Below are 71168 nucleotides of genomic sequence, written 5' to 3'. Positions count from 1 at the left end.
TCCTTTCCCGGAACCCCACTCCTGGCTCCAGACCTCATCTTTCTCATCCAGACTCTTTTTTTTTCATTATTGTATTATTTCATGTTACGTTACGTTACGTTATGTCATCTCATGTCACGTTATTTTATGTTATGTTATGTTACGTTACATTACGTTACGTTACATTACGTTACATCATCTCATGTCACGTTATGTTATGTTATGTTGTTATGTTACGTCATGTTACGTTATTTTATGTTATGTTATGTCATTTTATGTTATGTTATTGTATTTTATTTTTATTTTATTTTTTATATAATGTATCGTCAAGTCACCTAACATACAGTGTATACAGTGTGCTCTTGGCTTCGGGGATAGACTCCCGAAATTCATCTCTTACGTACAACACCCAGGGCTCACCCCGACAAGTGCCCTCCTCAATGCCCATCTCCCATTTCCCCCGCCCCTGCCCCCCCATCAACCCTCAGCTTGTTCTCTGTTTTTAAGAGTCTCTTGCGGTTTGCCTCCCTCTCTGTAACTGTTTTCTTTCCTTCCCTTCCCCTGTGTTCATCTGTTTTGTTTCTTAAATTCCGCATATGAGTGAAATCATAGGATACTTGTCTTTCTCTGACTGGCTTATTTCGCTTAGCGTGATACATTCTAGTTCCATCCACGTCGTTGCCGATGGCAAGATTTCATTCTTTTTCATCGCTGAGCGGTATTCCGTTGTGTACAAACCACATCTTCTTTATCCATTCTCATCCAGACTCGTAAATCCGCATTCTTACCCCCTCTACGGCTCCCCTGCCCCCTGCCTGTCACCTCACCACCCCCTGGGCGGGCTGTCTAAAAAGTCAACTGTGGTCGTCCCTCCTCTTCCGAAAACCCCTCCGTAGGTCCACCTGCCTTCTTCTTGCAAACCATTTTCTCCGCACGAATGGAAGCCTTGCTCGCGTGGGCAGTGCTCCCCAGTTCTCCCTCCTCTCGGCCCAGGCAACCACCCGTCAGCCTCCTGTCTCCATGGATCTGCCTCTCCCAAAGGGAATTTGACTGACGGAGTGGGGCTGTGCTGGCCCGCTCCCGAGTGTGCATGTGGGGAGGGTGTTAGAGACAAGGGGCGGCCCGTCCTCGTGCTGGAAAGACAACAGTGCAGCAGGAAGCAAGCAGGAAGTTCACAGCGGCGACTAGGGAACGGAAGGCGGGCCCCAGTTAAGTCATCAGGAAGGTGTCAGAGGCCAGGGGGGCCTGTAGTTGAACGAGGCCAGAAGGACGGACCTGCAGGTGGCCCCGGGAGGGAGGGGGAGGGGTGCCTGCCGTCTGGAAGCACCAGGAGTTCTCTCAGAACACCTTGAGGTCAGAGGTTATTCCCATTTCCCACGTAGCGGATGGGAAAACTGAGGCCTGGGGACGGCAGAGAGAGGAAGTCTCCCGGGCTGGACATCAACCCTCCCGCCTCCCGATGGATTTGGCCACTCAGGAAGGCGGGTTCTTCCTCTCCCAGCCACGACCGGGGGGCGTCCCATCAGTCTCGATGCCTGAGCGCTGGAGAACTTTCTAGAACCGAAGGCACGCCTCTGCCCTCGGCAGCATCTCCCAGGTGGCCAAGTTCATCCTTTCAGGTTCCTGAAACCTCTTCAGCGGCAATTTATCCCGCCAGCGAGGCAGCCAAGCTCTGGAAATCAGACCCAGGGAAAGGACACTTCAGATTAAACACGAGAGCACAGAAGGTGTCCCCGTTCTCCAGAGCCCAAACCCAGCAGGACCCAGAAGCTTCCCGGATCTCAGCGTGGGGCTCGGAAGCCCACCTTATTTGGGGGTGACCTGAACCCCGCGTCGGGCTGTTGATTCCTCATCGGCCCGATCCAGCTGTGAGCACAGCCCTGGCCCAAGAGGACTCGCTCGGACCCCCCACCCCGGCGACTGGGCCGTGTGCAAAGGATGGAAAGCAACTGAAAGGTTTTTGGACCTCAAACGGCTCTTACAAAACAACATTTTTAGGAGTTAAGCAATTAATCCAAACACACATGGATTCAATTTCCTTGAAGCAGGGATGGTTTCAAGACCGAGGGAGAAAAATGCTCAGGGACGGACCCCTCGGAGCTTTAGTGTGCCTCAACCAGAAAGGGCTATTACATTGCCCTCCGCCCCTCCCCCCCCCACAAAGTCACCAGAACCCTCCACCCCCTCCTGCTTGGCGGAGGGAGAGGAGGCTCTCGGGTAACCGTGTGCCAGCCCGCTGCCCCCCAGGGGGGCCCTGGTTTGAGAAGGGGAGGAGCTCATTCTGGGGGGTGGGGCAGGGGGTGGTGGACAGGCAGGGACCCAGGCCTCCGCTTTCGTCTGGACGGTCTTCGGACAAAAGGGACACTAAGGAGAAAAGGCAGCAAAGAAACCAGCCCGATCACGGCACTGTTTCTCTGCAGAGCACTTCCTGCCTCTGGTTTCTCCTGGAGGCGAAGGAAGGGGCTTCAGGGCAAACGTTCGCTTCCCTCCTCGCAGAGTTTTATAACCTGGCCTCAACTGCTCGCTCGGGAGACAAGCGATTTAATAGAATTATGTGGAGACCTTTAATTGACCTCCCCAAACAAAGGAAATTAAACACAAGACGATGTTTACATAAAACTTCTACGGTCAAATGGGAAACAGGCCATCCGCTCTGGGTGCAGGAGGAACCGAGAGTTTAGAGCTCTGCCCTCTCCGGGGTCCCACGTTCTGGGGAGAGGAAGGCCATCGGCCTGTGTCCCCAGCAAACGGGGTCCCTCGGTTCCCATCTGGAGGGGTGGGGAAGAGACGATGAAATAGAGGTGAGTTCCAAAAGCTAAATGTTGGGGCGTCTGGGTGGCCCAGTCGGTTAAGTGTCTGACTCTTTTTTTAAATTTTTTTTATTTTTGAGAGCTAGAGAGAGAGCATGAACGAGGGAGGGGCAGAGAGAGAGAGAGAGGGAGACACAGAATCGGAAGCAGGCTCCAGGCTCCGAACGGTCAGCATGGAGCCCGACACGAGGCTCGAACCCACGAACCTCAAGATCACGACCTGAGCCCAAGTCGGATGCTTAACCGACTAAGCCACCAGCTGTCCCTATTAAGCGTCTGACTCTTGATCTTGGCTCAGGTCATGATCTCACGGTTCGTGGGATCGAGCCCCACGTCGGGCTCTGTGCTGACAGCTCAGGGACTCCTGGGGATTCTGTCTCCCTTCTCTCTTTCTGCCCGTTCCCCATATGCACACATGTGCTCTCTCTCTCAAAATAAATTTTAAAAAAAAAAAACATTTTTTTTTTAAAAAAAGAAAGCTTAATGTCTATGAAAGAACGATACCTTTGACAAACCATTCAGCCCCAAGCCAGTGTTCGTCACTGTTCCCTGCCAGGGGGTGTGGCTGTGCCCTGAGAGCCCCGGGATTTACTTTCCACACTCCTCTCTCTTTCCCTCCTGAGGAGAAAGCAAGCTCAGAGGGCTTCCTGGAGGAGCTCCACGCTCACTGCCGGGAAGGACGCCATCCAGGGTCCGAGGCAGGTCTCTGACTGCAAGACCGCAGGCCCGCCCTCTACAGAACCGAGCTCACCGTAAGCAAGTGCCGAGCCGCCCATCTCCACTTGGTCTCTCTCCCCGAGTCCCACACTCCCAAACCCAGCCATGACCTCCACAGTTTCCCTCGGACGCCTGCCGGCTGTTTCGGACGTAACAGGTGCAAACTCCTACCTGGCCGCCATAGCACAGCCACGCTCCAACCTGCCCCACCGTCTGGATTCACAGCATCTCCGGGCCTCCGGCTGCTCCAGCTGGAAGGCTGGGGCTTCTCCTGGCTCCTCTCTGCCCCTCACCCCCGACACGCAATCTGTCAGCAAATCCTCCCAGCTCCGCCTGGGACCCAGCCCTTTCCCACCTTGTCCACACCGGTCTGGCCGCCGTCATCTCCCAGCCACGCCCCAGAGGCTGTTCTCCAACACGGAGCTTCCCGGCTCTAACCCTCCAGTGGAGGGTTCCCACCGCCCAGAGGGAAGCTGCCGTCCTCAGCGGGGCCCCGGGCCTCACCCAGACCTGCACGTTCCCCGAGCCCTCACCTCCTCACCCTTGCTGTGGCCACACCAGCTCCCTTCCGCCTCCTGAGGGCCAAGCACCTTCCTGCCGCTGGGCCTTTGCACCAGCTATTCCCACTGCCTTGAACACTGCTCTCTAAGACATCCTGCCGGTCTTTGCTCAAACCTCCTTGTTCAGCTCCCTTAGGGGCCCGTGTCAGCGCTGGGTCCCTTCTGGCAGCCAGGCCCGCTCTGCCCTCTCCCCGCTTTGTGTTCTGCCTGCGAACGCTCGTCTGCTGTTTCTTTTTCTTTTTAGATTTCCTTTTTCTTTTATTTTTTAACTATTTATTTTGAGAGAGAGAGAGAGCGTGAGAGCACGAGAGGGGGAGGGGCAGAGAGACGGGGGTGGGGGGCGGTGGGGAGAGAGGGAGTCCCAAACAGGCTCCTCGCCATCAGTGCAGAGCCCGACACGGAGTTTGGCCCCACCAGCTGTGAGATCCTGACCTGAGCCAGGACCAAGAGCTGGATGTTTAACCGACTGAGCCATCCAGGTGCCCCTAAAGATGTTGTGTGTAAGGAATCTCTACACCCAATGTGGGGCCAGAACCCACGACCCCGAGACCCAGAGTCGTGCCTCCACCGGAGGAGCCAGCCAGGAGCCCCCAGACCCTCACCCGATTCTAAGAAGTCGCTGTAGTCCGTCTCCTCCTCCGGTGTCAGCTCCTGGCTCGCGGGGCACCGAGGTGCCCTCGCTGGCTAGCACAGGCGTGTGATACAGGTTGAAAGAATGTGTGAAAACACTGGCGAACAGGCCCCCGTCTGCTTGCTACAAGTGCTGAGCTGAGGGCCCGTTTGGCCCGTGGGGTCCGGCACCTTGGGGTCCTCCTGGGGGCGGGGTCCAGGGCGCAGAGCTCTCCCCAGGCCTCCAGGGACCCACGGCTCCCAGGGCACAAGTCGGCCCGTGACCCAACCGTCCCCTTCCCCGGTCAGGGGTCTGTGCCCGTTCACATCCCCGCTGTGGGAGCGGAGCCCCCGGGCAGTCCCTGTCCTTGCCACTTTGAGTGCCACCTGTTGGTGCACAGTCAGCAGCCAGAAGGCTGTCCTCGGGCTGCTGGAGGCTGGTGGGCCAGAGGAGCGAAAGCGCCTGGGAATTCACATCTCCCCCCTCCCTGTGACCGATGGGTGAGCTGTGCCCTGTCGGCTCCCGGGCCCCCAGCTGGGACCGCACCTGGGTGGGACCGTTGTCTCCAAGTCGTGGGCTCAGCGTGATACCGTCCCCTGGGGTGGCCTCTGTCCTTCTGTCTCACTTCCCACTCACCTGCTCTGATTTCAAGGAACGCCTCCCAACCAGCTCCTGGGGCCCCCGCCTGTGACACACCTTCCAGAGTCACGCGAACGAACGGAGCACAAGGGCACATCGCTGTCCCCCCCCCCCCCGCCCCACCCTCTTTTAAAGTTTGTTCCTTTTTGGAGAGCGAGTGAGCAGGGGAGGGGCAGAGAGAAAGGGACACAGAAGCCCAGGCAGGCTCTGCATTGACAGTGGAGACTGACGCGGGGCTCGAACCCACAAACGGTGAGATCGCGACCCGAGCCGAAATCAAGAGTGGGAAGCGTAACCAACTGGACCACCCAGGCGCTTCTCGTGTGCCCCCTTTTAGAAGATGAGAAAACTGAGGCCCGAGGGCACCCAGTAAAGGCAGCAGCAACATTTGAGTACCCAGGAACCGTTCCTTAAGTGCCGGAAATGCGTTCCCAGACTGCCCCTCCCCCCTGCCCAGGGGACCCCTGAAACCTCAGATACTACAGAACCCTCCGTGTAAATCCTCTATGATCACGTGGAATTTACAAATCCAGGGCAGTAACAGATGAACAGCATTACCTAACAATAGAAGGGAACGACTGTGACAATATTCTGTAACGACAATCATGTAAATGGGGTCTCTAACTGTCCCCCCCGTCGCCCTTCCTCTTGTCACGGGGTCAGATGACAAACTGTCCCCATGAGACGGGAGGAAAGGGGGTGAGTGACTGAGTGACGCAGGCAAAGGGACACAACGTTAGGCTACTGTTGACCTCCTAATGCTACATCACCTCGGTGCGGACGTCGCAAGAGCAGCTGGGCACCCGGGATTTACCGCTCAGGTTACAACGTTTCAGATCAGAAGACAGGCGTGCCTTTTTCCCCTTCCAACCTACACATTTTTTTAAAAAAAAACTTCAACGTCTTTCTTCTTTGCAGAATGAAACAGACTTGGCATTGTGCTCCCTCCCATCCCTGAAGGATTTGCTCGGCGAGAAGATAAAAAAAAAAAAAAAAAAAAAAAAAAAAAGAAAGGAAGGAAGGAAAGGAAAAAAGAAAAGAAAAGAAAAAAAAAATCATCCTGCCGTATTTTTAACTGATTGCTGGCTTGTGCCTGTTTGGTGAGATTTATTCTCTCATTAATCACTGCCCTCCCTTCATTCATGTTAAATATAAAATTGATTAGGAAAGATCCCCATCATGGTTAAAAAAATAATTAGCTGCTACATCATGTTGCCCACAGAGCGACAGAAAAGAGTGATTAAATTAGGAATATTAAAACCCCATTAATCTGCACTCAACTTAAGCTCTGTTTGTTCATCTCACGGTGGGGCTTATTATTTCTGACGCTGAAAGATATTTGAATTACCGGCTGTAACGAGGTCACTCGCTGAAAGATGTCAGGTCAGCCGTTAGTCAAAGGGGACAGGGCGACCCGAAGTGAGGGCTGCCGGGGTGTCAGGGAGGCCCTTCCCCACGGATGTCTCTCGACGCGGTGACATCAGTCCGAAAGGTGGGTGCACCTCACGTCCGGGCTGACCGGCTGTACGAGGGCGCACCTGTTCTTCATCACCTTTGACGGGTCACCTGTGACTTTAGGGACCTCCGCGGAGTCTTCTGGGCTGGCGTCCTCTGTCCCTGCCCGGCCGGGCCTCCTCCTCCTCCTGTCTGTGGGAGCCCGCGAGCGCCCCGGTCCTGTGACAGCCTTCCCAGCAAGAATGGCAGGTGTCTCCTGTTGCACACGTGTCGTGCCCAGCGTGTGCTGAACGTTCCCGTCTTCCGTCTCATGGGGTGCGTCATGGTCCCATGAGGCAGCCAGCTCAGCCGAGGGCGCGTGGCCGGGGTGAGTGGCGGCACCTGTGTTCAGGCTGGTCTGCGGGGCTCTGTCCCCGGGGACAGCCTTAGCCACTCGAGGGGCTCCTGCAGCCAACAGCGACTGGGTCCCGCAGGCCTCCCTTCGAGAAGGCGCTGCTGTGCAAAGGCCAACGGATGCGGTCTGCACAGCTGTCCCGTCTTGCACGACTCCACCATGAAATCGGCCCAATCACAAATCGCTTCCTGCTGCAAACGCCCAAGCTGGGTAGGAGGGAGCTTCCCAGGGAGCCGGAGTGAGGCCTGCTCCCCACCACCCCCCCCCACGCCCCGCACCTTCCTTTTTGGTAAAAATTCAGCGAATCTCTGCTTCTAGCTGTCTGCGTCTGAATTTATTTCTTCCCTGTTAATTCCACTTGCTACTCTGCTCAAGAGCCCGGTCACCCCAAACCCGTCGCTCCTCTGGCCGTGGAGGGAGGACAGGGAAGGCACTTCCCGTTGGCTGTCTTGTTCACGCTGGCCGTCTGAGGGTCCCATCCCCCGGGCCCGTGCTGTCGCGGGGTCCGCGCTCTGGGCGCTCCTGGGGGACGAGACCCAACTGAGGTGTCTCCCCAGCACAGCTGGAAGCGGCAACATGGAGAGGGCAGGGGTGAGGGGTGCAGGGGGCAGGAGGGGAGGCGTCCACGCGGGGTATCAGGGTCCGTGGCAGGTCTGCACAGGGGTCGGGAGGGCAGCCGCAGAGCATCATGGAAGCCGTGCGATAGATAATTCCCTAGAGGACGAATAAATGAGTGAATGAAGCCAGGCAACAAGGAGCTGGGATATCAGGACTAGCGCAGGGAGGGGGGGAGAGATCCGGGGCCGGGGGCGCCAGGGGAGGGGCTGCTTGCGGGGGCATGCTGGCCTTCTGGAATCCTGGCCCCGGCAGTCTTTGGCCTTCCCACGCCTCCACGAGGCAAAACCGCTCCCCTCCGCTCCAGCCACGGCCCCCATTCCTCGTGCCATTTCCCTTGGAGCCTTCCTCTCCGGGCCCAGCTGACCTCCGCGCCCCTTGCCACGCCTGATCCCCCCACCTGCAGGCCCCCCGGGGACCCCACTCCTGGCACCCGCCCCCTGCCTCACACCCCTCTCTCGGCCTGCTGCGTGTGAGGAGCCCCGGCACGCCATCGAGGCCGTTGAGCCGAATCCGGTGGGGCCGGAGACCCCTTGGGCTGCGTTCCCCCATGTCCCCGACGAGGAAGCAAAACCCGGCTGGTCACCGATGTGCGGGGCTCGCCCCGCGGGCTGTTGGTCGTGGGCGCACGGCCCCCTGCAAGCACTCAGACTTGACAGAAAGGGGCTTCTGTGACCGCGCAGACTGGGTTCCTCTCACGCGGTGCTTTCTGTCTCGGCTGGATGCTTACCAGATGTGGGGGCCAAGGACGGGCCCGGGGAAGATGCTTTTGGACTTGGGCACCGCGGCTGGTCCCAGATGACCAGAGTCGCGTCCTGGCCACAGTGCCGGCGACAGTCCAGGGATCCTGACTGGTGGCCCTGGCCTCCCGTCGACCCCTCCTAAAAGGCGGGGAGGGAGCTTCCCCACCCCCTCCAAGACCTCCCCTTGCTGTGGCCCCAGCCCAGAAGCGCTCAGCTGGATTACTGGAAAAACAAAGTCGCAAACCTGTGAAAACAGTCCACGCGAATTCCTGAGGCTGGCTATTTATAGAGGCGGTTTGGAACAGCCCGGAGCCCTCCCTACAGGTCTCCTCGGAGCCACCATGGAATCCGCACAGAGGGAGCATGTGACAGGTTGGACAAAGAGTCTATTTGCGCAAGGGCTCTCGAGCCCCAGGCTAAGGCTGCCTCCGCCGAGCAGAGTATCGGATTTTATCTGCCACCGGCCGGCCGTTTTTAAGGGCACAGAGCACATCTGTGTCAGCACCGCTCTCCGGGATGAGGTCCGGAGCGGGGCCAGACCTCAGGCTTCACGGAAAGCTGGCATCGCCCAGGCTGGGGACCAGGCCCGGCCGCGTTTCAGAAGAGCGCACTTAGGCCCATCGTCTCCGGCACAAACACCAGGGGGAGAATTTCAAATGATCTGGGGACACCCGCTTGGATAGGTCTGTTTAACGGCAAAAATATTGCGGACAAAAAGGATTTCGTAGGTGACTTCTGGGAAAATACACGAATCGGAGAAACATCCCAAAGGCGCCGTGAAAAGGGAGGGGGGCAGCCCAGCACCCCCTTCCCTAGGAGCACAAGGCTGGCCTTGTTTTTGGCCCTGGGATGGCGCGTGCCTGTCGTATTGTGGGGATCATGAGGCGGCCAGAAGGCAAGTTCAAGGACACAAGGCAGAGCCTGGGAAAAGTGCCCTGCCCTCCGACGGTGGCCGGAGGTCCCGTGTTTAGCCAGAACCAGAAGAAGGAAAAGAAAATCAATGTGTAGCTTGCTCTCGGCTAATGATCTTTGAAGAAGATGGAGAATTTAATGCTTCTGTGTTCTTAGCAGGGAGGGGGACGTGGGTGGACAGGGGCAGCCCCAGAAGGTGACAGTTCAGATTTCAGAGGAGGAAGGGAAGGGTCAGTGCTGTCATTTAGAGTGTGATATGGGGACTGGGTTGTGGGAGGGCTGGGTTCCGAGAGGACCTTTCACACTGGGGTCCATGGGGGCAGGGGGTGGGCAGGGGAAGGAGCCATGAGCACCCTTGCCTGTCGAGCCGGGCACAGGAGCCCCGTGCCCCAGGGACCTTCAGGACAGGGACCTCTGTGCCCACACAGGAAGGGGTCTGCCACCTGGGGACCTTGAATAGCCCAGCCTGGCACTAGGAAGCACAAGGCAAAGGGGTCTGAAAGGGTGGGAAGTGACACATAGAAAGTCCAGTCTGGACTGGAGGCCACTAACAAATGTTTCAAGTGAGCCCAATGTAGTGAGTGGGCTCAGACAAGCCCAGTAGACCCAGAGCAAGAACCTGCACTTGAACTTATAGGACGTGGACCCCAGGGCCTCGCCCTGCCCTTCACAGGCTGTGTGACCTCCTTACAATCTTGGACCTCTGTTTCTGCACCTATAAAATGGGATGGTGAGTCATTGTGAGGGGTGAGTGAGCCTGGCATACAGTAGGTGCTTAATGAATGTCTAATGAACCTGGGTCACCCCAGCTTTGTTTCATGTATATCCTAGGAGGGCCCATGCACTCTACCTGGGGCTTTACATTGTTACTTTTAAAATTGCACTGGGAAGTTTTCAGAAAGGTTAAAAACAAGATTCCCAAAGAAAATGGGAGACAGAGACTGACTGAGAAATCTGGCCTCAGAGTCAGAAAGTTTGCTCAAAAGGGGGTGGTCGGTTGGAAAACACACCCCCTAATCCTAATCTCCACAAGTGAGGTGTTATGTTATTTAGAAAAAGGGTCCTTGTAGGGGCACCTGGGTGGTTTAGTCAGTTAAGCATCCGACTTCAGCTCAGGTCATGATCTCGCGGTTCATGGAGTTCGAGTCCCGTGTCGGGCTCTGTGCTGATGGCTCGGAGTCAGGAGCCTGCTTCGGATTCTGTGTCTCCCTCTTCCTCCGCCCCTCCCCTGCTCGATCTCTGTCTCTGTCTCTCTCTCAACAAACAAACATCAAAAATATTTTTTAAAGAAAAAGGGTCTTTGTAGACGTGATTAAGGATCTTTGGATGAGGAGATCATCCTGCATTCTCGGGGGAAGGGGACCCTAAATGCCATTGCAGGTGTCCTTACAAGAGAAAGGCAGAGGGAGGTTTGTGACCTCGGGAGGCAGTCACTGTGGGAACACTGCCACAGGCCAAGACCATCTGGAGTCACCGAGAGCTGTAAGAGGCAGGAAGGATCGTCCCCTGGAGGGAGTGAGGCCCTGCTGACATCTTGATTTCAGACCAGTGGCCTCAGAGCCGTGGGAGAATCAATGTGTGTTGTTTCAGTCCCCAAGTTTACAGTAATGTGTTAATAGCAGCGACAGGAAACCGATGCCAAAGGGAAAACCAGTTTATCTCCGGGAGTCCTACCCTTCACTGCGGAGGCCACAGGAGGAGACCTGACCCGCTCACCCCACGACGGCCCTGCCGGGACCCCTGCCCTCGCCCTCAACTGGAATCCCTCTCGGTGCACGTGCTTCAGGTGGGGCTGGCTCTCTGCCTCAGTTTGTCCTTCTGCAGGCAGGGACTTGCGTACCCCCACTGGCAGGGGGCTGCTCCTGGGGGTGTTGCCTGCCCCCAGGGCCCCCTGCCTTAGCTCTGGAAAAGCCCTGAGCCAGAACACAGGAGGGCTGGAGGCACCTTCCTACACAGCGGGCCCACAGCTGGGCTCCCAGGCGGGCCGGAGGGATTTGGGCCCAGACGGCGTCTGCTATTCCCTCACCAGCCGCCTGACCCCAAATGGGTCCGTAGGTCAGGCACGCCCTGTGATTGTACAATCTGTCCAGTGCGCTGTGAGGAAAGAACAGGCCGTCTTAAAGCTGGTGAGACGACAGTCTGAGCCGGCCAGGACCCACCATGAAAGGAAGCCCACCGGGGAGCTCGGAGAGGGAGGCGAACACACGCCTGGGCCTCACCATCTTGTTTGAGCACCAGGATCCACAACCCTTGCTTGCCCGACCTGGCAACGCCGGGCTGAGCCCCTGTGCCCGCGGCCGTGCGGGGCTATCGCGGTGCGGTGAGGCCTCCTGATGGTCGCGGCGATGGGTCAGAGCAAGAACCGAGCTCCAGACGGCGAACTCCTTCTCGCCCAGAGTCCCAGAGGGTAGCCGCCAGGTCCTCTGTTCACTCCGTGGGGAGAGGGGACCGGGGAGGGAGTGGGGGGGAGCCCACAGGACCCCAATTCCCACCTGTTGAGTGGCTCAGCCCTGAGAGGCTGCTTCAGGTGCCGGCTCCCAATGGCAGCGCCCGCCCTGGGGGGATAGAACCGCTTCCCTCGGACCCAAGGATTCGGGGCAGAGACGGTCAGGGAGGGCCTCAGAGCTGCCCGGCATCCTGAACCAGTGGTGAACCTGCCAGGAGAATCTGTCTGTGCCGGGAATGGGAGCTGCAGGTTCCGCCCCGGACGCAAGGTGCCACAGTGGAGGGCCCGGCGGAGCTGGGGGTGCCCCGATGCGGCGCTGGCCACTCTGGGGATGCTGGTCCCTGCAGGTGCAGTCAGAGGGAAGCTGGCCCCACTCCGCTCCAAAACAAAACTATCGCCCGCAGACTGGCTCATCCCAGGGCCGGCTGTGCAGGCCCCATCACCCCTGTTTCTCGCTCAGGGGCGATCGCTGCCCTGCCCTCCGGGGCAGCCTAAATCTAGGTCACGGTCACAAAAATCATACAGCATTTTATTTTATGGCTTCTACGAACTGCTCGCCTGGGCCTTCACCACCCTGTTACCACGGATGAAGTTTTGCGGGGGGTGGGGGGAGGCCCGGAGCCGACAGCCGAGAAAGAATTCTTGAGACGTCTTGGGGGCCAAAAGGCGATTTTGTTAAAGCACGGGGACAGGGGGGCGGGACCCGTGGGCAGGAAGTGCTGCGCTGGGGTTGTGATGGGTGACGGGTTGTATCCCCTCAGGTGGGGAGGGGGGCAGGGACAGCGTACGTCTCTGAGGAATCCTGGACGCAAGGTGTCCGGGACCTTGAGGGGCTAGCTGTTGCTGGGAAAACTCAGTTTATTACCATTTAATAAAACCTCCGTCCCGAGACCCTTCAGATGTGTATCGGGGGCCATGAGCTTGGAGAGGGATTGCCAGCATATATCTTGGGGCCGTCGAGATGAAGGAAGTTGACTTACAGGGTCCCCGAGGTTGGGATCACGTTAAGCCGAGATTCCCTTTTGCCCCCCGCAGAGTGTCACCATCGAGGCAGCCGAGCTCCTAGAGGAAGGTCATTCTGCTGGTTTCCAGGACTCGTCAGCGGGCTGCAGGCGATAAGGGAAGTTAGTTTCTCCTCTGCCTGAGTCTCCCACGTCACCACGGCAAGGACTTTGACCCCTTTCCATCTCGGTGAGGTGACCTGAGGGCTCCAGGAAACGGAGTCGATCGGTTTCTGGAGACCAGGCTCTGGAAAAGATGGCCTTTTTCTTGCCGTTTACTAAGCTATCTGTCCGCCGAAGGAGACTCCTGTCCTGCACGACTGTGATACAGCTGCAGAGGCCCGGAAGAAATTCGGATTATCTGCCAAGCCCAGGCCGGGACCAGTCACGACCGACACTTTTCCCCGTGGGAAGAAACGTTTTGAGTCTGAGGCCATTTTTGTATTTCAGAAACAAAACACACAGAACAGGAGGAAAACCAACCCCCCACCCCCCCCCCCACCCCCCTGCCTCGGCTCTCTTTTGTCCCAGCTGAGCTGCCTCCAGCTGGCTCACCAGGCGGCAAGGAGACTGGAGTCTCGGGGCCAGCCCAGAGAGGGCGAGTAGGGCGACCAGCGCCTCCTCTCCCGTGCAGTCGTCCTGGGTTGTTGCATATTCAGGGCTGCCCCCCACCCTTCCGGCGCAGTGGTCTGCGCGACCCCCCGTGACGCGTCTGATTTGCAGGGACATGGGCTCCCCAGCCCCTCGCCTGCTATGCAGACGCTGCCCGGACCGTAGGCTGAGGCGCTGACTTGACGGAGGAGAGGGAGGTCCTTCTGCGTCTCCCCCTCCCCTGTTCACACCCTGTCTCCTTCAAAAGTAAATGCATATTTAAAAAAATAATTAAAAAAACAAAGCCTATTTTTGGGGGGGTTTTTTGGTTTTGTTTCATTTTGTTTTTACCTTGCGAACAAGTGAGCCTACACTCCGATGTAGAGACCCAGCACAGCAAGCCTCTGTTTCTTCCCACGGGGTAGGGGAGCAGAACAAGAGAAATTTGGGGGCGACAGGATTAGCCACGCATCGTAGAAGAAAGTCCTGGGAACAACGGACCCTGCGTCCGACTGGGCAATAAAGGATCCACCACTGAAGGTATAAAGAGAAGCGTGAGCTGTGGGTTCCGAGAGAGCCGGAAACAGAACCACAGGAAGCAGGTCTGTGCAAACAGATGTGGGGAGAGCGAGCTGCAGCGGCCACACCACCGAAGCAGGACTCCGCCTGCCACGGCCTGGCTGCGTGGCTTTGTTAAGCCCCTTAACTTCTCCGGGCTTCGTCTTCCTCTGTCTGAAGACCTGGCCTCCTGTCTCCTTTCCAGCGCTAACGTCTTTGATGCACTGACTAGGAATCACGGAAAGCAGGGATTCCTAGAACACACAAAACCACCTGCTTGTTTCTTTAAACCTTGCTCTCCCCGAGCTATCTCTTAATTCAAATACTCAGGAATTTCTGCTGAAGTTATTAAGCTCATCATAACAAAGCGTTCAGTGTTTAAGTCATTTGATCTTTTTTTTAATTATTATTATTATCCTCGATGTAATAATTCCCCTTCTAGGAGTCTGAACAAAGGGTGAGCATTGAGGCACAGACTCATTGCCAAAGATGTGCTATTTGACCATGACCAGCAAAGAATCAGAAGACAAAGTCAACAAACAAACAAACAAACAGAAAGACAACCAACGGATGAAGACAATCAAAATAAAGCGTAACTATTCGTGGAAATTTTCACAGTGGTATTTTTTTAAACGATGAAGTATTCACAGTGTAAACACGCACACAGAAACACTCCCAGGCACACGGTAAATATCGCCAATAGCACACGGCTCTTTCCTCTTGGAGACTGGACTCAGGCTCAGGATCCTACTTAACACAGCCCTCCGAAAAGCCACCATCAGTTGGAGCTGGCGTTCGGACAAAACTTACTAGCGACCTCAGTCTGAGACCCTTCGGCGAGAAGTCCAACAGTCAAGGTCAGGGTGAAAAAGGAAACTTAAATAGGAGCTTGGTGGAAGGTCAAATGAAGGCGACCGCGGGGTTGTGGTGGCCCATTAGGGACGAGAGAGTCACTTCCTAGGATGAGGTGGTTGGAGACTGAATACGTTTCCTGCTGCTCTGGTTGGAATTCTAGGGCAGAAAGTTGTTCTTCTGAGGCAAATTAGAAGCTTTGGGGTTTTCTAGTCTCCCCATTCCTGGAGGGGGATGGTCCTGGGAGTCTTAGCTACTCGAAAATGCCAGACTCTCGGGGCTGAACGGATGCTGCTGCAGACAGCATCTCTTAGTTGTTTGAGAATCGATAGGCTTTGGGGGGAAACTCCTTCAAAAGTAGGTCTGCCCCAGATCGTCAACCACCGCGTGACGAAACATCACCGTGATGGTGCCAGGTGCCGCCTGAGGGTCTCTGGGCTGGCAGAGGGAGGACCGGGGTCCCCCTGGGCAGCTCGCCAAGGAGGCTGGGAAGAGCCATTCGCCCCGTCCCTCCTCGCGGAGGACAGATGCTCCGAGGACAGGGAGATTAAGGAGCTGAGCCATAGAAATTTACGGACCACGTGCGGGCAGGGGGACGCAATCTTGCTGCCCGGCGACACCTGGGCCCCATCGCCTGCATCCGAGATGACAGAGTGACTTCTCCCGGCGGCCACGCGCCCCTTCCCCCCACAGACGCTCTCCATTACCCTCGTGGGACTGCGTGATTTCCAGGACCGAGTTTCTTAGATTAAGTCCTTTATTAACCCTCGGGCGGGAGGGGGAAAAATGGGCGGAGACAAGAGCCTTCTCCGTGTCTTCATTTCCTCCCCCCCGCCCCCCATAAATCCATTCCGAGTCAATGACATTTGCATAGTGTATTTTCACGGGTCTCCATAATCCCTTCAGAATATTAAGGCTGCATTACTTTATCTTTGGTTACATTAACTTCAATTTTCCTTATGAGTTAGTATTGGGCTAAAAATTAATATAGTGAAGTTGAAAAGAACCTTATGATAGGAAAAAGACTAGTTTCATCTCTGGCTGCTCAGATCCCGGAGTACACTGGGGTTAATGTAATTAACTTACAATTTGAGCCTGGGTTGTGTGTATACACTGAATCTCCCCACTGGAAACGAGATTAGATTTTATTACTCTATATATCCTGGTTATCTTCACTGTGCCAGCTCGGTGCCGCAGTGAAAATGCGGAACCATCTGGTACTGAGCCCATGCAGTTTATTTAAGGATTTAATTAAATGCTCTAAATGGAGAGCTTCTCTGAATTAACATTTTAAATGTGACTTATTCCAGGTTTAATATTGTCTTAATGCCAACCTGGGAAACTCCGTGGTCAAGTTGTTGACGTTCGAATTGAATTCATTTGGGTGGCTCCGGGGGGATCCGTTAATTAATCTAAACAACTAATGGGGATTGGTTCTGACTTTTGATGAAGATTATTTACTGAGACAATTTGCAATGAATAAAGAGTCACAGTAGGCAAATGCTTAATTGAATTCAAAAAAGTCTCATTGTGTTTAATATCAGGGACGCATCGTGGGAGTGAGCTTTGAAATACCATGAAAGGGGCCATTGCTTCAGTATCTTCGTAGCTGTGCACTAATAACAGAGTGAATGGGTAATTACATTTTCCTGGGTAATTTGCTGCTTGCAAAAGGACAACAGGTCTGGCTGGCTAATCGCTTCCGAGGTAAGAGATTTCTAAAAGCACAAACTTTGCCCTCGGAAGGCAAGGGACCCCACTGGTGGCCCAAAGGCGAAGCTATCTGACTCCGTCTCAGCCGCACACAGCTCTGTCCTCACTGGCAGGAGCTCGGCCGGCTGACAAAGCCCGCCTCCACCCCCACAAAGCCCCCAGGTAGCTCCTTTGCCAGACGCCAGTGTCTCTGATGAATCCGGTTGAATTAAGTGAGGACGAGCATCCCCGGTCCGTCCATCGTCTCTGATGAATCCGGTTGAATTAAGTGAGGACGAGCATCCCCGGTCCGTCCATCCGTCTTTCCTTCGGTTTTCACCATCGGGGTCAGCACAAGTCGGACCTCTGCTTGGAGGAAAATGGAACGTTGCCCCAGCAACCAGTACGACACCCATTCTGCCCAGCCTTCAAGGCCCAGGGCTGTCCCTGCTCCACGCAGAATCGAAAGATCACCGCTGTTCACGGTGCCCTCTCTCCCGGCCGGTCAAGGGCTTGCCCCGGCTTCTCTGATGCAGCTCAGGTCCTGCGGCACCGGCATCACTGGGCGTGTTAGAAAGGCAGACTCCCAGCCCAAGTCCAGAATCTGCCTTCGGCCAGACCGCCAGGGGGCTGTGCCCTTTCGAGTTGAGGCCACGTACCCGGGGCACTTATTCTGTGGGATAATTATGCCGCCCGGCTGAATGAGCTTTTCCTTCTCTGGTCCCCCTGGTGTCAGGGCTCTGCTTCTCTGGGATCTGCCGTGACCCCCAGGACCGGAAGAGACCTTGAAAAAGATGGAAGTGATTGGTGGTTTCTCCCCAAACCTCTCTCCAACCTGGTTGGGGGCGGGGAGCCCAGGAGCTGATTCCTCCGAACTGGGTACCACAGGAACTCAACCCTGCCAAGGCCAGCGAGCACCTGACTCCCACTGTGACCCCCCTCAGAGCCTCAGGCCTGGGGACACTCAAGAGTGAATGAGCCGTCGGTCATTACCGTGGGATGGATGCCAATAGCTCCTAGACGCCCGTTCTAGTCAATGGCTTGTCCTCAACAGAGCGGACTTGATGTCCCCCGAAAAGGTCCCCGTGCTCTGTGTCCGGCCAGCCAGAACCCCCCCGCCCCGCCTCCCACGTGCAGATCTGTTCACGTTTTGGTGGAAAGTGCACCTGGGTTCTGGTTGTGTAAAGCTGGGCCTAACGTGATTTTTGCCAAACAAATCAATGATGCAAAGGTGATCTGTGCGACAGACGAGTTGTGTTCTATAAAACGGCTCACCCCACGGAGGAGGCCTCCTCTGTGCACTTACAGTTTGTCTGAGAGCACTGATGACTTAAGCGAGGGCAGATGGCGGACGTGGGGTAAAGAAATAAAAGTGTCAGGGCACCTGGTGGGTCAGTCGGTTAAGCGTCCGACTTCGGCTCAGGTCATGATCTCACAGTCCGTGAGTTCGAGCCCCGCGTCGGGCTCTGTGCCGACCCCTCAGAGCCTGGAGCCTGCTTGGGATTCTGTGTGTCCCTCTGTCTCTGCCCCTCCCCTGCTCATGCTCTGTCTCTCTCTGTCTCTCAAAAATAAATAAATGTTAAAAAAAAAATTAAGAAACATGCAGTGCCTGGGTGGCTCAATCGGTTAAGCGTCCGACTCCGGCTCAGGTCATGATCTCGCGGTTCGTGGGTTCCAGCCCCGCATCAGGCTCTGTGCTGACAGCTCGGAGCCTGGAGCCCGCTCCGGATTCTGTGTCTCCCTCTCTCTCTGCCCCCGCCCCCGCCCCACTCACACTCTGTCTCTCAAAAAAATAAATAAACATTAAAAAAAAAAAAAAGGAAAGAAAAAGTGTTAAAAAGCCAAGTGATCAGAGCAAAGGAGACGATCCAGAAAGAAAGAAAACAAGCTAAAGGACGGCAGTGGGTATTTGCAAACCACACATCTGATAAGGAACCAATACCTGCAACACACAAGGAACTCCTATAACTCGATAGCAGAAAAACCCAAACAACCCAATTAAACCATGGGCAAAAGACTCGAAGGGACATTTCTCCAAAGAAGACATCCAAATGGCCAATGGATGTATTCACGGGCATATCAAAAGATATTCAACATCGCTGATCAGGAAAATGTCAATCAAAACCACCTCGCTGGGACCTGTTAGGATGGCCATTAAAAATATCTACATATGGGGGCGCCTGGGTGGCGCAGTTGGTTAAGCGTCCGACTTCAGCTCAGGTCACGATCTCGCGGTCCGTGAGTTCGAGCCCCGCATCAGGCTCTGGGCTGATGGCTCGGAGCCTGGAGCCTGTTTCCGATTCTGTGTCTCCCTCTCTCTCTGCCCCTCCCCCGTTCATGCTCTGTCTCTCTCTGTCCCAAAAACAAATAAACGTTGAAAAATAAAAATAAAAAAAAAATAGAACTATCAGCAATCTTACTGGTGCAAATTTCTCCAAAAGAATTAGAGTCTGGATCTTGAAGCGATGATCGCCCTCCTACGTTCATCGCACCGTTATTCACAACAGCAAAGATGTGGAAGCAACCAAAACGTCCACCGGCAGATGGATGGATACAGAAGGTGTGGTTCATCCATACGATGGGATATTATGTATTCAGTCTTAAGAAGGAAGGAAATTCTGACACCAGCTACAATATGCATGAGCCTTGAGGGTGTGGGGCTCCGTGAACTAAGCCAGTTTCAGAAGACCAAATACTGTGGGATTCCATTTATATGAGAGAATGAAAGCGCTCGAACTTGAACTCGTAGAGGCGGAAGGTAGAACAGAATTTGCCAGGGGCTGAGGGGAGAGGGCAAGAGAAACGTGATTCAATGTGTGTGAGGTTTCAGTTACCCAGACGAGAAAGGTCCAGAGATGTGCTGTACAATGTTGCACTTACGGTTAACAGTATTCCATACACTTAAAAATTTGTCAAGAAAGTAAAAAAAAAAAGGGGGGGGTGCCTGGGTGGCTCAGTGGGTTAAGCGTCTGACGTCAGCTCAGGTCATGATCTCGCGGTCCGTGAGTTCGAGCCCCGCGTCGGGCTCCGTGCTGATGGCTCAGAGCCTGGATCCTGCTTGGGATTCTGTGTCTCCCTCTCTCTCTGCCCCTCCCCCACTCACGCTCTGTCTCTCTCTATCAAAAAATGAATAAATGTTAAAAAAATTTTTTTAAGCCAACCAATAACAGTATTGTACCAATGTTAACTTCTCAGTTTTAGCAAATGTGCCATGGTTATTTTAAGATGTTAACATTTCAGGGGCGCCTGGGTGGCTCAGTCAGGTAAGCGTCTGACTCTGGATTTAGGCTCAGGTCATGATCTCATCGTTCATGGGATTGAGCCCCGCGTGGGGCTCTGTGCTGACAGCATGGAGCCTGCTTGGGATTCTCTCTCTCTTTCTCTCTCTGCCCTTCCCCTGCTGGTGCTCCTTCCCCTCCCCCATCTCAAAATAAATAAATGAACATTTTTTAAAAAGATGTTACCATTCAGGAAGCTGGCGAAGGACATGTGGCCAGGCTTCTCCATCTCGGTTCTACTGACATTTTGAACTAGATCCTTCCTTGTGGTGGGGCCATCCTGTGGATTTTAGGATGTTTAGCGGCACCCCACTGGGTGCCAGGAGCAGTCCTACCTACCCACCCCCCCCCATGTGACAACCCACAGTGTCCCCTCACCCTGCTGAATGTCCCAATTACACTCCCAATTACGAACCACTGTCAAACAGAACCCTTTGCCCGGTCTTTGCACTGTTCTAGAAATCTAAAATTATTTCGAAATTAAAAGTTTATGCCATAACACCAAAGGGACAATCCATGAAAGAAATCATTGATAAGCCCAGCTTCGTTAAGATTAAAAACCACTGCTCTGCAAAAAGTAGGTTCAAAAGAATGAGACGAGCCACAGACTGAGAGGCAGTATTTGCAAAGGACACATCTGATAAGGGACTATTACCTGATATATATAAAGAACTCCTACAATTCAACAATAAGAAAACAAGCAGCCCAGTTAAAGATGGGCCAAAGACTTTGACAGCTCTCCAAAGGAGATATAAGATGGCAAATAAGCATGAAAGTATGCTTTACATCATGTCATTAGGGAAATACAAATTAAAGCAACAATGAGACACCACTACATGCCTCTTAGATTGGCCCAACACCCAACGCCAGTGAAGATATGGAGTAGGAGGAACTCACTCACTGCTGGTGGGGATGCAAAATGGCGCGGCCACTGTGGAAGCCAGTTTGGCAGTTTCTTATGAAACCAAACAGACTCTTACCACACGACCCAGCAATCGTGTTCCAGGGTATTCACCCAAAGGAGGTGAAAACTTACCTCCGCACAAAAACCTGCACGTGGATTGCTTATAGCAACTTGATTCACGCTTGCCAAAACTTGGGGGGCAGCCAAGATGCCCTTGAGTAGGTGAAGGGATAAATAGACTGCGGTCCAGCCAGACAGCAGAATGTTATTCAGCACAAAAAGAAATGAGCTATCAAGCCATGAAAAGACATGGAGGAACCTTAAATGCATCTCACTACGTGAAAGAAGCCGGTCTGAAAAGACTACAGACTGTGTGATTCTGTCTGTCTGACGTTCTGGAAAAGGCAGGACTGTGGGGACAGAAGGATCAGTGGCTGCCCGGGGTTAGCAGGGCAAGGAGGGAGGGATGAGTGGGGAGAGCCCTGAAGATGTTCAGGGCCGTGAAACTACCCTGGATGATACCGTCATGGTGAAAACGCGTCATTTTGCATGTGTCCAAACCCATAACGTGTCCAATACCAAGAGCGAAGCTTAATGTAAACTGTGGACTTTGGGTGATAGGACGCGTCCACGGAGCCTCATCCGTTGCAACAAATGTACGCTCTGGTGGGGCTGCTGATCATGGGGGAGGCTGTGCATGAGTGGGAGCAGCGGGTACGCAGGAAAGCACACGAGGCCGGGAAAAACGAGGTCGGAGCAGAGCCAGCACGGATGAACTTCCTCCAGCCCACGGTGTCTCAAATTAGCTCATACTGGAACCTGGTTGTTGCTCGGAGAGTAGCTGTTAGCAGGGTCCCACGAGACTCGGTTCCCCGGAATACACCTTGGGAAACGGTGTCCTCCATCCGTTGTCCTCAACCAGGCGCGGGCTTGCGCCCCAGCGGATAACTGACAACGTCTGAAGGCATCTGCGGATGTCACGAGGAGTGGGGCTGCAGGCACAAAGTGGGTGGGGACCAGGGATGCTGCTCCCGCCCCGCAACGGGCAGGACTCTCCCGTCACACCTGTCAACCATGTCACAGCTTCGAAGCCCGCCCCCCCCACCCCCCCTCGAGTCACGGGACATTGGCACTTACGACGCAGTACATTCAGCCGGCATAACTCCTTGGAAAGGAGAGCCCTGCGTCCGCTGTTGCTTATCGACCCGAGGGTCTCTGGGGGCTCCCTGCTAGTGGAGGTGGCTGGGTGGGAACCATGGGAAGACAGGGCCAGTTTGGTCGGCTTTGGAGACCAAGTGTAGGTCCAAACTCGTGGGAAAGCAGAGACGCAAAGGAACACGAACACTCGGATGTCAGCGGGCAGGAGACGTCCCTGTGCCCCTGACACCCGTGATTCTGTCCGCGGAAGAGATTTCACTTGCTCCCACTCACAGGTGCACAGACCCAAACGTGTGGTCCCAGAGGGGATAAAATGGAGCAGAAATATCACCCCATGGGACTCTGGGCTGACCCCTGGCTCTCTCTGGTCCCTAAGGGGCAGGCTGTCCCCTGGGAGTGAGCCCTGCCAGACCAGCCTGTCCCCCCTTTTTCCTCCTGCCACGGCCCCGTTCCAGGGAGCTAAAGGGGAGCTTTGTGCGAGCTCCCATTTTATTGCATTTATCTCATTGCCAACCTTCAAAATGCCAAACGCTGCCGCTTGCCCTGGGGGAAGTAATTTCGTCTCCTACCCCGAATGTCACCGCAGAAACTCACTTCAGACCCCACTCACTGATCGGTTTCTCCTCCACCAGCATCCACCGGCATGCCAGGCGTCAAAGACAAAGGGACTCACCTCTGCCTCTCCGCGCCCTCGGCTCCCTTTGGTATTAAAATCACAAGCGGCCACTTCCAGGTCCTGAAAGAGACACGGAAAATAAGGTATTCGCCGAAGAAGCTTAACTATGACGCGTCCACATTACGAAACAGTAATGCATGCTGCTAAAACAATGCAAGCATGTATTGAAGATGGGGAAATGTTCACATTGTGATGTTCGCTGGAAAAAAAAAAGAGTACAATATGAGCTCAAGTTTGTGAAAATAAAATAGAGTAGGACAAAAACCAAAAAAAAAGGAAAAAGGGCAGAAAAACATTATCTTTTACGTGCAGCCAGAAAACGTGTAGATAGTTTGCTTCCTTCTTCTGTTCTGTACTGTTCTGTATTTTCCAGAGTACGTATGAATTCGATGATGTGTAATTAAAAGTTCATTTTTTAAAAATGTGTAATGTTTATTCATTTTTGAGAGACAGAGAGAGACCGAGTGTGAGCAGGGGAGGAGCAGGGAGGGAGGGAGACACAGAATCAGAAGCAGGCTCCGGGCTCCGAGCTGTCAGCACAGAGCCCGACGCGGGGCTCGAACTCACAGACCGCGAGATCATGACCTGAGCCGAGGTCGGCCGCTTAACCGACTGAGCCACCCAGGCGCCCCTGAAAGTCCATTTTTTTTTTAAATTTTTTTTTTTAACGTTTATTTATTTTTGAGACAGAGAGAGACAGAGCATGAACGGGGGAGGGGCAGAGAGAGAGGGAGACACAGAATCTGAAACAGGCTCCAGGCTCTGAGCAGTCAGCACAGAGCCTGACGCGGGGCTCGAACTCACGGACCGAGAGATCGTGACCCGGGCCGAAGTCGGACGCTTAACCGACTGAGCCACCCAGGCGCCCCTGAAAGTCCATTTTTAAAAGAAAGCTTAAATCCTAGCGTTCTCCTCAGGCTCGGGGCACTGATGCTCTAGTAAGTGACATCCCACAGGAAGGGGCCACATCTGAAGCCACCGGTCACCTTCTCCCCTGATGTATCATCAAGAACCTCCCCACAATGAGCCCACAACAGTCATCTTCAGGGCGTTGCTTTCTGGGGGTCGAAGAGGGCAGAAGGGAGTCTCCGGGAAGAACACGGCATGGCCCATTGCCTCAAAGCCAGAGGCACAAAAAAGTTCTTCAATGGCACAAACCCATTCTGACCACAGAACAAGAGCCCTGACCCCTTCCCCTGCCGTCCCACCCATTTGGACACCTATGGAATCTTCCAGAACCGACTGGTCTTGCAAGATGCTCCCTGGGCCTGGCAGCGTATCTTAGACCTGATACCAGAGTCCGGCGGACAGGGGGAGCGTATCTGGACGTCCCGAACAGGAAAACTTACCCACCCCGCTCCCACCCTGACATTCGCCGCCAAGCACACAGGGGATCCATTTCTGGCGAAGCGAGCCTGGAGTGGGGCTCCCCCAATGTGCCTTTGCAACAGTCCCCAGGCGATGTGCTGCTGGTCAGGGGACCCCACCTGGAGAACCAGGGAAGCAACAATCCGGAGGCAGCCAGGTGGAAACACCAGCTCCTCCTCGTGAAAACGGTTGCAGCGCTCCGGATGGCCCGCCCCGGGCACGGATCCAGAGGGCGCGCACACGCTGCCCCGTGGGTGCGGACACGCCAGGCTTGTGGGCGGGGCTCGGCGCCCTCAGAGGGTAAGCCCCCTCCCCGGGGAAATCTTCTGCGTGGCTGGAGGGACAGGAGCAGGGTCCCTCTCCTTTGTTCGTGCGGACGCCCGTGCCCAGAGCTGTGGTCTCCACTCAGCCCCAACCATCTCCTTGGTGGCCAACTGGCGAGAAACTCATTGGAATTCAGGTTGCTTGTAAACACCTGCGGGTTTTGAGATTTTGCTGAGGTCCAGAGCTCGGGGATTTTGCTCAGGGAGTTTATCAGAGTTAAGTCGGTGTAGGGAAAAAGAGGTGGGTGTGTGCGGTGGGGGGAGATGGCGGGGATCAGTGAAGATTAGTAAATTATTCACACATCGCTCTCTACCAGAACAGAAGCTCGCCTTCCACTCAAGAATGCTTATCAACACCCTTAGGTTTGTTTTTCCATCCATGTTTAAAGGAGGCAGAAGGGAAAATAGCATCATTTTTAATTAAGAAATTAAGCCGTCCCCTGTCCCAAATATTCGGCTCTGAATTCATCACTTCCAGGAGCGGGGGGAGGGGAGAGTCCAAGCATCGCAAGAAGATGGTTTTTTCATCATCCGCAAAATCCGATGCCCAAAATAGCCCCTTTGTTGCCCTGGCAACTAGCATTTGCTCCCCCCCCTCCCCCCCGTCCCTTTGCATATTGCTGCATATTTCTATCACCTCTTTCCAGGCACAGTTCATAAACAGGACGGCATAATAAAGAATGTTATCACCAATGACTTACAGCCCAGCTGCGCTCAGCGAGATAGAAAGCGGGAAGCAAATACAATTTCATGCAGCGAGGGTAACAGATTGATTGGGTGTCCTTCAAATGCGATGCCACCTCTTTAAGTCAGTCCAAATTCAGAAAGAAAGTTGGGCTCGTCCTTTTCCTGGCCGCGATAGACAATCCACGCGGCGATAATGCCCGGGGGTCTCATTAGGACTGGAACCATCCTGCCCCGAGACAGGGATTATTCCGACAGACTTAGCTCCTCTCTCTCCCTCCCTCCCCTCCTCCGCTCCCGTCAAAGGGCCGAGGCCCCGGGATGTGGGCCTTTGCGAATTAATTATCCTCTCTCGCTGAGGATTACTCGGGCTCCATTGCTGGGGGCAGTGGGGGCGGGGCGGGGGCTTTAGCTGATGAAGATCGAGTACGATTTTTCACATCCGTACCTGGATCCTCCCGTCTGGGGAGCGGCCGTGTCCGTTATGGCGTCTGTCTCCCTCCCCGGTTCAGGCAAGATCCCACTACGGGCCTGATATTCCTCCTGGGCCCTCGGGTAGACTTCTCAGAATCCCACGCCGTGGTGGGATTCGGCAGGGGAAGCTCTAAAGAACGTGGTCCCGGGGAGAATGAGCAGGAGAACCTCCACCATCGTCCCGGAAAAGCTTACGGGCTGCCTGGGCCCCAGGCACCATCCGGAACGAAGACTCCATCCTTCCTTGTACAGACACCATTTATGAAGCCGGCCTGAAGGTCGTCCCCGGGCCACTGCAGGAGAGGGAGGCAGAGAAAGCGGTCGCCTTCCTGAAGCCCGCCGCGGAGGGGAGGAGGAGAGAGGGGCACCACGTCTCGTGGGCACCAGGGAAGCATCCCCGGAGCTCGGCTTCCTCCCGGCCGGTGGCCAAGGCCCTTGCGGGTGCCGGTTCCCATGCAGCAGTTGGCCCGGGCTAAAGAGTTTGGGCAGGTGGCTCTTTGGGGGGGTGGGGCCCCGCAGGGGGGAAGAAGACGAGTAGGGTGATGGGGTCGCCCTCCCGTGCCCCCTGGGTTCTTGGCTCCGTCCAGGCCGGTTCCCAAGGCCGGACCGGGAGGGAGTTTATGCATCACCTGATGTTCTCGCCAAGCCTTCGCTGCTGGGATGCGGGAAGTGAGAAATTCTAGAGGAGAATACAGCCAGCTCTGGTCCCATTTGCAGGAATTCACCAGGTGTCAGCCAGTTTCTCAGAGCTCACGTCTCAGGGCCCTACTGGAAATTTTGTTTTAATGTATTTTCAATTGAGAAGCTCACATAACATAAAAGTAACCATTTTATTGTAATTTTTTTTTTAATTTTTGAGTTTATTTTGAGAGAGAGAGAGAGAGAGAGAGAGAGAGAGCATGCAAGCCGGGGAGGGGCAGAGACAGAGAGAGGGAGAGAGAGAGAATCCCAAGCAGGCTCCACGCTGTCAGCTCGAACCCACGAAGCATGAGATCATGACCTGAGCCGAAATCAAGAGCCAGATGCTCACCCGACTGAGCCCCCCAAAATCCCCTAAAATTAACCATTTTCAAGTAAATGGACAATTCAGGGGTTTTTCCTACATTCACAGTGTTGCACAGCCATCACCTCTATGTATTTCCAGAACATTTTCATCGCCCCAAAAGGAAACCCCAGACCCACCAAGCCATTATTCCCCATTGCCTCCTCCATCCAGACCCTGGCAACCTACTGCTCTGCATTCTGTCTCCACTCTCTTCTGGATGGTTCTTGGAAGTGGGATCATGTGGTAGGGACTGGTTGCTTTCACGTAGCATCTTTGAGCTTACCCACGTTGTAGCAGGTGGTGAGGACTTCATCCCTCGTGTGGCTAAATAATATGGCTTTGTCTGGATGTCCCTCCAGGCTTTGTCCCTCCATTCATCTGCCCACAGACGTGGGATGGTTCCCACCTCTTGACTTCTGTGAACAGCACTGCTGTGAGCACATGTGCGCCTGTATTGGTTTGACCGCGTGTTTTCAATTCTCTGGGGTCTATACCCTGGAGTGGCATTGCTGGGCCACAGCTAATTTTTTTTTTTTTTTTTTTTTTTTGAGGAGGGAGAGAGCACAAGCAGGGGAGGGGCAGTGAGAGAGGGGGACAGGGGATCCGAAGCCGGCTCTGTGCTGACAGGCTGATAGCAGTGAGCCCGACCCGGGCCTCGAACTCATGAACGGTGAGATCACCGCTTAAGCCGACGTCGGATACTCAACCAACTGAGCCACCCAGGCGCCCCAGACCACAGGTAATGCTGTATTTAACTTTTTAAGAACCGCCCCCCCCCCAGACTGTTTTCCAGAACAGCCACACCATGTCACATCCCCACCTGCAGGGCGCAAGGGCTCCCCTGTTTGAACACCCTGGCCGGCACCTGTTACCATCGGCCTCGATTCTAACCATCCCGTGGGCATGACGTGGTATCTCACTGCTGACCGGTCTTTCCCCGATGAGCCATGACGTTGCGTGACCTCAGTATGGGCAGTGGCTCCCGCCTGAACGTGACCCGTGTTTCTTTTCTTTTCCTCTCTGCAAAGAAATGGGGCTCTTGAATGAAGATCCTCCCCTGTATCCTCCTCACCTTGAGCACGTTTCCAAGAAAGGCGAAACAACACCAAGTTCGCATTCTGCAGACAATGAGGGGTTTTGTAGGAGAGTAAGTTCACGGTTAATTTCTCCCTCTCCTGAGACCCGACGTCCTGACACCGTAAAACATGTCTATGGGCCATCAGATGATGGGGTCCCAGAATCTATGGGAACATTAAATGGAGGGAAATGTGCTGAAAAATGACACTGTGTCACTGCCCCTGCCCCCCTGCTCTGGGCTGTGTCATTACAGGTCAGACACCTGCTTCCTCTTTGTCATTCTCCAGCATGACAAACGCACCCGCACGCTGGCCCACAGTCTCGTCAGCCTGCCGGCCGACACAGCCTCATGGCTGGCCTTTCTCCTGGAGACGAGTCCTGGTGGGGACAGTCTGTCCCCCGTCCTGTCCCCCACGGGCTCGCATCAGTCATTGGAGATTCCACTCTGGCCCAGTGTCAGACACCGGGGCTGTGACCCCAAGAGAAGGCTGGGGGCCTGACCAAGGGGGTAGTGAGAAGAGGGGCCGGAACTGGGCTTTAAATGGGAGGGAGGGGCGCCTGGGTGGCTCAGTCGGTGAAGCTCCTGACTTCGGCTCAGGTCACGATCTCGCGTGATCTCGCGTGAGTTCGGGCCCCGTGTCGGGCTCTGTGCTGACAGCTCAGAGCCTGGAGCCTGCTTCGGATTCTGGGTCTCCCTCTCTCTCTCTGCCCCTCCCCTGCTCACGCTCTGTCTCTCTCTCTCTCTCTCTCTGTCTCTCGAAAATAAATAAATTTCAATAAATTTGAAATTCAAATGAATTTCAATAAATAAAAATCAATACGATAATTTAAACAGATAATAAATTTGAGAAACAGTCCTGCCTCCTTATCTCTGCTCAGACTGAGCCCCTTCACCCCAAGGCCATTCTCCTGAGGCCTCACTTCTCTGCTGCACCTTCGTGGGTGACCCGGAGCCTTCTGGAGCTCATCTGTGTGCCGCCCTGATGAGGGTGAGGGACCCCGGTACCGAGGAAGAGGGCACAGGGGGAAGAGAGGGTGCCAGGCTAGCCCTTCAGCTCGGTTACGGAGGACCCACTGTGTGCCGGGCACAGTGAGGGCTTCCCCTGTGTGCCCTGATGGGCTTTCAGCCACGGTAAGGCAAACACACGACACAGCTGGAGAAAAAAGGAGGCAGCACAGACACAGGGGGTGACACTCCATGATCACAGAGGCTGGGCTGCCTGATAACAGCGATTATTTTTTTTTTAATGTGTAGTTAGTTTTCAGAGAGACAGAGAGACAGAGAGACAGAGACAGAGGGCCAGCAGGGGAGGGGCAGAGAGAGAGGGAGACCCAGAATCTGAAGCAGGTTCCGGGCTCTGAGCCGTCAGCGCAGAGCCCGATGCGGGGCTCGAACTCACGAACCGCGAGATCACGACCTGGGCGGAAGTCGGACGCTTAACCGACTGAGCCCCCCAGGTGCCCCAACAGTTTGTTTATGACAACAAACCTTCAGACAATCCACAGGGCACACCTGCCATGAGCCAGGCACTGTCTGAATTTCTGTCTGCGTCCTCCTGTGTAAGGCCCACAGAAACGGACCAGACAGATACCACCAGTCACAGGCGCCTTAAATGGCGGAGCTGAGATTCGAACCCAGGACTCTCTGACCAGAGGCCTGAGTTTTTCGCCACGAAACCACTCCTCTTCCGGATCGAGGGCGATGAGGCGGGAGGGAGAGAAGGGGGAAAGAAGACGGTCACTGCCCAAGGACCGACGCAGACACGCCCGTCGCGGGGGGACCGTCCACGGGCCTGGGACGGGAGGTCCACGTGCTACGGGGGCCACAGAGGCGGGGGAGCCACTGGCCTGGAGTCCTAAGGGCACACGAACGGCCGCCGTGGAGGGAAACATCGTCAAGGTCATTGGAAAGGGCCCGTGAGTACACAGGGCCGACGTCATCCACGATGTTCGGAAGGCGCACGGTGTCTTGGGGTCAGGGTGGGGGGGGGTCCATCCATGGTGGAGGAGGGGGGACCGGGAAAGGTCCCCGCCAAGCGGCAACATCGGCAGAGAGCCGGGAGGAAAGCCTGGGGTTTCCACAAAACCAAAAACAGCCGTGCACTGGATATTGTAAGTGGCGGGCCGGCCTAAGCCAGACCCAGGAGGCAGCCAAGCACCCGCCATCTGGGGGGCTCACCGGGTCCCACGCCGTCACCAGAGTGTGGGGCCTGGGTGGGAGGGGACGGAAGCAGGCGATGGACGAGGGGGTGGGGCCGGTCCGAGGAAGGAAGATCTCAAGAGCAGGGCTTGGCACTTTGTTCTGACCTCTGCCCTGTGCCCGGCAGGAAGCGTCCGCTCCGATCGATCGGCAAGGAGATTCCTAGGCACCAGAGGCGTAAGAGGCCCCTGTCTGGGACCCGGTGACAAGCAGCCTTGTGCCTGAGGTCCCGTGCCCTGCGGGGAGCCTACACCACGAGCCCCAGGGCCATTTGGGCTTTCTCGAGTCCCCTGGGTCCCGAGGCTGGCTACCTCCCTGCGCACATGGGTCGCCCCCCCCGCCCCCGCCCCGGCCCCCAGCGGCTGGCCTCCTGCGCACGACTCTTTGTCCGCCCAGCCCTCAAGTAGCTGCCAGCCTCCTCCTCCTCAGGCCGGATCCATTTCTGTCTACCTCCCACTCACCTCCTGGGACGCAAACGCAGTGATGGGCCCAGACCGGCTGGTGAGCACCAAGTCTGCAGCTGTCTTCCCAAGTCCACAGTCAGGGGAGCGTGAAATTGGCCGCGGTGGGGGTATTTACACCATGGGAATTGGCGAACGTCAGAAAGCCAGTTAGACACTGACCCACACACGGCCCCATAGATGATGCTGGCGTGGCAGAGCCACGGAGCGCTGACGAGCAGCGGAGACCCTGGGCTGGGCCGCTGAGTGCCTTCCAGGGGGAACGACCTTTCCTGATGAGGCTGCATTTAGAAGTTTCCAGGACACCACCCCCCTGGAGCTCTTTTTTTAATAGATGTACGTTTTATTCATTTACTTTGAGCGAGAGAGAGAGAGACAGAGCTCGAGAGCGGAAGGGCCAGAGAGAGAGGGAGCCCCAGAATCCGAAGCAGGCTCCAGGTTCCGAGCTGTCCGCACAAAGCCCGACGTGGGGCTCGAACCCACAGACCGTGAGATCATGACCTGAGCCGAAGTCTGACGCTTAACCGACTGAGCCGCCCAGGCGCCCTTCCCCTGAAGCTTTTTATGTTGACTGCAGGTTCTGGAACTTTCCTCCTGTCTACTTTTCTAAGTCCCTAGAAGGCAGAGGGTCCCAACTATGCCACTAACTATACCACTCACGGCTCTGGACCTCACCTCTTGTCCATAAAAGGGAAGGCAAAGGGAAGAGCTCTGTGGGGGGCACTCTCAAACCTCAGGGTGCCCATGAGACATCTGGGACGTGCACTCCTAGGTCCAAGGTCGACCAGGAAAGCCCAGCTCTCTGCGGGGGTTGAGGCTGGGAATCTGCAATGAGTCCATTGTGGTCGTCTGAGAACCACCTCGAGTAACAGCCGGCCGCCATCCCCCGATGTCCCACTCCCTGTCTCAGAGGAGTGACGTGCTGACCAGCTGGTCGGGCATCCGCGGGAGCGATGGTTTTCGCCGTGGGCAGGCGCCAAAAATGCAACAGCTTCGTGGAAGGACCTGAGCCTCTTTGGCGCTGGGATCAGCCGTGGTTTCCCAGACCCCTTCTGGCCCGCGGTTCTGACCGTATGCCGTCACGAACGGTCGCCATGCCCTCAGATGCCACTGGCCGCTCGCGGGGCTTCACAGGGCCTTGTTGGCCCGCGAGCCCCATGTAAAACACTCGGAAAGAACAAACAATTCCCACACAAACAGCAAAAGGAGAGGCAATTTTCATCAGCTGCGGCGCCATAAATCTTGATATATTTTATGACTCTCACTTACATTTCTTGTTCAACTTGTGCATAAAACTTCTCCAGATTTATACAAGCCCACTGCATAAGTCATTCCCTTCCCAAACGGGCTCTATATCTTGATGACCTTTTAGAAACCAATGACTGCTTTTCTGTTGTTATCCATAATTGGAAAAGTGCCGGAGATAACAAAATTTATGGCAATGAATGATCTACCTGAGCAAAGCCATAAAGAACGCCGGATATCTAACAGAGGGGCGGAGGAGGAAGACACAATCCCCCTGTTTGTCAAATGTTATCTCCGTCAGCCAGGGTCTCCTGCGGCCGCGGCCCCCTCAGCTGACGCCTGAGACCCAGGGATATGGCTCACGTGGGGCCGGTCCGGCCACCGCCACCGGAGACGGTGGTCCAAGAGGGCCTCTGCTTGGAAAGGTCTAGAAACTCCTTAACCAAGGTCGCTCTCATGTCCGCGTTGATACAGACGGTGCCTCAGCGGAGCTAAAAGACGGGCGAAGACGGAGAGGTCGGTGGGGGAGGGCCACAGAGTATTTCCTTGTCCCCCGTCAGCTCCCTGTTGGTTTACTGAGGGCCTACTATGCGCCACCTGCTGTCGCACGGGCGGGAGACACTCCGTGAACAAAATGTATGAGGATCTGCCTTTGTCACACTTGTATCCCAAGATGCCCTCTGACGGCTCCAGCCACAGAAGGGGCAGGAAATGACTCTGCATGGCTAGACAGGCACCAACCAGCCTTGTCTCCTCTGAACAGCCCCCTCCATGAAATTGACTGCTCCCCAGGCAAGGACTCTGAACTAAAGGAATTCACGATTTTCATCCCAGCCGCCGGGAGAGCGAGGATGTCATGCGTTGATGTAACCAGGATTCGTCAAGCACCTTTGGTACACAAAGGGCTCGGCCTGGAAGGCTCCGTTCTCAGACCCATGTGTCCAGGTCTCTGAGGAACGCAGGGTCGGTGGTTCACGGCGACACCGGGGCAAACGAGCTTGTCCCTCGCACAGAAGAGGGACAAGTGTGGCCTCTTCCCCGGAGCAGAGAGGAGCAGAGAAACAAGGACAGCCTTTGCTCCCCAGGGCTGGAAGCAGGCTTCACTCGCAGCAGGAGGAAGTAAGTCAACAGAGCCAAGAACTCTGGCTCTGCCCGGCCGCTCCAGCAGGAACGATCACTTGCTTCCTGAGCCTCCTGTTTCTGTAAGGGGAGCGGGTGGAGGCAGAGAGGAGTCAGGTGGCTGCAGGAAGAGGCACTTGAGACCAGGAGCCAACGAGTGATGACCCACCCATCGGGTGGCCCCACCGAGCGCTTGTGAGCCATGAAAGAGCAGAATGAACTCACTGGTGACTGATTGCATGACCGAGCTCGCCACTGGGCAAGTCCAGACGGCGGCGCTTGACCCCCCAGAATGACAGGGGGGCGTGGGAAGAGTGACGGATGGCCGGGAGGAGTCTGACCCCGCTCCGGAGGCCCGCTCTGGGTCCAGGCTGGAACGTCCAACCGCAGCACTCTCTCACGCACGCTCTGTCTGTGAGCCAGCAACTCGGGAGCCTTTTTCCTAACACCACCCGCCCAAGGAAGAGCCGTCGAGCCCCCCGGGGACATGAGCGGGCCACCCCAAAGCCCAGCAGCTGCAGTCACGGGCACTGAAGACGTGGGGGTCAGCTGGGAGCCACCCGCGGGAGGCAATGCACTTGGGGCTGAGAGTCGGGGGCCCAGGGGGCTGGGTTCCAGCCCGCCTTTCACACTCACCTGGCCTCTGAGCAAATCACCGAGCCTCCGTGAGTTCTGGAGCCTCCTGGTCTTTACCTGCAAACGAGACAGTCGAGGGGGAGGTGCGAGAGGCCAGTGAGATGGCATGTGTCCCGTGCGTGCCCAGGGCCGTGGTCACTACTCATCATAGTCAGTTCCTCCTCCTCCCCCCCAACTACCTTCAGAGACCTAAGCCTTGGAGAGGGTGGAGAGAACCGGGTGACAACAAGACCGTGAGGAAGGTGGCCACTGCCCCAGGGCGACCCGCCCCGGCCAGTGCCTGGGACCGCGGGCGGGCCGTGCTGACAGACACGAGGAAATTGCTGAGGCAGCTGAAAGGCTCAGGGTCTCCCCGAGGGGCTGGACATCGGAGGGAAACGGGCAAAGACCTGACCCGACAGGGGCACCATCTGAAGTCAAGTGAAGGGCTAAGACCTCCGGAGCCAGAGGGCCGGACTCCAGCCCCGTGTGACCCTGGGCGGGCCTCCTGCTCTGGGTGTCACTTTCCCCTTGTGAAACAGCAGTATCCCCCCCGTGGGGTTGACGCAGGGCCAGCTGGCTTGACGGGGTCGCGTGTTTAAGATGGCGTTGGGCTCGAGGAAGCCTCACGCCCTGGGGCCCCCTTGCAAGTGGGGGAACTCACCTGGGGGACACTGAGGGGCACCGTCCCTCGAGCCTCCGGCCCGGTCGGCAGAGGGACCCCAGTGCCACTGCTCCCGCTCTGGGAGGGGCAGGGCCCCCTCCCTGACTCTGGGCGACCCCTCCCTCCCCACGTGCCCCTTCACAGCCCAAGAGCCTCGTAGAGGCTTCCTACATAGAGGCCCCAGGCCCGTGGCCTCCCTACGTGTGGGGAGCCACCTGTGTGAATGTGTGGTGCGGACGTGTGAGTGTGTAATGTGTGTGGTGTGGGTGCGTGTGAGCGTGTGAGTGCACGTGTCCTAGGGAAGGGGCCGAGGCTGTCATCGGATCCTCCAAAGGCCACGACCTCCAAGGGCGGCTGCTCTCGCCCCATCACTTTCTTGGTGACACGTCGGCCTCCCTCAGGCTGGGGCAGAAACCCGGGGGATTTAAACTCCCCTGAGCTCCAGACCAGCTGGCAAGACGTAAAAAAGTGAGAGGCTCTAAATCCGAAGCAAGAAAGCAGAAATGGTCCCGCGGGGAGACGGCGGGGAGAGGCCTTCTCCCGGTGCAGATGGCGGGCCTGTGGCTGCTGTCCTTGGATGGGCTCACTTGCAGGCCGGGCCCGCAGACTTCAGGGCCAGGCAGTTAAATGCAACCTTCTTCCACCTTCTCGTTCTATTCGGGCCCCCGGTGGAGGGGACGGTCCCCATTTGCATTGGGGCGGGACACCTGCTTTACTCATTTCTTCCAGAACCACCCTCCCAGACACCCCCAGAGATCATGTTTAACCAGCTATCTGGGCAACCGGTGGCCCAGTCAAGTTGACAAATAAAATTAACCATCACAGGGGCGCCTGGGTGGCTCAGTCGGTGAAGCGTCCGTCCCACTTCGGCTCAGGTCATGATCTCTCAGTCCGTGGGTTCGAGCCCTGTGTTGGGCTCTGGGCTGACAGCCCAGAGCCTGCTTCCGATTCTGTGTCTCCCTCTCTCTCTACCCCTCCCCCGCTCACGCTCTGTCTCTCTCTCTCTCTCTCTCTCTCAAAAATAAATAAACATTCAAAAAAATTAAAAAAAAGAAAGAAAGAAAGAAAGAAACACTAACACAGCCATGCACTCCCTGTCTATCCGGAACCCCTCCCTGGTGCGGCCACGTTCAAGGCCGCACTAATCATAGCAACCAAAGGGGAAAACAACCCAAGCATCTATCGGTGGATAAACACAGTGTGGTCCGGCCATACGATGGAATGTTATTCAGCCTTAAAAAGGAAGGAAACGCCAACGCCTCCCGAACGTTCGGGATGTGATGCTCCGTGAAAGAAGCCAGACACGAAAAGACAAATACCGTATGACTCCACTTACCTAGGGCGCTTAGAACAGCCACATTCACAGAGACAGAAAGCAGAGCACAGGTTCCTGGGGGCTGGGGGAGAAGGAAATGAGGAGGTAGTGTTTGATAGGGACAGAGATTTAATTTGGGACGATAGAAAGTTCTGGAGACGGACAGTGGTGCTTGCACAGCAAGGTGAATGGACTTAGTGCCACCAAACTGTCTACTTGAGAAATGGTTAAGAGGCGGCTCAGTCGGTTGAGCGTCTGACTCTTGATTTCAGCTCAGGTCATGACCCCAGGGTCGTGGGATGGAACCCTGAGTTGGGTTCTGCACGGAGTGTGGAGCCTGCTTGGGTTTCTCTCTCCTTCTCCCTCTGCCCTGTTTGTGCACTCTGTCTCTGAAAAAAAGAAAGAAAAGAAAAGAAGAGAAGAGAAAAGAAAAAGAAAAGGAAAGAAAAAGAAAAGGGAAGGAATAGTTAAAATAGGTAAAATGGGAATGCATTTTACCACAATAAAAAAAATTAAATAGCCCAAAGTAAATCACACTGGCCATTTAGCCCCGTCCCACAGTGTGTGTGTCCCCATCGGCTCCGCCCCAGAGGCCACTTTCTGCCCCTTGAGGGCTCCAGGCTTGTCCCCACCTCAGGGCCTTTGCATCTGCTGCTTCCTGGGCTGGGAAAGTTCTTCACGGGGCTGGCCCTGTTGATGAAGTCTCAAGTTAGATGTCACCTCCTCAGAGAGGCTCTCCCGACCACTCAGGTACAGGAGCCTCCCCCTGCCAGTTTCTGGAACGTCCCCCTTTTCACCGCCAGATTCTTTTCCTGCTGTTTCTTTTCTGTCTCCACCAGCCTGCACAGAGGCCCCGTGAGGACGGGAGCTCGCGTCTGGCTGGCGGTGCTTGGCACACGGCCGGTGTTGAGGGGATTTTGGAAGGAGGGACGGAAGGAAAGAAGGTGCTCGGAAATCACACGCCGACACCCGGCCGTGGTTAGCGTGCAGAGACAGAGTGTCGGGGCGCAGGGGGGTCTTCTGTGCGCTTGGAGAGCTCACGCAGCCTCGGGGAAGACTTACCACCCACCCTGGGAGCCCTGGAGCCACAGCCCAGGTGCCTTCCACCCCGCCCACCCCCCAGCGGGCACACGGGCCACCTGTCCAGCTGCAGGCAAGGCCCCCGGAAGGGCTCCGCTGTGAGCGGGAGCCCGGTGAGCCCCAGCCAAGATCGGGCCCTGGGGACCGCCACAGCCCGTGCTACCCAGCCCGCTCTCATGTGGCCGTCACCTCATCCCTGAGGACAGCCCTTCCCAAGTGTTTCCCACTGTAAGTGCTTTCTGCAGGCAGCAGTGAGGGCCTGGGAGTCAGGGAGGGGTGGGCAGGGGAGGGAGGAGTGAGTGGGCAGGGGAGGGGAGAGGTGGGCAGGGGAGGGGAGAGTGGGCAGGGGAGGGAGGGGTGAGTGGGAAGGAGAGGGAGGGGTGAGGGGGCAGGGAAGGGAGGGGTGAGTGGGCAGGGGAGGGGAGAGGCGGCAGGGGAGGGAGGGGTGAGTGGGCAGGGGAGGGAGGGGAGAGTGGGCAGGGGAGGGAGGGGTGAGTGGGCAGGGGAGGGAGGGGTGAGTGGGCAAGGGAGGGGAGAGGTGGGCAGGGGAGGGAGGAGTGAGTGGGCAGGGGAGGGGAGAGTGGGCAGGGGAGGGAGGGGTGAGGGGGCAGGGGAGGGGAGAGGGGGCAGGGAAGGGAGGGGTGAGTGAGAAGGAGAGGGAGGGGTGAGTGGGCAGGGGAGGGGAGAGGTGGGCAGGGGAGGGGAGAGTGGGCAAGGGAGGGAGGGGTGAGTGGGCAGGGAAGGGCAGGGTGAGTGGGCAGGGGAGGGGAGAGGTGGGCAGGGGAGGGGAGAGTGGGTAGGGGAGGGAGGGGTGAGTGGGAAGGAGAGGGAGGGGTGAGGGGGCAGGGAAGGGAGGGGTGAGTGGGCAGGGGAGGGGAGAGGCGGCAGGGGAGGGAGGGGTGAGTGGGCAGGGGAGGGAGGGGAGAGTGGGCAGGGGAGGGAGGGGTGAGTGGGCAGGGGAGGGAGGGGTGAGTGGGCAAGGGAGGGGAGAGGTGGGCAGGGGAGGGAGGAGTGAGTGGGCAGGGGAGGGGAGAGTGGGCAGGGGAGGGAGGGGTGAGGGGGCAGGGGAGGGGAGAGGGGGCAGGGAAGGGAGGGGTGAGTGAGAAGGAGAGGGAGGGGTGAGTGGGCAGGGGAGGGGAGAGGTGGGCAGGGGAGGGGAGAGTGGGTAGGGAAGGGAGGGGTGAATGGGCAGGGGAGGGGAGAGGTGGGCAGGGGAGGGAGGGGTGAGTGGGAAGGAGAGGGAGGGGTGAGGGGGCAGGGAAGGGGAGAATGGGGAGGGAAGGGAGGGGTGAGTGGGCAGGGGAGGGGAGATGGGGCAGGGGAGGGGAAGAGTGGGCAGGGGAGGGAGGGGTGAGTGGGAAGGAGAGGGAGGGGTGAGGGGGCAGGGAAGGGAGGGGTGAGTGGGCAGGGGAGGGGAGAGTGGGCAGGGGAGGGAGAGGTGGGCAGGGAAGGGTGAGTGGGCAGGGGAGGGGAGAGGTGGGCAGGGAAGGGAGGGGTGAGTGGGCAGGGGAGGGGAGAGGTGGGCAGGGAAAGGAGGGGTGAGTGGGCAGGGGAGGGGAGAGTGGGCAGGGAAGGGAGAGGTGGGCAGCTGTGGGGAGAGCTGGGGGCGCGAAGGAAGAGGCAAGTAGGGGAGGGAAATGCGCAGGGGAGGGAGGAGGCGGGAGGGGGGCGGGATGCGGGGAAGGGTGGCCGGGGCACGATGGCCCGGCCTGGGGCACTTGATTGTCCTGTGGTGTGTTCGGCGTGTGTGTGCATGATGTGGGGGGTGTGCGTGTGTGTAGCGTGGGGCGGGTGTGAGTGTGGCAGGCACGGCGTGGGGTGCGCCTGCGTCACGGCGGAATGCTGCCAGAGCCATCTGGTTTCCAAGGCAACGCGTGGAGGTGCGGGCGCCCGAGGAGACGCGCGTGCGGGGTCCGGAGCGCGGGCGCCCAGCTGGAGCCCGGCCCACGCCGCCCGCTCGGTGCCCGCAGCGCCCGCCGCGGAGCCGGGCGGGGGCGCTGCGACCCCCGCCCCACGAGGGGCCCGGGCGGGGGTGGGGGGCCGAGGATTAATCCTGAGCCCCGGAAGCCCCCAGTGAGAGCCCGCATCCCACCCCCTCCCCCGCCCCTGCCCCCTCCAAGCCCACCGTCCCCACCCCTGCAGGGTGGGGGAGCCAGGCAGGCAGCGGGCCATCCCGGGCCCCACTCCACCGCTAATTATTTTCCATGATGAACATGTTATTATGTCTTACACTCGAAATAATCAATTTGGAATCACCACTTTGATGAGTTAATGGGCACTTGGTGGGTGTCATTTGAGAATCTCTCTGCAAAGTACGGTTCTATTTTTACCAGCGGCTGCGCAGGGACACAAGAGGACGCGCCGTGGGCGCCCGAGTCCCCACCTCCCAGTCTCGCCCCCTCTCGCTCTCTGTCTCTCGCCTCTGACACCACCACCTCTGCTCCTCTGGGCTGTGGCCCCGGGACGGCCAGTGAAGGAGGTCCACACCACGGGCCCAAATCGGGGCCGCCCAACCCTGGCTGAGCCCTCCGCGCGAGCCGTAGACGGAATGCTTGCGTCCTCCCGGCGCTCGCAGGTTGAGACGGCAGTTGGAGATGGGGCCCTTGGGAGGAGATTAGGCCACGAGGGTAGAGCCTTGATGAATGGGATTAGTGCCCTTATGAAAGAGACCCCGAGAGCTTCCTCGTCCCCTCCTCCGTGTGAGGACACGGCCAGAAGAAGACGCGCGTCTCTGAGGCGCAAGGGGGCCTCCGCCGACTCCGAATCTGCGGGCGCTTTGATCTGGGCCTTCCAGCCTCCAGAGCTGTGAGAAATACGGGTCTGTGGTTTCAGCCCCCAGTCCGCGGTGGTGTCGTGGGCGCCTGGACACGCTAGGGTGACGTGCGTCAGCCCCCACCCCACCCCCCCCCCCCGGAGTCCTCCAGACGCCCTGAGAAGGTAGTTTTGATCCATACGCCCGTTTCTCTTGAGAGAACACTGAGGCTCTGCCATTTGAAGTCGGAGAGTGTGGCCTCGTGCCGGTGGATGTCCGTCTATCCCAGTACCACGGCCTCGTGTTGATTAAACAAGCAGAAGAATGCAACTGTTCCATCGCAAAGGCCGATGAGGGCAGAACTAGAGGAGAGCTGGGGACAGGGGCACGCATGGGGACGGAGCCGGCTGAGCAAGGGGCTGAAACCCATCATCCGACGGCGCCAACAGTCCGTGCGGCAGGGCACCCACACCCCGAAGACTCACCACCATCCGCTCTTCCGAGGCGACCCTACCCTGGCTCTGTGGGCACCTGCCGGCACACGACACGGGCTGTCACTCTCTCTATTTCCCATCCCTCTGTCACAGTGATGAGTCCAGAGGTGGGCACGTTAAGCGATCCAGCCTAATTAGCGCAAGCTCAGAAACTTCGCCTAGAATGTTGGCACACAGAGCCTCTCTCTTTCTTACTGGATGTGACCAAGAAAGCACGGGGCCCTGAGGACCGGCCTGCAATCATGTGGGACCTACCAGACGCAGAAATTAGAGAAGAAAACACAGGCACCCGCAGGCACACACACGCATCATAGCCGCCGTGGTTCTTGTGCGTTGGAGGGTCCTGGTTCCAGGGCACGCAGCCCCCCCCCCCCCCGCCACCCCGGGAAAAGTGACCAGCAGTTGGCCCCAATTCAGCCTGTTCTTCAAAAGCTGGGCTTCTCCGTTGGAGAAGAGCAGGAGACGTCCAAACAGGCCAGAGCAGTGAGGCCTCTACGGCAGCCAGCTCCTTAGGAAGCCAGATGGTCTGTCCACTGGCGAGAGAGGCCGAGGGAGAGACCGAGGACTGGCCCCCTCCAAAGCAAATCGCAGCCTCTCTACAGCTCCACAAGTGGAAAACCAAATTCTCTTTATTCCCTGTGTCATTCCTCTGGTCTCTGGCCCGCATCCCACCCACCCCCACTCCCAGAAAAGGAGCGTGGAGGTTCCTGCAGAGCAGTTCTCTCTAGGGTGCCTGAGCCCTTAAGCCTGCAGAGCTCGTAAAAGTCCACACTCGAGTGCTTTCTGGGCACCGGTGGGTTCACGGGGCTTTGTGGAACTCTCGAAAGCCAACGTACAGTGAGATTTCCTGGCCGCCTTTCCAAGAAAAGAGGTGCTGTATGAGAGGAAAACCAAAAGGCAGGGGGACCCGACTCGCAAACAAGTTTGCGCTTGTTGGCGTGGGGAGTTTTCGTGGCTGTCCCCCAAGCTCCTAAAATAAAGGACGGGAGATGACTACCGAAGTACGAAAAACCCAAATTCGGGATGTGACCCACAGGAAACCATGCTGGTAGGTGGGCTCACAGAGGAGCCTCATCTGCACATCCCAGGCACCCAGGTGGCACAGGTGTGGCTCTTAGTGAGGCTGTCCACGGGGACCCACAGGCTGGCGTCCCCAGAGCTGCCCCTGCTCTCGGTGCCTGCCGGGTGGCAGGACACTCTGTGTTTGGTACTGTCTGCGGCATTCAGCTCTGTGGTCAAAGACAGCCTCACTCGTGTTGGGTACAAGTCTCCGGGTTGGGGTGGGGGGGGGGGAGGGGACCTCCAAGGAGGAAGAGTGAAGTTCAAAGAAGCAAGAGCCTCAGGAACACACAATCTCCCCAAGGAAGGAACACCCAGAGTGCACCCACCCTAGCAAGAAACAGCAGGGAAACTGGGAGATACTATTTGAGAACATACACGTTCCCAATGTCCGAATGAAGAGATTCTCAACGTCTTTTAACAGGTCAGTGGTGGTGGAAGGCTGTGGGCTGAATAGAAAATTCAAACACTTCCAGTGTGGAAGAAGTCACATTTTACAAAGAACACAGCTATCGCCGGTATTCGTTCGCGCTCTGGCCCTCACCTTACCCAAGCACCACACTTCTGGTACGGTGTTCAGGGTCTAGAAAACCACCAGACGGGTGGAAAGTGCTCAGTAAAGTTGGCATTATTATTACCAAGAACAATATATCACTTGTTGGAAAATATCTCCTACGTGTGCGTGCGCCCCAGAAGCAATCTCCTAAGAGGTTTTAAAAAATGTTTCACAGGGAGAGTGTTGTGGGTTCTGAACTCATTTGTTAAAGATATGAAATGTTACCACACTTTCCAAGATGGGGAGAACAACCAGTTGGCATAAGGAAATGAAACCAACATAAGGAAATGAAACCTACAAACTTCAGTTAGGAAAAAAAAAATCACACAGGGGTCAGATGGGATTGGAAAACAAGTATCTTGGTTTGGTAGCTGCAGCCCCCAGCTTGCTTCCTCTGGTTGGGTCAACAAACCTTTGTGAGGCCTCCTTTCCACATAGGACCAACACAAACAAACACTGACATAAATGATCCAGAAGGAAGACTTCACAGGGGTGCCTGGGTGGCTCAGTCGGTTAAGTGTCCAACTCTTGATTTCAGCTCAGGTCATGATCTCACAGTCTGTTGAGTTCAAACCCTGTATCAGGCTCTGCACTGATAGTTAAGAACCTTCTTGGGATTCTTTCTCTCCTCATTCTCTCTCTGCCCCTCCCCTATACTCTCTCTCTCAAAATAAATGAACTCAGGAAAAAAAAAAAAAAAGCATTAAGCCAAATGTTTCAAAAGTAGCGAAGCATGGTCGATTTATTTTCTATAAAGGTATGAAGGCACTTCAGTGGGGAAGGGACCATCTTTTAAAGAAATGGTGGACGCCCTTCGGCAAAAAAGATGAATTTCAACCTGTATCTTTCACCAGTAATAAAAACAGACTCACAAGCAATACTCTGGTTCGGCCGTGCTGGATGACAATGTGGAGGCATACGCCTGTTTTACGACCCGGCAATCCGTCCCGGAAATGTGCGTCCCCACAGGAACTTGTATGTGTGTGTTTACAGCAGCTTTATTAATCATCCTCAAAAACCGGAAACACCCCAAATGACCTTCAACTTGGTGACGGATGAAAAAAGCAGCAGTAACGGGGAGCCTGGGTGGCTCAGTCGATTGAGCGTCCGACTTCAGCTCAGGTCATGATCTCACAGTTTGTGGGTTCGAGCCTCGCATCGGGTTCTGGGCTGACAGCTCAGAGCCTGGAGCCTGTTTCAGATTCTCTCTCTCTCTCTCTCTCTCTCTCTCTCTCTCTGCCCCTCCCTAGCTCACACTGTCTCTCTCTCAAAAATAAACATTAAGCAAAGCAGCAGAAAACCCGTACAATGGAATACCGGTCCACAATAAAAAGGAGCAAGCCACCTCGCACACAACATGGCCGGCTGGCAAATGCATGATGTTATGTGAAGGAAGCCAGACTCAAAAGGCTGCATACTGTATGTTTCTATTTCTAGGGCATTCTGGAAAAGGTAAAACGTTAGGGAAAGATGACAAATTATTAGTCTCCAGAGACCAAGGGGAGGGGAGCTGTGGACTGGGCTAAGGGAACTAAGTGTTACACAGCTTGACTATGGTGTTGTGTACACGACTGAATGCACTCATCAAAACTCACAGGGCTGGTTCCTACCAAGGGTACATTTTACTGCACGCAAATTACACCCCAGAAACCGCCCTGAAAGAAAAAAGAATACGATCCGATTGACCTCATTAAAATATAAGTTTGTGGAGGAGGGGGTGTGGGGGGGCTCAGTCGGTGAAGCGTCTGACTTCAGCTCAGACCATGATCTCACAGTTCGTGGGTTCGAGCCCCGCGTCGGGCGCTGTGCTGACAGCTCAGAGCCGGGAGCCTGCTTCCGATTCTGTGTCTCCCTCTCTCTCTGTCCCTCCCCCCCTCCCCCATTTGCACTCAGTCTCTCTCTCTCAAAAATAAACATATATATGTACATATATATACATATATGTACATATACATACATGTGTGCGTATATATGCACATACATATATGTATACATATATACACATACGTATATGTGTATATATATATATATATATAAATTTGTAACAGGAAGACAACATTTGTTATCAACAAATGTGGAATGTATTCAAGTTAAGGTGCAAACGTCAAGCCAAATAATTAATGTTAGTGATGCTCAAGTTACTTTCAAATCAATTTATTCCACAGCTGTGCCGTTTCGGGCCCTCAGGACGAGCCTTTTCCTTGTTCTAACTTACACACATGTTGAGGGCAGCTCTTCATTTGCAAACCAGGGGCCTGACGGACCGGAGCGGCGCCTCCTTGGCCTCTCTTCCCTGGAGGTTTGTGCCGTCCAGAGAGAGGGTCGCTGGGTAGGACGTGAGCCGATGTCCTTGTGGGTCGTCCAGCATGCTGAGAATACTCCCTGGGGGCCCAGAGGGGTAACAGCTTAGGAGAGAAGGTGGGGGGGGTGGGGGGAAGGCACCAAACAGAGGCGAGGTGAGGATTTGGAAAAGAAAGACCGTGCGCTGAGAGGCGTGTAGAGGAACGGTGTGAGCCCATCACGGGCTGTCTATGCGGTCAGGATGACAGACGCAGGCAGGCAAGGGGCTGAGGTCTAACTACCATGAGCCACTTCTCCCCCGACTGGGGATCGTCCTGGCCCATGAGCAAATAACCTAGTGACCCCATCACTGCAAACTAAAAGGGGTCACCAGCCCCTTGACCTCTGCGTAGTTTGACCGAAGACAAATAAATTGTCCTGTTTGTTTAAGGAAAGGTCTGCAAAGCCCAGAGCCCTGGAAAGAGACCTTTTGCCTTCCACTTAGATTAATAGACTCCCCGCACGTCCCTGGTGCCTGACCCCGGGGGCAGGTGCTGGGAGAGTGGGCAGAGGGGAGGCCCAGATCTCTCCTGTCCGTGCTTGGGGACACGACGTGGTCTCTATTCTCCAAACACAAGCGTCTTGCCTTTAATGCAGTGTCACCTGGGGAGGATGGATTATTCCGCCTCCGAGGATGTTTCCAATATCCTAGCCCACAGCAGTGTTGGGGACAGAGGCGACGCTCTGGGAGCAAGCAGACAGAATGCCAAATGGACAGATGGGGGCACTGCCCTGGGAATCTGCAACTGACACGCACAGAGATCGAGTCTTGCTCCGAATGGCTGGTCCACGCGCCTACCTACAGAGAGACCACAGGACTGGTCAGGGGCCTGCTGAACTAGGGGGGCACTCGTGACTCCAGGGACACCTCCCCTTCTTACAATCAAAGCCCTTCTTGGGTTTTTTGAGCTGGTTCGGGCAGTCTCTGTTCCTTAAGGAGCTATTTCCTTTTTTGCTGATAAGCTCTGAGACACTGGCCAGTGGAGTCACTAGTCCAAAGGGACACGATCAGTTAGGGGACAGCCAAGCCCCGATGGGTTTGAGTCTGAAATCTGTGTTCCCAAAACAGTGCTCCCGGCAGGGCAGCTTCCGGCGAAATCTCATTTCTGAACCCTTTCCAGAACCTTCCCTGGGGTTCTCAGCCCTGGCTGCCTGTCAGAATCCACTATGGAGCCTTGCAAAGGGACCTGATCCCTACAGAACCACCCACACACCTAGTCCTCTCCCAGAGGAGAGCACAGATCAGTCCTGGGAGCCACTGGACGCAGTCACTGGATCCAGCCTCAGCATGGTCAGCCGTCTCCATTTCTTTAGGGACTCCAGAACCCCAGGCCATGCCGAGGAAAGGGCAGGGAGGGGGCAGGACGGCAGAGGAGGGGGAGCTGGGAAAGCAAGGGTAACCTCAAGGTGGCAGGCAGCTCGGGAAGGAGGGTGCCCACAGAGAGACCAGGGAACGCAGAGGGGCTGTGACCTGTTTGGAGGGGACCTCCTCCGGGGCCAGTGCCGGTGGGCGGGGCCTGCTTGAGCCGGCCCGCCTGGGGAAGGGGTGGGGCCTGGGGACCAGCTTCCAGGTGTTGGTGGCCGGCAGGCAGGAGGGAGGTGTCGAAGCTGCGGCTGAATCCCGCAAGGTCAGGCAGGGCCAGAAAGATCCGGATTGGGCTCCCACCTGAGCTCGCTGCCCCCACCCCGTACCTGGCCGTGGCCTTCAGCCTTTCGGGGCTGGGCCTGGCGGTTGCGATCCCGCCAGTTCGTTCTCCAGCGGAAACACGAGGCTGCTCTCCTCCCAGCCTTGCCGGGTCCCGTGAGACCTCACCCCAGGCCACAAACAGGTGAGCTGTGCAGCACGGCTTCCGGAGAGGCCAGGGACTGCCGCTCAGCGGGGACGTAGTTACAAGAACGTTTCCTTCTAACTAACTGCCAGCCAGACCTTGTCAGGAGGCGCAAAAATGCCTGTGTCGTACGGCTCTGGCTGACCCAGATCAGATGGGCTCCCCGCGAGCCAAGGCCCTGTACCTCTGGGTCAGTGACTTTGACACAGGAACTGCAGGGCCCCGGGGATTAAGCTAAGCTTCTGTTAAGTCCCTGACCTTGCAGATAACATCATCCAAACCAAACCCACGGGACGCTCTGGCTATGTATGGATGCATCTTCGACTTGGCCAAGAGAGCTGTTGGCCTAACTTCCACGCCTGCCGCCAGCCACGCTTCCTTGGGGACCCCTGGGGGTCCCCAGCATCGGGGACACACGCACACGCACACCTGAGACCCTGAAGCTGAGGCTTTTATCTGAATCAGCCACCTCCGACCTTGAGGAGGGTTGTAACGACTGTGTCCTGACGACCTCTTCGGAGTCTCATCCCCGTGGGACAGGAGGCCCACCGTCCGCCCACGTGGGGAGGGGGAGGGTCAGGCCCACCTGGGACCTTCTCTAATACAACTCACGTCCCGCCCTTTCAAGCTCTCGATTGGCTGCTACAGTTGTCCATCACCAACCCAGGGAACCAATAGGGTGCCGGCACAGTGCACAGCCTGGGCACCCGCGCTCGCCTCTGGCTGCAGTCACCTGACTGTTCCTCCAGGCGGAAGGCGGTGCGCGTTCCCGGCCCGGTTCCGGATCGCCAGTGGTGCGGGTCGCGCGGCTCCTGTAACCCAGTGACAGGTTCCGGGCGGCGGGATGCACCAAGTGGTCCGTCCTCACAGGAAGGTCAGGTTCTTCCCAGAGCGATGATGTCCCCTCCCCGCGGAGGGACACCTGTTGGCCACGTGTTCGTCTTCACACGCAGCCTTGTTTCTGGGCCAGGGGAAGGCCGAGCGGAGGGCCGAGCGGGGGGTCCCAGCGAGGGCCCCCACGCCACCCCGGTCTGCTCGGTCTTTCACCTACAGCTTTAGCGTCGTCAGACAGACGCGGCCTTACCATCGCCCCTAGGCCCACAGCAGCCCCTTTCCATCCTCGGCCCATCCACGTCCTCAGCATTTCCAGACTCCGGGGGACTCTGCTCTGTTGACCCAGGCACAGGGTCACGCTGCACCCTCGCTCTGCCCGGATTAGCCCACGACCTTGGGCAGGATCTCCAATCTCCCTGGGCCTCCGTCTCCTCCTCCTCCGGGAGGTGAGTGGGGTTAGGCCTCGCGATTTCCGAGGCCGCTCTCATCTGCGAGGTCTGTGCGTTCGCAATTCCCGCACGTCTGTATCTTCTTCCTGAGTCCAAATCTGGAGGAGAGTTGGACGCAGCTTAAAACAATGCTCCTGTTTTCCAAAGGGACCCCCTCATCCCCTGGCGTCCTATGGTGCCGCTGATTTCTACCTGGCTCCCAGGGGAAGAATTGTTTAATCTCGTTGTTCGCTGTCCCGATCATTAGCTGCATTAGGCGACTGCAGAAATTCCAGCCATAAATAATAATGATTATAAATAATAATTACAGGCACAGTCCCCTCCCCATGCCAAAGCGCTGCTTGCTTCCTCCTCTTATGTTTTTTAAAATGCCACTCTGTGCCAAAGGCCTTCAGAAAAGGAGTTAATTAATATCCCTCGCTGTGGACTAATTCTCATTTCAACATGTGGTTGTCAGTTCCCTGTCATCATAGCTGATTTACAACAGGGTTTAATTAAATTCTCCGTACATTATTCAGCATTCTCCGAAGACAACGCCAGAGAGGCCCGGGGTATTTAAAATGTCACCTGCTGAGACATATCACCTCTTCTTAAATAAATATGACAGTGATCAAACTTTGGCTAATTACGGTGACTTAGTTATTTGTATGTTTTAATATTTAATTGCTTTCGTGTTCATCCAATTACTGAGCGACAGCAAATAGAAATTAACTTTTTATCAGCGTGTTCCCAGCCCCGTGAGGAAGGGCCCCCCAAAGCCTCGGGACGAGGGGAACCGCCCAACCTGAGAGACGGCAGGCAGACGCGGTCTCAGCTCGGCGCACGGGGCGATTAAATCAAGGGAGAACCGTCGCGGCTCCTGCCCCAACTCCCAGCCTGCGTGGGGCTGCATGCCCAGCTTCCAGCAGCGTCTGCCTCCAGGCGCAAGAGCTGTTAGGGGAACACGCTCAGGGGTTTAATTCCACACTGCCACCCCATGGCCTCTGGGCGCAATTACCCGCAGTTGCTTTAGAGGCTCAGGATTCCCTGGAAGGAGATGAGAACTCTGGCAGTTTGTCTTGGCTTTCCCCTCGCCTTGCAGGTGCTGTCTTCATGCTCTGCCAGCTTTGGGGGCCGTCGGCTCCTTGTGAGAAGTTCTGGCACCTTCTGCCAACCTCTCTGGGACAAAGGCAGCACCTGGGAACGTGTTTACTGTGTGCCACTTATGTCACAGATTCAGCAGCCAGTATAGGCACACAGCTTGTCTGCATGGTGTTCTGATCAACTGCATTGGCCAGACCCCACCCAAGATGGCCCGCGGGGGCCCCCCCAGAGCCAGTCCCTCTGGCGTTATCTTGAAAGCTCCCCCTTTGCTCCAACACATCGCCTGACATTTCGACGTTTGCTTTTTCTCCCTGTCCTAACCCCAGTATCTCAATCTCTGCAGAATTTCAAAAATTAAAAAAAAAAAAAAAATGGTGGTCGGGCGGGGGGAGGATGAAGAATTAAGCCCTTCCTGGAACTCTCTCAGCGATTCCAAATTGGATAAGCCAGTTCTACCTCCAGCCTAACCCCACAGCCTCATGGGATGTTGGTTTAAAACGTTCAACTTTCCAAAAATAAAAATAATCTTTTCATGTACTTACAGCTTATCTTCCCAGCTCAGCTGTAAGCTCCTTAAGGGGCGGGCCCAGAAACTAGCAGAGAGACTTAACCATGGTAAAGAAAATGCCAACTGGCTAGCCTTCTGCGAAATGGCCCATGAATGGCCTTGTGCAGCGTCTGTCTCCCAAGGGGGCAGACGGGTGTCATGGAAGGAAATGCATTCTTTCACTGAGCAGGTGACACCTACTGTGGGCTAAGCCTGGGCTCTCCAGGATGATCAAACAATGCAAAAGCCCTGTCCTTGGTGCTGGAGTCTGGGAGGAAACACAAACAATTACCAGCAGAGGTGTGTGGCGGAGAAGGCAGAGAACACAGGGGTGTGGACAGATCAGGGAACCTGGTCTGAGACACCAGCCCGAGCTTGCCCAGGAAGCCAGTGTGAGCACAGACAGCTGATAAGAGACGAGCCTTTTTCGTTGGGCAAAGAATAGGAGGCCTTCTGGAAAATTTGTCCTGGGGGCCCAGAGTTGATGCAAATGAACCCAGCCCAGAAAGAGAGGTTTTAATTGGTCCCAGCAGGTGCTTCCCTGGTCAGGGGTCAGCACACAGTTCAGCACCTGTGTGAACATTTCCATCAGGGTCCCTGAGGCCTGCACTGGCTGTCACACCCACTCTCTTCAGATCCTGGAGATTTTTACCTTAAATTCACATCAAGTCTCTAGCCCCATTTCCTCTCAAGCTAATTCCCCTTGACAGTCAAGTCCTTAGAGGAAGCAACAAAGCTTCAGACCCCTTGGCTTGGTCAGGAACTACCGAGACACCGAGGCAGCAGAGAATACAGAGCAGTGGACCGAGACAAGGCATCAGGGAAGGGTCTGGACGTTAGGAACCTTGGGGGCCCTGCTGACATGGGGGTCCAGCTCTGACGGTCTCTCTGAAAGACAAAAGCACCTCTATAGAACCGAAGCCATTCAGTTTATCCTTATCAGAGCCCATCAGAACAGGGATCGTGGAGGACTCAGCTGCCCCCAAGCATTACAGGTTGTCACACAGACAGGATGAGGGACCAAAGACTCTGGGTGTCCCCACCTGAGCCCATCTGGAGGAGCGGGAGTGGCTGCATAGAATATAGGAGGCCGTGTAGGACATTTAGGACATGAAAAAGGGACAGCAGTGGGTCAGAGGGAAAAATCAGTCAGCGATACAGCTTCTGCCTGGCTCCCTCTCCCAAGACACACACCCTCGGAAGCGAGCCACATGGAGAAACAACAGTCGAGGACCCAGATGACAGCCAGCATCAACCACCAGACTTGTTTTCTTAAAAACAGCCGATTTCACTTTTTTTTTTTTTTTTCAACGTTTATTTATTTTTGGGACAGAGAGAGACAGAGCATGAATGGGGGAGGGGCAGAGAGAGAGGGAGACACAGAATCGGAAACAGGCTCCAGGATCTGAGCCATCAGCCCAGAGCCTGACGCGGGGCTCGAACTCACGGACCGTGAGATCGTGACCTGGCTGAAGTCGGACGCTTAACCGACTGCGCCACCCAGGCGCCCCTCGATTTCACTTTTTTAAGTTTATTTATTTTGAGAGAGAAAGGGAGCACAAATACAGTGGGGGAGGGGCAGAGAGAGAGAGAGAGCGACAATCCCAAGCAGGCTCCCCGCTGTCGGTGCAGAGCCCGACACCGGGCTCGATCTCCGGAACCGTGAGACCATGACCCAAGCCTAACTCAGATGCTTAACCAACTGAGCGACCCACGTGCCCCAGCCGCCAGACTTGTAAGTGAACATCCCTTTAGATGATTCCGACCCCAGCCTTTGAGCCATCCCATCTGATGCTGAGTAGAGCGGAGAAAAGCTGTCCCCCCACTGCGCCCATGAGCAAAATTAATGTCATTATTGTTTAAAGCCACTAAGTTTGGGGTTATCACACAATCCTAGGGAACCAGCACAAATACCCTTGCCGCTCTGATGGCAAAGGATATTACCCCTTTTACCTTCAAAATGTATCAATTCGGATACTTCTCATTCCAAATTCCCATATGGGCTAAGGTGAAGTGTATTTTTTCTGTGCCTGAACCAAGGAATTACCTGAGCAACTTAATAATGTGCCCAAGATGACAGGGGAAAGTCTACTTTTAACTGAAACTGTCTTCAAGTGCATCTATTACAACATCTATTTGCATACAAAGAGGTAACATTCCAATATCACGAAGTAAACTTATCTGCTTGATCTCATACTTACCAAGTAACTTCGAGACACTCGAGTACATTAAGTAGTCACTACAGGTGCTTGAAAATAATCCGGCAGTGTTTCTTTAAAAACATTCAGTAACTAGGGGCACCTGGGTGGCTCAGTCGGTTGGGCGTCCGATTTTGGCTCAGGTCGTGATCCTGCGGTTCGTGAGTTTGAGCCCCTCGTCAGGCTCTGTGCTGACAGCTCAGAGCCTGGGGCCTGCTTTGGATTCTGCGTCTCCTTCTATCTCTGCCCCTCCCCTGTTTGCTCTCTGTCTTTCTCTTTCTCTCTCTCTCAAAAATAAATAAACATTAAAAAATTAAAAAAAAAAAAAAGCATTCAGTAACCAGCTCACCTCCCCAGCATTACTCCAAGGACCCTGAACCAGATCGTAAGTAAACCCTTGAACTTTCTCTATAGGGTGCCCTAATGAGAAGCAGCCCTGTCACAGATCCATTCCTGCAATTCATGAATATTGTCCTATGACTTTCCATTTTGGGATTTATATCTGTAACCTGTAACTGGTGTACATTTTCTCTGCCCTCAACATCTTAATATACTCAGCAGGTCTCTACCAACAGTCAGGCAAACCTCCTTCTTATTGTACTTTTCTCTTCACCCTCTTACGTAGAATAACTGACTTTCTCTTTGGGATGCACCTTCAAAGGCCCAAAGAGAAGTTTACATTGACCTACAGCCTATATTTGAACTGAAATCACCATTATATGGCGATCCCAGAAAGCCCAGGCCTTAGGAGTAAAGACCATGTCTTAGAGTAAGGGCCACATCCTAGATCCAAGTTGAAAACCAAAACAGGTCTGCCCAAAGAATAAGAACAAACTTTGCAGGATGAAAAGCATTCACCAACAATCTAGCTACATGCCAAACAAAACTCAACATTTTTTAAAGGAGGATAAGACCATCCAGACTCCATACAACACATCTTCTGAAATGTCCAGCATACGATCAAAAATTATCAGACATGTGAAGGAATAGAAAGCTATGGACCCATATTAAGAAAAAGGAAAAGAAATAGAAAAAGATCTGAGGTGATCCATTTGTTTGAATGAGCAGAAAAGACCTTTTTAAAGTAACTATTTAGAATGTGCTCACAAATGTAAATGAAGGTTGGTCATGAACAAAATAGGGGGGAATCTCAGCAAAGAAATAGAGACTATTAAAAAATAACCAAATTGATTCCAGAACTTAAAAGTAAACAATCTAAAATTCACTGAGTAGGAGATTGGATGTTATGGAAGCAAAGATTAGTAAGCTGGAAATCAGGTCGACAGAAATTCTTCCATATGAAGAATAGAGAGGAAAGGATTTCATAACAACCAAGAGAGACTTGGCGATCTATAGGACAAAATTACGTGGTGTAATGTATACGTAAGTAGAGTTGTTTTTTTTTTTAATATTTTTTTTTCAACGTTTTTTATTTATTTTTGGGACAGAGAGAGACAGAGCATGAACGGGGGAGGGGCAGAGAGAGAGGGAGACACAGAATCGGAAACAGGCTCCAGGCTCCGAGCCATCAGCCCAGAGCCCGACGCGGGGCTCGAACTCCCGGACCACGAGATCATGACCTGGCTGAAGTCGGACGCTTAACCGACTGTGCCACCCAGGCGCCCCGTAAGTAGAGTTTTTAATAGAGAGGATAAAGAGAATGGGGCAGAAGAACTATTTGAAGAAATAATAGCTAAAATTGCCCAAATGTGATGAAAAACGTTCACTTACAGATCCAAGAACCTTAGAAAACCTCAAGCAGTATAAATGCAAAGCGACCCATACCTAGTTACACTGTAGTCAAACTTCTGAAAAAAGAAAAAAGCAAGATCATGACCTGAGCTGCAATCAGATGCTTAACCGACTGAGCCACCCAGGCGCCCCGGGAGAAAATATTTTAAAGTACCAGGGGCGGGGGGGGGGGGGGGGGGTTGGTGAGGCATGGCGGGAGGCGGAATGTTGGCTCACGAGTCTAGATCAAGAGAATACTTCTTCCGAAAATGAGAATGAGTTACACACATTTGCAGATAATGAACTCTGAGAGAATTCCTCTCCAGGAGACCCACGTGACAAGAAATGCCTAAAGCTGTTCCTCAGGAGGACAGGAGATAGTGCCGTACAGAATTCAGACCTACGAGAAGAAATAAAAAGCACCAGCAACGGTAAATACTACGGGTAAATATAACAGAACGTGTTGCACAAGGGCTCAGGTGTCCAATGGCCTGGGCTTGTGTCTGATTTAGTTTTGCCACTTCCTTAAAATAAACCTCAGTGCCCCCATCTGCAAAATGGGAATAATTCTAGGACTAACCTTGTAGCGTTGGAGAGGGATTAAATCAGAAAGGCCACGTAAGGAGTGTGGTGTCATGTCTGGTGCTGCCTTAAAGGCTTCGCCTATGTAAGTTCTTTCTTAACCATTGAGCATTGGTTGAGTTCTTTCACATTTCACTCATGTGATGTGAGTTCATCACATTTGGGAAATTTTAGCTATTATCTCTTCAAATAGTTCTTCTGCCCCATTCTCTTTATCCTGTCTATTAAAAACTCTACTTACGTATATGTTACACCATGTAATTTTGTCCTATAGATCGCCAAGTCTCTCTTGGTTGTTATGAAATCTTTTCCTCTCTATTCATTGAGTTCTTTCTTAACCATTTTTTGGTGGCTGTTATTCCCATTTTAAAGGGAGCCATCAGGGCACAGACCAGGCAGCTATTCTATGGGACTAGGATGCGAGAGGGTGTCCAAACTCAGACACAACATATCCTCATAACCTCAGACACGCACACGCACACACACACACACACACACGCACACACTCGCTCTAATGCACACCAGTGGTATCTAATCGTGGCTCCGCCATGGACCCCTTCTCAGAATAATGTTTATAAAGGCATAAAATAATATACATAGAATTACAATGGTAACCAATGACATCGCGGGGGTGGGACAGAGAGAGGGGGAGACACAGAATCCAAAGCCGGGCTGCAGGCTCTGAGCTGTCAGCACAGAGCCCCCACGCGGGGCTCAAACTCGTGAACCATAAGAGCCATGACCTGAGCCAAAGTCAGAGGCTTGACCAACTGGGCCACCCAGGCGCCTCTGGGTACCAGTTCTTAAAATACGTTTCAACGATAGAGATACTCAAGTATATGTGCCTCTTTATCAATGCAACAAATAAGGCACAGTTGCTGATTGAATAACCCACATGATTTCTAAGTGATGATGAGCACAGAGAATATTTTGAGCTGTCTGCACCAACTTTAATGTAGTGAAGAAATAGCTGGGAAAATCGCGGTAGTGTGTTGAGTGCATTTATAATGGAAGGAAATGCTAAATTTCAGTAGAACCTTGCTGAAACTGAACGTGTAAATTTGCTTCGTCCAAACTCCTGGACCCCAACCGGTTTGTGAACGCCAGATTGGGGAACTCAGGCCGTCTGGTCTGTATCGCTTTTCAACCAACATTAGCTACTATCCTTTGGGACAGGGATCCCCTTCGTACATCTGCAGAAACCTCCCGATTCACTTCCTTAGGGAGAAACTAAATGCCTTATCCATGCATGTGGACACGCTTTCCAGACAATCGTAAGAAGTTCCGAGACCTTCAGAAGCCTTCCCTTGGATCCCGGATTAAGGAACCCTCCTTCCTAAGCAGATGTCAGAGTCCTTGTCTGTTCACCAGCCTCCTTCAGGAGGAAAATTACCATGATCTCTCCCAAGAACACACGGTACTTTGAAAGAAAAAGAAAAAACAGAGCGGAGAAGCGACCATTCAGGAATAGAAAGAAAACATCTTTTTTGGCCATCAAAGTCAGCAGGCAATTGTGACCCAGCGTATCCCATTTACGGGACTGATTACTTAATGGAATCCAGTTGCCGATGCGGGGGGGGGGGGGGTGAGGCCCGCGGAGGGCTGAAGGGAGAGGGGAAATATTATGTGATGCTGTTTGATCACGCTAATTACTCATAATGGCCCAAACCAGGAACCCAACCACAAGCCAATTCATTGCAAAAGCTATATAATAATGTTTAGGATAAGGAATTAATTTTTATAGCCATTGGGGGCACTGAACTTCTACTGTAATGCAGATTTATTACAAATTAAATTCTCTCCTCAAGTGGTTAATGGAAAGACACTGGACATAGCAGAAAGGACTCCCTGACCAGACTCACTTCCTCCTCCCGACTCTGCTGGAGACCAAGGGCAGGGGCTTGACGTCAGCCCCATCCACAGACCACCGTTCCCCAGATGACACACAGCTCCCACCGAGTCCATTGCCTCCTGTTTGGTGTGGGGGGGACGGTGAGTGGCACCCCCAGGCAAGGACAGCTCCTTGCTTCCCACGGATGGGACCAAGGGCACCTGCAGGCCTCAGCCCTTAGGTGCCCCTTTTCCTGGCCGCCCAGTGCAGATCCCAGGAGAGGCGGCAGAAGGGCGGACCAGGGGGGGGGGGGCATGCCGGAGCCCGTAGTTCCCCAGGCTCTGACTTTCGGCCTTGTGATGTCGGCCCCAGGACATTTGCATTCAAGGAATAGACTCTGGTTTACTCTGTACTGACAAGACTCCCTGCTTTTTCAGACTAGCCTTTGCCAGATGAGGCAGGTACGGAAACTGTGGGGTTCTCCGGCCAGATCTCCCTTCTCCCCCTCCGAGACAGCCGAGCCGGAAAGGTGTTCCTTGGCTGGGGCCCAGGCAGGCATGGTATTGGTGCCCCCCAGCGCCGGGTCCACTTCCTCCCCGAAGTAAAGCAGCTTGCAGCCTGAGCGACACTGGGCCCGGGTAGGGGGGTGCCGAGAGGCGTCGCAGGGTGGCCAGGACACCTGTGCTTCCGAAACCTCCAGGTGGCCTCCTTCCGAAAGCGCACGTTCTGAGGGACAGCGTGGCCGGACTTCTCCTGTAGGGGCGGCTGGCTCTCGTCCGCACTCCCACAGGATGCAGCAAGGGGTGCCCACGTGCAGGCGGCCCAGAAGCTGCGGCCAGAGAGGAGGCCACGGGCATTCAGGCGGGAATCAAATCCCCTTAAAGACGGCAGGCGGAGTATTTGCAGATTTGGTCACACCTCGGATTCTGGGCATGTAGCATTGTCCTGGACGCCCTCCACGGGCCTCAGATCACCTCCCGGCATCTTGGGTCTGTTGTCCTGGCCTCTTGTCTTCAAAGGAGAACATGAACGGAAGAAGCACCCGGAATCCAGGAGGCAGAGACATGGGGGGAAAGTCAAGTTCTGGCCGACTCACCCCTGGGATCTGGACTCGCACCCTCTGGGCCCCTATTATGTCCCATAACATCTCAAGAGAGGCCAGGGGCTCCTGGCTGCCTCAGTCAGTAGAGCACACAACTCTTGATCTCAGGGTCATGAGTTCAAGCCCCACGTGGGAGGCAGAGCTTACTAAAAATAAATGGATAGATAGATAGATAGACAGACAGTGCTAGCTCAGTGTCTCTGGGCCACTCTCTTGCCTCCAACCCCCATGTTTTAGGACCTAATACTGTGGGCCAGGCCCTGGGGACACAAGACCCAAAACACTGGCCCTCACGGAGTGGGGAGGAGAGACAGTAAACCAATAAATGAAATAATTATACATTGTTCAGGCAGGTGGGATAAAAACTGTGGAAACAAGGCGGGGCCTGCAGATGGTGGGGGGGGGGGGTAGGCGTGGCCAGGGAGGCCTCTTGATTTCAGCTGGGGACGCTGGGAAGGCCATTCCTGGCACATCCCGCTGCCTGGCCCGCCTCTCACCCTGTCTTGAGCAGACCCTTCCATGTGCTTGTGTAAGTATATCTTCCAAACTGTGTCTGGAAACCTTCGGGTAGATTCCCCCAGCCCCCACCCCCCCCCCCCCCCCGGATTTAGTCTCCAACTTGAGTGCTTTTCTCCTGCGCCTGAAAAGGTCCTAGTAACGAAGTGAAACTTTGTGGAGGTTTGTTGTTTTTTGTTTTTTTTTTCTACCGGATTTTGCTAATAGGGAAAAAAATATTTTTCCCCATTTTCTTTGAGTTCATCTTCTCTGGTTCCCGAGAAAGCCGAGGTGACGAGAGCTATGGGCGCGTCACCCGCGCCCCCCTCTGCACGCACGCGCTCACGTGCCGCGGGGCGCGGCGACGCTGGGGAGACCAGAACCCACAACCTTTGAAGCGCCACACCGGATCGGCTAGAGGGCCAACACGCCGTCCGTGGCGCCGCAGAGCCGGCCGCTGAAACCCTCCTCTGCCTCTGCGGAATCCTGCGCGCGTCCGCGCGCGGACTCTGGATTCTCCCGCCACTGCGTGGGCAGGGGTGTACCCCCCGCACCTCCGAATGCCCTGGACTGACGGCTCTGGACCCACCCCACCCCACCCCACCCCCAGGGTCTCCTCCTGTCCCCCGGGGTCTCCACGGCGCGGACTACAACTCAGCCGCGCAGAGCACACTTTAAGGGATTCGCTGTTCCAACGTGCCCTGTAGATAGGCTTTCCGGGTGAAAGCCGCCATCCCTGACCTACGCGGGAAGGATTTGGACCGATCGTGTTCTCAAAGCAGAATTTCCTGACACCGATAGCGGCGTGGCCCCCCTAGATGCGTGACCCCATTGCTAAATGGCTTCGTGTCCCCAAATTTCCACCGTGGAATTTTGGGGAAGAGCGCCGGTTACGAGAGGCCTAAATACCGCACGTCCCTGAACTGGGCCACGTTACGGAGCTTCCCTGCCTCTCTCTCCCCGTCTGTAAAGTGGGCATGATGGGGCCTCTTCATTTACTCTGGCGTCTAAGGTATGAGGTAAGGGCTCTGTCACTAGCTGTAAGGACATAGGACCCAGATTCTTTCCAAATTTAAAAGAGGGCAAAGGCACCCCGGGTCCCGGGCATCATCACCGAAGGTTCTGGGAGCAAAGGAGGGGGGGCTGTGAGACCGACAGAGGCCGCGTGATTGTGCAGGACTCCGCGCCCTCTGCCACCCGAGGTCCCCGGGAGCTAGCACCTCCCGCACCCTCTCCAGTGACCACATGGGTGGCAGGGCCACACGCGCTGGTCCCCACACTGGGAGGCCCTCTCAGCACGTGGGTCGCCGATAGGAAAAGCTGCGGGAGGCGGGGCGTCGATGGCCACGCCCCCCGGGAAGGGGCGGGGCAGATTTACAATGGGGGAGGGGTGGGCAGGCACCAGGCTCGTTCCCCTCTCTTTTACTGGAATATTTCACCCCCATTCGTAGCTAGATCTGAGAGCAATGTGATATTATCATAGAGGTAAATACATAATTACATAGATGGTAGGCTTAAAAAAAACAACAACACCCAAGCTGATTATCCAACCAACTGGAAAACACATGAGCGAAACCATGCCGTTCTGACAGGTGAACATAGTCATAATTGCTCTTTAAACACATATTTAAGTGTCGATCTGTTGTGTAAATACCTTTTTAAAAGAGCACCTCTTTGAGGGGGAGTGCGGTGGGCAGGGGGCTTGGAGCATGAAAACATCTCGGCGCGGGTGGTAGCACACACATTCCGGAACTTTCTCCTCCTATCAGAGCAGGTGTTTTTAGGGACCTGGGAGGTATCTTGCAGAGGTCCATCTTGCATTCGCATTTTCCAAAGACTCGGTGCTGGTCCGCTCAGGCGGGCTGGGCAGCTTTACCGCCAGAGAGTTCTTTTCCCCCCCCCATTCCGGAGGCTAGAACCTGAGCTGCAGGCATGGGCAGCGGTGGTTCCTTCCGAGGCCTCTGTCCCGGCCTCACAGATGGCCACCTTCTCCCCGTGTCCTCACTGGGTCTTCCCCCTGTGTGTGTGTCCACATCTCAGCTTTCTGTAAGGACTCCAGTCTCCTGGATTAGGGCGACCCTAGTGACCTCGTGTAACCTTAATCACCTCCTCAAAGACCCTCTCTCCACATCCTGAGGTGCTGGGGTCACGGCTATCTGAATGGGGGCGGGGTACGTGGTCCACACCAGACTCCATCCGAGCACGCTGACGCTTCCCCGGGGACGAGGGGCTTCCTGAGGACCTGTGTCGGTCACCTGTCCAAGGACTCTCCTGTAAGAGCGTGAGGTTCCGGCCGCCGGCTTTATTTAAGGATAAATACACCAGGGGGTGGTCTTGAAATAATAATAAATACATGCCTCAATGCAGAGAAAACATTCCAGAAAGTTCCACACTTGAAGGACGGTCCTGATAAGAGAGGGCAGCAGGTGGTTTCCAGGGTCAACCTTAGACGCCCCACGAGGTGGCCGGGAGCGTAGGGGGTGAGGGCAGCCTCACCGCGGGGCCCCGCCAGCAGGCGGAGGGTGCCCACCGCCCCTGCCTGCTCCCCGCCCCCGGTTGGGCAACCCTTCTGCGGGCTCATTAGTAGCCATGCTCAGCTTTTAGGGGCTGTTCTCGGGGCTCTGGGAGCAGCGGCCATGGCCGCTCTTCCCCTAGGGGGACGCAGGCAGGAGGCCAGGGTCTGTCTGACATGTGTCAGGTCGAATCACCAGCTCTCCGGAGAACATCTTCCTCTCTGTTATCCTCGCCTCTGGCCATGCAGTGCCAGTGGTGGACGGAGAGACAGGAGGCCCCCTAATGATGCCAGGCAGGCAGCCCCCAACAGCATGGCCCTCCCGGCTCTCCAAGGGCCGGCGGGACGGTCACCACCAGCGGCATGGCCCCTGGGGCCCTCACCCCCCCCCCCAGAGAACAGAGTGGGGCTAAGAGTGAGGGTCCCCAGAGTGGCAATGGCCCGGCACGGCTGGGAGGGGTGAGGACCCTCACCTTCCTGACTAGCCCGTCGCTTCCAGGGAGCAGAGAGGAAAGGAAGAACGCATTTCCCAGGGGACGGGCTCGCCTCTGTCTCCAACGCAGCCCTATTTTGTGTGCTATGACCATGTCTGTGTCCTATATCGTCATCATCACAGCCCCTCCGGCATTTCAAGCTCTGCGCCAAGACAGAGAACGGAAATGCACATTCTAGCCCCCCGTACGCCCCTCTACCCATTCTGGAATGCTCTCTGCTATTGTACGAGCTGGTGTTCCGGAAGCTTCCTCAGCGGGCCACGCACAGCAACGCACCATCCCTGGCCCAGGGGGCCCTGCCTGCGCTGCCCCCTGACAGCTGCCAAGAACGGCAGGCAGGCAGGCCTTCCTTCTCAACAACGGTCACTCTGCCCCCTGTCCCCTCCGTCCCTCCATGTCCCCACCCCACCCTGGGAGGTTGGGGAAGGAGCGGGTAGTGAGGGGAGGGGGCGGAAGAAGGGAAGCCGTACATGGTGTGACGGCTCCCAGTCATTCAGCGTGGCTGCTCGCTCGCAGGCAGAGGAAGGCAGGGCACCAGCCAGGAGCATCCCGAATGCTCTTAGATTCTTCCCATCCTGCTGACCGCCTGGAAGCATCCAGAGAGATGGCTGGACTGAGCCCCTACCCGGGCCGGCAGCACGGAGGCGAGGAAGCTAACGCCAAGAGCCTTGCAGGAAGGAAGCAGTTAAAAAGCAGGGGAGGAGGAGGAAGGGCTTTTGGGAGGAGAGAGAAGGAAGGCGTCCTCTCGGCCATATTGGGCCCCAGAGAACAGCACAGGGGTGTACAAAGGCCGGGCCCTGGCTTGCCTCCCCACTCACAGCCCTCTCCTCTCCCCGCACCTTCCGCCACCCACCTGCCTCCCTGGTGACCGTGGGGCACGCTGCCCGGCACTGCCACTCCGGGTGCCTCTGCCCCCAGTTTTTTCCTTCCTTTCTCCAAATAACCCTGCTTTGTTCTAAAGTGGAGGTAAGGTCCCCAGGGACCACGCCCAGACCAGGAGGGACATGACAGGAGAGGCTTGGTTGAAGCAGAGCCTCTGACCCTCCCCTTGGGATCCCCCCAAGACCACACACACACGCATACACACACACACACTCACACACGCGCCCCACGCGCACTGCGCGGGCTCTGAGCAAAGCCTGGAGCCAGCGCTGACACCCGGTGCCCAGATGCTGTCCCCTGGGCACCCAGAAGGGATTGGCCCTGCAAAACGGCCCTCGACAGCCCCACCCCCGCCTCGCTGGTCCTCCCTGTGGTCACTGAGCAAAATCTAACACCCCAAAGGCACCACCTCTCCTTTGCCTGCTGTCGTGCAGGGCGATTGGCGGGGCAGGTGGTGGTTGTGGAGCCCAGGGCGCGGGGAGGGAAGGAACATCACGGAGCCCGCTCTGGGCTTTTCTGCAGGGAAGCCCAGCCCCCAGATCAGACCCGCCCGGAAACACCGCGCCTCCGCCTCCGCCTCCGCCTCCCCGCCCCGCCCCCCTGCACCCCGGCATCCCGTCCCCGGGACCCCGGCTTGCTCTGACCGCAGGATGCATTCCCAGCCTGGCCCCTGCCCCAGAAGGGAGGCCCCGGTGCTCCCGGGCAGGGGTGGGGGGCTCGCCGGGGTGAGCATTCCCGCACCCTGCGACGGAGGGGGGAGTCGGCAGGAGGGCTCATTATAGTCTCTCCTCGGAAAGCTGAGAGCCTATCACTGCTGCCTTGGTAGGATTTTTTTTAAATCCTGGATATTACAAGAACATGAATTAAGCTCTGATGAATGCAATATTAATTAATTACATGAAGATCCACGTGGGACCCTGGAGAGGGGGAGCGGAGGGAAGAGGCTGTGTGTGCAGACGGTGGGGAGGAGGGGCTGTGGTGGGGAGGATGGGGCGCGGCTCGACCGGGGGCGTGGCTCTGCAAGATTCAAGGCGTGGCTCGCTCGGGGGCGTGGCTCGCCCGGGGGCGTGGCTCGCCCGGGGGCGTGGCTCGCCCGGGGGCGTGGCTCGCCCGGGGGCGTGGCTCTGTAAGATTCAAGCCCCGAACACCCGCGCAGAAGAGGGAAGTTGGGGACCCCTACTGCACCTGCGTGCAGGGAGGAAGGGGAGGAGGGGGAGGAGGGTCCTGGTGCCGGCCGCCATCTCCTCTCTCGGCAGGTACGGATTTGAAACCTTTGAAATCCGTTTTGGCACGTTCCTAAACAGCCGCTTGTCAGCCCTGAGCCCTGCGAGGGGCCGAGGGTCTGACGGGGCTGGCGTGCCTCCTGGGTTTCTTCTGTCCAGAACACGGGGCATAAGCATTGCCAGAAGAGTCATCATCGGCTAGAGGCAGACTGTCCCCCAAAACCCTTCCACGCCTCCCCCGCCCCCCACTTGATCCCAGGGGTGGCGGCCACTGCCACAGAAACCTGGCAAAACAAAACCATCCTTCTGAGGACGAATGTAAGACTAAACTTGAAAATAACAACAGGGGGCCTGCAGTCAGCGGCCACTTCCCAGATGGCTTCGGATACAGTCAGGGCCCCTTGGTGCGGCCAGCTTGACGTGGGACAAGCACATCCACCTTCTGGGGGGGGGCGGGGACTTGTCCCCGGGAGCTGAGCAGGCCTCGGGCAGGATCTGGGTCTCCAGGCTGGGGTCACCAGGCTGGGCAGGGCGGTAAGAGACAGAAACAGGGCACACTGCTTCCCCGGGACGCTCCCTCCTCTGTAGGGATGCGCTCACGTCCTGTTTCTCCTTGATATGAACGTTGGCAGAATTCTAGAGCCTAACATGATGGTGAGCGACGAGGTGTCCCGTTTGTTTATTAGATTGAATGTTTGCGTCCCTCTAAAATTCATTTGTTAAGTCCTAGTGCCCATGGAGGTGAGGGCTACCTGGGAGAGGTCCCGCGTGAATGAGATTCGCACCTGTGTCAAGGAGGCCCCAGGGAGCTTGCTCGTCCCTTCCACCGGCAAAGCCCGTCTGTAGACCTCCCACTAGGGGCCTAGGGTCTGCCCACGTCTTCATCTGGGACTTCCCAGCCTCCAGAACCACAAGGAATGAATGTTTGCTGTTTAAGAGCCACGCGGTCTACGGTGGGTTCGGTTAAAGCCGCCTGGACAGGCTCAGACAAGACTCCGCCACATCCAGCCAAGGCTTACAAGTTTTCCAGCACCGTCCGTGAGATGTCAGACGTTTCACGGGTGTTCTGGAGCCATTGTCCTTTGCTTCATCTGGGCCGGGGACCCAGAGAGATTCAAGTGTGTGCCGCCGGGCGTGTGTGCCGCCCGTTTCCTGTGGCGCCCGGGGTCCATTCCCACCGCTTGGCATCATGGGAGCCGGAGCCACGAATCCTACATCCCCTCTCCCCATATCAAACCCGTGTGGGCTCGGAGCCCCCCGGGGTGGCTGTACGGTCGTTAAACCTCAGTCTGTCGGAGGTGCTTCCGGACGACGATGCTACGAGGTGGTCGGTGAATCCTCTCCCCAAAAAAATCAGCGTTCAGCGGGCCACAGTTGTCAACGGTCCACCTTCTGGGGGCAGCGGGAGTCGACCGAAGGCGGACAGGACGCTGCAGGGTTCTTGTTCAGGTGAGAACAGCTCGGCTGGCCGTCTGCTCGCCTGGGTGCCCCCATCCTCCCAAAGCGAGGTCCACAAGGACAGCTGTGGGGCGACGCGATTGGGGAGAAGGAGGAACCCACAGTTTTGTTAAGCTCCAGGCCGCGCTCCGAGCTGAGGCAGGCAGCCTGTGAGCCATCCATGCAGGTGTAGACGGAGGGCCCGGAGGACAGACACCGGGAGTTCATCACGCTTACCGGACACGGTGTCTGAACCGCCGGGTGCCCGTTCCTGGAGCACGTTTGTTTAACAAGAATTTGCATGTGCGGAATACCTTGTTCTCCGCCTGGACTCATCAGCATCGGGAGCGACCAGCCCTCCCCTCCTTCTTCAGGCTTCTTTCGTGGCCGCCGCTGTCCGCCAAAAAGAGCCCGAGGCTTGTGGTGGCCAACGTACCTGAGGTCAACTCACAAGGAGAGGACCTACCGAGGAACCAGCGCGGTGAATTTCAAATGGCCGTGTCAAGGGGTGCCGGGGCGGTTCAGTCGGTTAAGCGTCCGACTCTCGATTTCGGCTCAGGTCACCATCTCACGGTTCACGGGATCGAGCCCCACGGCGGGCTCCGCGCGGACGGTGCAGAGCCTGCCTGGGGTTCTCTCTCTCTCTCTCTCTGCCCCTCCCACGCTCGTGCTCTCTCGCTCTCTCTCAAAATAAATAAACATTTAAAAAAATATTTTTTGAGAGCGAGGGAGACAGAGTGTGAGTGGTGGAGGGGCAGAGAGAGAGAGAAAGGGAGACAGAATCCAAAGCAGGCTCCAGGCTCTAGGCTGTCAGCCCAGAGCCCGACGTGGGGCTCGAACCCATGGACCGCGAGATCATGACCTGAGCCGAAGTCGGACGCTCAGCCGACTGAGCCACCCAGGCGCCCCCAGCCTTGCGATATTTGGATGTCAGAGCTAGACAGTGGCGTGAACAGCTTCCGAGAGGAAAAGAGACCCCTTGCACAGGACAGAAATGCCACAGCAGTGGGGGACTGGAAGACAAAAGAGCCATGCCTTCAGTGTTTCCAGAGCAGTGACTTTTCAAGGAGGCCCGGCACCCAGGCCAAGTGTGAAGGCGGACCAATGACACTGTCAGGTGAAGCCTCGGGACATGTACCTGTCAGGTGTTTTCGGGCAGCCCCTGGGAGACACCTGACCTGGGAAGCAGGCGTCACAGTAGGGAGGGCGGTAAGGAAAGAGAATTTGCACCCTGATGGGTGAGAGGGGTGTGGCAACCTCAGGGAACAGCCGGAGCTCAGAGAGGACGTGGCGGGGAGGAGGGGGTTGGGAATCCATCAGGTGGGGTGGGAGCGACTCCTCGAAGCACCGGATGTCCTAATTGCGGGGAAGGACAGAATCGAGTGTGGTGTTGCTGTGCTGTCAGAGAATTTGGGAAGACCCCGTGACCGTGACCTAGTAGACCGTGCAGCCAAATAATAACAGCTACTCAAATATATATATTAACTCTAAGAAGAACAAGGGTACAGGGCAGGAAAGGTAACCGTAATAAGAGGTTGTGCCTCGGTGGTGGCAATCAGGTGGCTTCTTCTAAGCCCTTACAGCATCATCCCAGTAAGGTAAAGGCGAAGGCATGGTTTTCACCCAATGGGGGCCATCTGAGAAGGAGGGAGAGCAGGTGAAGGGGTGGGGCGGGAGAGAGAGCGCCACGATAAATGTTCATCCTCTGCCACAGGAAGGTGAGGGGAATGCCGAGAAACGTCACAGAAGTGCGTAGTGGCAGCTGTGCACCGAAACCAAAACCAGGTGAGGTGTGTTTGAGAAAGGGACCGGAGAGGGGAGATGGGGCCGTGTCTTAGTGCCCTCCGGCTGCTGTAACAAAATGCCAAGGAAGAGGCGCTCGTAAGCGACCGAAGTGAACGTCTCCCAGTTCCGGAAGCTGGAAGTCCAAGATCAAGGTGCCAACAGATTCAGAGTCTGGCGACAGCCCGCTGCCTGGCTCATAGATCACGCTCTTACCGTGTCCCCCGACGGCAGGAAGAGCTTCTGACGAAAGGGTACAGATCCCATTCCCGTGGCTTCGTCCTCATGACACAGTCACCGCCCAAAGGCACCACCACCTTGGAGGGTAGTATTTCCACGTACGAATTTGGGGGGGACGCAAACATTCAGTTCGTTGCAGAGACAAAGGGCACGGAACTGGTGCCTTGTTGCTACTTTCCTTTTAATATTACTTAACATTTAAAACTACACACACGCTTTAGTGTGATGAAAAAATAATTTCAAGGGGCACCTGGGTGGCTCAGTTGGTTAAGCATCCGATTTTGGCTCAGGTCATGATCTCGGGGTTTGTGGGTTCAAGGCCTGTGTCGGGCTCTGTGCTAACAGCTCAGACCCCAGAGTCTGCTTTGGATTCTGTGTCTCCCTCTCCCTCTCTCTGCCCCTTCCCTGCTCGCCCTCTCTCTCTCTCTCTCATAAATAAATAAGCAGACACTTTAAAAAATAATAATAATTTTGAAAATATATAGGTTTTAATGTTCTTAAGTTTACAATCAAATACAGAATTGATAACAAATACCTACATACTTAAGAGAATATATGAGGAAGGTACAAACACAACCTGTAGAGAAAAATCCAGAAGACTTAGAAGACACACACAGAAGAACAGAGAAGCAAAGCAGACAAAAGCATTAAAACCAAATGTGTTTGTTATAACAATAAAAGTAAATGATTAAAGCTCCCTTATTAAAAACAAACAAACAAACAAACAAACTTACAAGTATATGCTATTTACCAGAGGCACATCCAAAACAAAAGAGAAATTAAATATTAAGGGGAGATTAAAATTTAAAACAGCAGGCCAAAATGATCAGGGAAAGGCAAACAAACAGAAGGCAGAGGCTGAGAATGTTCTTATTCATCGTCACAGCACCAGGAACAGAAGATAGCGAAATGCACAGAGTTATTTTATATTGATCAAAAGTAGAATCCACAACGAAACCATAATGTCATTTGTCATGTTGCAAATGAATGTGGAATCAAAACATATCAACAAAACGTGGCCAGATACAAAGAGACTCGGAATTACAGAGGCTGATGGGGCGCCTGGGTGGCTCAGTCGGTTAAGCGGCCGACTTCGGCTCAGGTCATGATCTCACGGTTCGTGAGTTCGAGCCCCGCGTCGGGCTCCGTGTTGACAGCTCGGAGCCTGGAGCCTGTTTCCGATTCTGTGTCTCCCTCTCTCTCTCCCCCTCCCCACTCGCACCCTGTCTCTCTCTCTCTCAAAAATAAACATAAAAAAATAAAATAAAAAAAGAATTACAGTGGTTGACAATAGCCATCTCTCTTAGGATAACACGGACCAAAAAAAAAAAAACAAAAAAGAGTATTTTAAGACCACAACTCATAAGGTTAAATAAGTTTCCATCTACGTCTATGAATAAATCAAGAGGTGGATTGTGACGGTCAGCCCCCAAGAGGACCCCTGAGATCCCCGTTCCCGCTTGGTGCTGAGGCTACTCCGTGTACACGATGCCGATGCGTCACTTCCAAGGTTAGGTTATGAAAGACATCCCAGCTGCTGTTCCAGTCGTGTTCTTTCTCTTTTCCTTGGGTCACTCATTCTTGGGGAGCCAGTTGTAATGTGAAGGGAGGCCCCCACGGCAAGGAACCCACATGGCTTCTGCCAACAGCCACAGGAACGAAGCCGTCTCAGAAGCAAGTCATGTGGCCCCAGTCAAGCTTCCCCATGACAGCCGCCTTGGCCAACATCCTATCATTTCATGAGAGACCCTGAGCGGGACCTTCCCTCTCCCTTCGCTGTTCCTGAATTCCTGAGCCGCAGAGACTGGAGTGAATAACAGCCTGTTGTTTTAAGCTTCTGTTGGGAATAATCTGTTATGCAGCCGTAGATGACTAACAGATCGACAGAGAGTTGGGGAGAAAAAGAGGTTCTTCATAACATTCCCACTTTGCAAACATCAATGGAAAGGTCACAAAACTGATTTTACGTTGGGTCACAACGTGGGTCTTTTCCAACTGCTTTCTTTCCTACCCACGTACAGGTCACATCTGATAAGGAATGTCGAAACCCGGATAAAAAATGAAAATTATTGCCAGACCCCAAGACGGGGCCTTATGGTTGCCTAAAAGTCAAGACCGTAACATCTGGCTCTAATATCTGGTAGCGGTTGTATGGATTTATTCCCTCATTAAGGATATTTATTTTTTAAAAAGATATGTGGCTTGACTTCATATTACCGCTGACATAGCCTAAATATTTTGAATGCATAAAATTCTTTAACTGTTTCCATTCTTGCTACGTTCAGGTTTTCCACCCAACGGACACAACTGAGACGTGGTTATTTTTACCGTCCTCTGACCGCGTCAAGGCATTGGGCGCTGCATTTGCTAACTGAAGCGAGCAATACATATTTAAGGGTTATGTCTGAGCCAGACACTAAACTATTCCCCAACAAACAGGAAAGTCTGCTCTGTTCACATGGGATAGATAAAACTAAATCCAGGATACAGCACGTGGCCAAGCTCATAGTAAAATTTAGGAAATACTGTCTGTATGAATTTGGGGCCGCTAAATACCTACTGTACCTATGTGGCCTCCATAATAAGAATAAAGGGTTTATTATACATGCAACAGTTTTAATTGTTAATCCTTTTAATGTTAATTTGTGTTATTAATTTTCCATCTTATTACACCGAAGTCAGATGTAGTCAGCAATGTTTCTTCTTTGGGGATTTTTATTGAGGTTTTCTTTTTTTGTTTCTTTTTTTTATTTTTACTTATTCTTGAGAGAGAGAGAGACATAGCAGGAGCAGGGGAGGGGCAGAGAGAGAGAAGGAGACACAGAGTCTGAAGCAGGCTCCAGGCTCCGAGCTGTCAGCACAGAGCCCGATGTGGGCCCTGAACTCATGAACAGTGAGATTATGAGCTGAGCCAAAGTCGGACGCTTAACCGACTGAGCCGCCCGAGTGCCCCTATTGAGGTTTTCTTTGTAGCATAGCTAGAATCAGCTTTTGTAAATGTCCATGGTTGCTTGAAGAGAAAATACACTACCTCCAGGGTATCTTTTTTATTTGTTTGTTTTGAGAGAGAGAGAGAGTGTGAGCTGGGCAGGACAGAGAGAGGGAGACACAGAATCCGAAGCAGGCTCCAGGCTTCAAGATGTCAGCTCAGAGCCCGATGCAGGGCTCGAACTCACAGACCACAAGATCATGACGTGAGCTGAAGTCAGACGCCCCCCGGGGATCTTTAACATCCACCCATCAGCTCTGTCTAGAGCTGATATTTAGCGTCTCTGCAGCCTTACCGGTTTCTAGTCTACTTTTCCTCTTATGTGTTGAGAGAGGGGAGCCATAGTTTGCTAACCTGCTTGCTCTCCTGGCTCCTCTGCTCGGCCCTCTAGATCCCACGCCACGCTGTTTGCACGGCAGTCCCTTCCAGCAGGGTGGCCCCGTCGATCCGCTTAGCATTTCTGCCCTTGAGCTGGACGTTTTCCGGTATTAATATTACAACCCTGATACTTTTGTCTTTGGTCAATCTAGTATGTTTTTTCCTTCTTCTGTGTTTAACTTGACTGAGCTGCTTTGTTGAATATGTGTTCCTTACAAATACTATACAGCTGAGTTTGTTCTCTGATCCAGTTCTAGAGTCATTGCCTTTTAACGGGTGATTTATGCCATTTACGTTAATTGATATAAATGAAATGGGCAGTCCTAACTGTATTATTAAATATCATTAGCTTACCATTTTCAATGTTTTTTTTTGTTTTCTCTCTCTTACTCTAGGTCTGAATATTGTATATATTTATATATGTTTTACGTACATGTAAAATATGACTGTGCATATTTTATATAATATATAAAACATGTTTGACATATCATAAATCATAAGAGTACTAATAATATGTGACATATATATATATACACACAAAATACATTTTAGTGTCTGTGTCTATTTAATATGTGTCTTGTTTTCTCTGTGATGCAAGACAAAGATACACCATCCACCCAGGCACATAGTAGAAAATCCATAAGTCATTTAAGGTCCCTCCTCCATCCAAGCGATAGCCAGTGCCTGATTCTTCTACGTATCTCTCAAATCTGGCATCTCCTTTTCAGTCTCTGCCTCATGCCAGATTCTTAATGCTTCTCACCTGCATGGTCACATATCATCCTAACTGGCTGGTCACCTGCCCTCATCCCACATCCACACGGTCTTTGTGCAGCTGATAGAATACACCGTCTGAAAGTGCACTGTCCAATATGGCAGGAAAGTTTACTTTAAATAAAATTAAAAATTCTGGGGCGCCTTGGTGGCTCAGCCGGTTAAGGGTCCGACTTCAGCTCAGGTTATGATCTCGAAGTTCATGAGTTCGAGCCCCGTGTCGGGCTCTGTGCTGACGGCTCAGAGCCTGGAGCCTGCTTCGGGTTCTGTGTCTCTGTCTCTCTCTGCCTCTCCCCTGCTCCTGCTCTGTCCCTCTCTGTCTCAAAAATAAATACTAAAAAGTTTTTAAATAAAATTAAAAATTCAATTCTTCAGATACACCAGCCACATCTAAAGTTTTTAATAGCCACATGGGTCTCGTGGCTACCCCCTCTGGACAGCCTCCCCCCCACCCCGGAGAACACCCACATGGCTGCAGAAGGTTCGTTGCACAACAGTGTTCTAGATGCAGATCTAACCACATCGGTCCCTTCAGGAAAGTCTTCAGTAGCTCCGGTGGTTTGCAAAACACAGCTCAGATTCCTCACGGTCGCCCTCAAGGCTCTTCTCGACGTGACCCCAGCCCGTATTCTGGCCCTTCTCCCGCCCATTTCCACATTTCCTCTCCAGCTCCACAGAATTATTTGCTTGTCTTTGACCACCGGGCACTGATTCTCCTTCACGCCCCGACGCCACCACTCCGTCAACCAAGTGCTGTCCCTTCCCAGGCTATGTCTCTCTGGCATCCTTCCACCCTCCCCACCCGGGGTTCCCGCATCCCCTGTGCGATCTCTGTCCTGAACTATACTTACGAGACGGTCATCTGTCTTCCCCGCCAAGCTACACGCTCCTGAGAAGAGGCCCTGCCTTTTGTGACTTAGATTCCGCACAGAAAGCATACTGCTGGCACACGGAGGTTCTCAAAACAAACATTCCTTAAATGAACCAACAGGTGATCGCACGAACGGAGACCGAGGCGCGAAAGTGGCGCCCGTGCGCTCAGCGGGCCGTAAGGGGACCGGTTAATAATAGAGCCTGGGACGGGGGCAGATTACACCTTGCGGCCGGTTCGGTCCACACCGGTGATCAAACTAGATGCATTCAGGGCTTTGAAGGCATGCCCAATGGCAGAGAGCAAGATCGATTTCCTTTGGGAGCTGCCGAACGTTAAATTAACCTTTGTAATCCCTGAAAAGTAACGCACACGTAGCCTGCACACTTTGTGGGCTCTGCAGCCGACTGGGATGTGGTGGGAGCGGGGCGCGTGTGGGGGGACACCAGCCTTTGGAGCAGCAGAGAGAAAGCTGTATAAGCTGTGTATTTTTTGAGAGAGAGAGAGAACAAAGAAGAATTATGAGAAGCCCCCAAAATTACAAGTGTGGGTTACAATAATTGCTCAATTATAGACTTCCAGCTTTATTAGACACACACCCCCTCAGCTTCCGCAGCTTTCTAGGGGCTGCCTTGAGTTGACAAAAGTCAAAAAGCTCTGTGGGAATTCTGGCAGGGAGCTGAGAGCGGGTGGTGTAGCCCGTCCTGAGGGTGCGAGGCTGGGACGCAGAGGTCCAAGCCGGGGCCAGGGCTGTGTCTGTCTCCCGGTGGGGCATTCCCCTGGGGGACCGTCCAAAACCCTGGGGTTTGGAGGTAGAACTCGGCTGTTCACATTTGTCTACGAGGGGGAAGCAGCCGTGGCCCATGGCCAATTGCTTTGGAAGTCCTGACCTATTTCTCAGGGTCCTTGAGGGCCCTGGATTCGGCAGAGAAGACCCTCCCATCAGGCTAACATCCATCATCATTTTCTCCATTTGCAGCGGGAACATCGAAGCTTCCAAGAGACGTCCTCTCCTCTTTGAGAATTCCCACCCACCTCTGCACCCCGGTGGCCTCCCGTTCAATAGCAAATCCCCTCCGTGCACCTGCCTCCCGCCACACCGGCCACCGACACATTTGGGGGACACGGGTATGCCGTCCGTAGCAGCTGGTGACGATGTTGGCTGACAGCCGTGGAGCTGTCTTTATTGACCAGCCACCATTCTACGTGCTTCACAAGAACTGCCTCATTTCATCCCAACAGTGCTAGGAGTTACTAGGTATCGCTTTACCATCATTGGACACACAGGGGAACTGAGGCAAAGACCTCGGTGAGGTCACCCACCCAAAGTCACCCAGCTGGCAAAGAGAAGAACCGACGTTCAAAGCCAGCTGCCGAGGACTCTGCCCTTGGGTGACCTTTGCGAAGGAACACAGTCCGAGGGCCTGCAAAAAAGAGGGGCGTA

This window comes from Prionailurus viverrinus, chromosome E1, assembly GCF_022837055.1.
Source record: "Prionailurus viverrinus isolate Anna chromosome E1, UM_Priviv_1.0, whole genome shotgun sequence".
Lineage (NCBI taxonomy): Eukaryota > Metazoa > Chordata > Mammalia > Carnivora > Felidae > Prionailurus > Prionailurus viverrinus.
The sequence above is the reverse complement of the archived record's forward strand: the minus strand, read 5'-3'. Positions refer to the sequence as shown.